The sequence below is a fragment of the Brassica rapa genome, chromosome A02 (assembly GCF_000309985.2).
Source record: "Brassica rapa cultivar Chiifu-401-42 chromosome A02, CAAS_Brap_v3.01, whole genome shotgun sequence".
In the NCBI taxonomy this organism is placed as follows: domain Eukaryota; kingdom Viridiplantae; phylum Streptophyta; class Magnoliopsida; order Brassicales; family Brassicaceae; genus Brassica; species Brassica rapa.
The window spans coordinates 21,794,330-21,866,418 of NC_024796.2; the positions used below are offsets into that span (position 1 = coordinate 21,794,330).

At 31.5% G+C, this 72,089-nt stretch overlaps 4 protein-coding genes across 7 annotated transcripts; 1 reads left to right on the plus strand and 3 right to left on the minus strand.

The window, feature by feature from the left end:
* Positions 1-6,030: 6,030 nt before the first annotated feature.
* On the plus strand, positions 6,031-9,837 carry LOC103853626 (beta-amylase 8). 2 transcript variants are annotated; one of them, XM_033284012.1, is made up of 10 exons: positions 6,031-6,880; positions 7,275-7,499; positions 7,569-7,649; positions 7,733-7,936; positions 8,024-8,218; positions 8,312-8,476; positions 8,556-8,816; positions 8,889-9,101; positions 9,179-9,398; positions 9,484-9,837. In XM_033284012.1, exons 1-10 carry the CDS (start codon positions 6,320-6,322, stop codon positions 9,498-9,500), a joined length of 2,142 nt encoding a protein of 713 aa, XP_033139903.1. In that variant the 5' UTR covers positions 6,031-6,319; the 3' UTR covers positions 9,501-9,837. The 2 variants fall into 2 exon arrangements, with proteins under 2 accessions (XP_033139903.1, XP_009128781.2); XM_009130533.3 differs by having other exon boundaries at positions 6,040-6,880; positions 7,269-7,499.
* A 953-nt stretch (positions 9,838-10,790) lies between these two features.
* LOC103853627 lies at positions 10,791-11,886 on the minus strand. Of its 2 annotated transcripts, none has more exons than XM_033284055.1 (2): positions 11,634-11,886; positions 10,791-11,530 (listed from the first exon to the last, which is right to left on the minus strand). In XM_033284055.1, the coding sequence occupies exons 1-2, from the start codon at positions 11,786-11,788 to the stop codon at positions 11,110-11,112; spliced, it is 576 nt and encodes a 191-aa protein (XP_033139946.1). In that variant the 5' UTR covers positions 11,789-11,886; the 3' UTR covers positions 10,791-11,109. The 2 variants fall into 2 exon arrangements, with proteins under 2 accessions (XP_033139946.1, XP_009128782.1); XM_009130534.3 differs by having other exon boundaries at positions 11,610-11,886.
* Positions 11,887-12,173: 287 nt separating this feature from the next.
* Positions 12,174-14,957, minus strand: LOC103853628 (decapping 5-like protein). Of its 2 annotated transcripts, none has more exons than XM_033284025.1 (7): positions 14,631-14,957; positions 14,354-14,454; positions 14,178-14,249; positions 13,304-14,089; positions 12,906-13,070; positions 12,676-12,798; positions 12,174-12,568 (listed from the first exon to the last, which is right to left on the minus strand). In XM_033284025.1, exons 1-7 carry the CDS (start codon positions 14,809-14,811, stop codon positions 12,401-12,403), a joined length of 1,596 nt encoding a protein of 531 aa, XP_033139916.1. In that variant the 5' UTR covers positions 14,812-14,957; the 3' UTR covers positions 12,174-12,400. The 2 variants fall into 2 exon arrangements, with proteins under 2 accessions (XP_033139916.1, XP_009128784.1); XM_009130536.3 differs by having other exon boundaries at positions 12,174-12,577; positions 14,631-14,948.
* A 13,108-nt stretch (positions 14,958-28,065) lies between these two features.
* On the minus strand, positions 28,066-40,131 carry LOC103853629 (abscisic acid 8'-hydroxylase 3). The gene is made up of 6 exons (XM_033284028.1): positions 30,027-40,131; positions 29,624-29,942; positions 29,139-29,525; positions 28,881-29,046; positions 28,575-28,800; positions 28,066-28,476 (listed from the first exon to the last, which is right to left on the minus strand). The coding sequence occupies exons 1-6, from the start codon at positions 30,233-30,235 to the stop codon at positions 28,371-28,373; spliced, it is 1,413 nt and encodes a 470-aa protein (XP_033139919.1). The 5' UTR covers positions 30,236-40,131; the 3' UTR covers positions 28,066-28,370.
* Between the last annotated feature and the right edge of the window lie 31,958 nt (positions 40,132-72,089).

Consider the following 72,089-nt stretch of genomic DNA (forward strand, 5'->3'; position numbering starts at 1 on the left):
GGCATCTTGTGATCTTGAATTCCAAATAACCTCCTTATGATACTGGAAGCAGAACGGTTTAGTATAAATGTTAAAGTAACATGAGTACACTAAGCTATTGTGGCAAACACAACGAAGAGTTCAGAATTGTCTCAGCAGAAGGAATGTGAAATCAGAAAGTGAAGTAGGATAGTTATCAATAATTCAATAGTTGAAAGTAATGCAACATGATTTTTGAATTTTGAAAGAAAATGACGTGGATTCACACAAGTTGAATCAATTTAAAATGTTAAATTTCCATTATTTTTACTAAATCATTCGAATTCAATTATTGAATAGATTTTAAAAAAAAATAAAAATATATCAAAAAATCATAACTAGAACGCATAATATAAGGACCGATAGTCTTGCATGCAGTGCCAAAAATCAATCGTCTTTTGTCGTTCATATGATAACAGAAAAAATAAAATAAAATCATAACTTTTATAATTTATAATAAAATAGAAACTAGTATCATTTTATTTGGATATTAAAATGTCATTTTAGTTACATTTCTTTTATTAGCTTATAATCAAGTTTTTACTTTTGAAACATAGCTTATAAACAATTTTTTTAGTTTTATAACTGTTTAGTTAATAATATTAATTTTAGTATTATTTTTACAAAATTAGTTAAGAATATAAACACAAAAAGATTTATGGCATTAAACCATTAACCAAGATGTAGTTGAATCAATAATACAACAGTTGAAAGTGATGGAAAGAAATTGTTGAATTTAGAAAAAAAAATGATGTAGATTCACACAAACTGAATCTATTCAACATGTTGAAGAAGAGGATCAACATTGCCATGTTTCAATTTTTAGTGGTTGTCTAGATTCTTATGATTTTATATCTAAATTATTTATATTCAATTATTTTTTTTAGAAAATAAAAATATATCACAATTCATAAATTTATAATCTATAATTAGATACGAGTCTTCTTTTATTTGGATACTTCAAAATATCATTTTTATTAAATTCTAATCAACTTTTTATTGTTTTAAACTGTTTAATTAACAATATTAGTTTAATATTATTTTTAATAAATTAGTTAAGAATATAAAAACCAATATTGATGACATTATACCATGAACAATGGGGTATTCGAATCAAAATTCAATAGTTGAAAGTGATCCAATAATATTATTGAATTTTAAAAAATGATGTGAAGTCACACAAGTTGAATCTATTCAACATGTTGAAAATGGAAATGTATATTGTCGTGTTCAATTCTTATTATTTGTTTGGATTCTTATGATTTTATCTCCACTCATTTATTCAAATTAATTTATTTAATAATAAAAAAAAATTTAAATTTTTTTAAAAAAAAAATGAAATATGAAAATTTAATTTTTTTTTTAATAATTTATAAATAGAGACTAGTCTCGTTCTGTTTTGGTATAAAAACATTATTTTCTTTATGTTTCTTTTGTTTGTTTTAATCAACTATTTTAGTTTTTTTAACTTTTAGTGAATATTATTTTATTTTAATATTATTTTTAAAAAATTAGTTAATAATACAAATACAAAAAAAAAGGTGATGACATTAGGCCATCAACAATGGGATAGATTGATCAATTACTCAAGAGTTGAAAGAAGAAAAATGGAGCCATAATGTCATGTGTTCAATTTTTGTTGGTTGTCTAGATTCTTATGATTGTTTCTCCCCTAAATTATTTAATAGTACAATATTTTTTTAAAAAAATAAAATATATCAAAATTCATAAATTTTTATGATCTATAAAAAGATATTAATCTCGTTTTATTTGACTATAGAAACAACAATTTTTATATATTTTTATTAGCCACTAAGCAACTATTTTAGTGTTTTTAGATTTTTTTAGTTTATAATATTAATTTTAGAATTATTTTATAAACATTAGTTAAGAATATAATGCAATGAGATTTTTTAATTTAGAAAAAATGATATGGATTCATATAAGTTTTGAATCTATTCAACATGTTGAAAGAAGAAAAATGGAGCCACAATGTCATGTGTTCAATTTTTATTGGTTATCTAGCTTTTTATGATTGTTTCTCCCCTAAATTGTTTAATAGAAAATATTTTTTTCAAAATAAAATATATCAAAAATTATTATTTTTATGATCTATAAAAAGATATTAATCTCGTTTTATTTGAATATATAAAAGGCATTTTTATACATTTTTATTGGCCACTAAGCAACTATTTTGGTGTTTTTTATATTTTATTAGTTTATAATATTAATTTTACTATTATTTTCAAAACATTAGTTAAGAATGTAATGCAATGAGATTGTTGAATTTAAAAAAAAAATGATGTGGATTCAAAGAAGTTTTGAATCTATTCAACATGTTGAAAGAACAAAAAATGGAGCCACGTTGTCATGTGTTCAATTTTTACTGGTTGTGTAGATTTTTATGATTGTTTCTCTCGTAAATTATTTAATAATTTTTTAAAAAAATAAAATATATCAAAATTCATAAATGTTTTATGATCTTTAAAATATATTAATCTCGTTTTATTTGAATATAGAAAAAATGTCGTTTTATATATTTGGATTAAGCACTAAGCAACTATTTTGGTGTTTTTAGATGTTTTTTAGTTTATAATGTAAATAAAAAATTGATGTCATTAGACCATTAACAATAGGGTAGTTGAATCAATAATTCATCAATTGAAAGTGATGCAATGAGATTGTTGAATTTAAACAAAATGATGTTGATTCACACTAGTTGAATTTATTCAACATGTTAAAAGGGGACCCACATTGCCATTTGTTCAAATCTTATTCGCTATCTAGATTCTTATGATTTTATCTCCACTTAATCATTCGAATTTATTTATTTATAATATAATGCTGGTTTTTAAAAAATAAAACAGTTATCAAAATTCATAAATTTGTATGATCTAAAAATAGAGACCGGACTCATTTTATTTGGATATAGAAAAATATTTTTTGTATTTCTTTTGTTAGCTTCTAATCAACTATTTTAATAATTATCTGAATCAATTATTTTAGTGATTATCCGAATTAAGTTATTTAATGGTAAAATATTTTTAGAAATAAAACATATATCAAAAATCATAACTCGAACGCGGAATGCAAGGACAGATAAGCTTGCACAGTGAATAAATTTTTTTTTTATCGTTCATATGAACGCGGAGTTGCCAGTTTGATTTGGAGTGTCTTAGAAGTTTGTTTATGTTGATAACAAAAAAAATAAAAAAACCATAACTTTTTATGATTTATAAATAGAAACCAGCTCGTTTTATTTTAACATAGAAAAATGTCATTTTCGTTATATTTCTTTTATTAGCTTATAATAAACTATTTGTGTTTTAAAACTGTTTAGTTATTAACATTAATTTTTGTATTATGTCTACAAAATTAGTTAAGAATATTAATATAAAACAAATTGATGGCATTAAACCATTAACCATGGGGTACTTGAATCAATAATTCAACAGTTGAAAGTGATGTAATGAAATTGTTGAATTTAGAAAAAAATAAAACGATGTGGATTTACACAATACGAATTTATTCAACATGTTGGAAAAGAGGATTTGCGTTGCCATGTTTTGAATTTTTAGTGGTTGTCTCCACTCAACTATTTAAATTCAGTTATTTAATAGTAAAATATATCATAATTCATAGTTTTGATAATTTATAAATAGATACCAATCTCATTTTATCTGGATGCATAAAAGTATTATTTTATTTTATTAGATTCTAAGCAACTATTTTAGTATTGTTACAAAATTGGTTAAGAATACAAATAAAAAATATTGATGACCTTATACCATCAATAATGGGGGTAGTTGAATAAATAACTCAACAGTTGAAAGTAATGTTAGAAGATTGTTAAATTTGAAAAGATGATGCAGATTCACACAAGTTAAATCTATTCAATATGTTGAAAAAGAGGATCCACATTGCCATGTTTTAATTTTTAGTGATTGTCTAGATTCTTATGATTTTTATCTCCGATAAATTATTTAAATTCAATTAATTAATAAAAATATATATTTTTAAATAAAATTATATCACAGGTCATAATTTATATAATCTATAAATAGATACAAGTCTCATTATTTTTATTCGATTTTAATCAACTTTTCTATTGTTTTTAAACTGTTTGGTTAATAATATCAGTTTTAATATTATTTTTAATAAATGAGTTAAGAATATAAAAAAATATTGATGACATTATACCATTAACAATGGGGTAGTTGAATCAAAATTCTATAGTTGAAAGTTATCCAATAAGATTATTGAGTTTCGGAAAAATGACGTGGATTCACACAAATTGAATATATTCAACATGTTGAAAAAGGGAATATACATCATTTTGTCTAAATTCGAATTCATTTATTTTATAATAAAATACAGATTTCTTTAAAAAAATAAAACAATTATCAAAAGTCATAAATTTGTATGATCTAAAAACTTTGTTATCTTTCTTTTATTAGCTTCTAATCAAATATTTTAGTGATTATCCGAATTCAATTATTTAATAGTAAAATATTTTATAAGAAATCAAAAATATATCAAAGATCATTATTCAAACGTAGAATACAAGGACGGATAAGCTTGCACAGTGAATCAATCTTTTTTTGTCGTTTATGTAAACGCGGAGTTGCCAGTTTGATTTGGAATGTCTTAAAAGTTTGTTAATGTTGATGACAAAAAAATATCAAGAACCATAACTATTTATGATCTATAAATAGAAACGATTCTCGTTTTATTTGAATATAGAAAGATGTTATTATCGTTATATTTCTTTTATTAGCTTATAATAAACCTTTTTGGGACATTTATCTTATAATAAACTATTTTATTGTTTTAAAAATGTTTAACTATTAATTTTAATTTTAGTATTATGTTAGTTAACCATTAACCATGGGGTAGTGGAATCAGTAATTTAACAGTTGAAAATAATGTAATGAAATTTTTGAATTCAGAAAGAAAAACGATGTGGATCTACATAGTGTGAATCTATTCAACATGTTGAAAAATGAGATTCACATTGCCATGTTTTCAATTTTTAGTGGTTGTTTAGATTCTTATTATTTTTATATCCACTCAACTATTTAAATTTAATTATTTAATAGTAAAATATTTTTTCAAAATAAAAATATATCACAATTCATAATTATTATAATCTATAAATAGATATCAGTCTCATTTTATTTGGATACATAAAATATCATTTTCTTTTATTAGATTATGAGCAACTATTTAAATATTTTTACAAAATTGGATAAGAATAAAAAAAAATATTGATGACCTTATACCCTCAACAATGAGGTTGTTGAATCAATAATTCAACAGTTGAAAGTGGTGCAATAAGATTGTTTAATTTGAAAAAGATGATGTGAATTCACACAAGTTACATCTATTCAACATATGGAAAAAGAGAATTTACATTGTCGTGTTCAATTCATAATTCTTGTTTAGAATCTTAGTGTTTTATGTCCACTCATTTATTTAATAATAAAATATATTTTTATAAAATTATATCAGAATTCATAATTTTTTATGATTTATAAATAGAGATATCATTCTATTTTGGTATAAAGACGTTATTCTCTTTATATTTCTTTTATGAACTTCTAATCAACTATTTTAGTGTTTTAACTGTTTAGTTAATAATTAGCATTTGGCCAGTACTGGATACGGGGATAATTCTTTAATTTTATTTGAATTCTTTTAATATAATATGTATCAAGTATCAACACTATTTTTGGTTAAATTTTTTACGTAAATGACAAAATGAAAATTAACCAAAAAATAAAAAATTGTGGAAGTATGAAAAGTAGGATAAAAATATTAAATAAAAAAATAAAAAATTTGACAGATAACAAATTAATATAAATATCGTCTAAGAGAATATAAAGATAACGTTTTGTAATTTATTGTTTTCGTATTTTTGTCTCGCTATTCTTAAAATCTGAATTATAGAGGATACATAATATTAATTGGCTATTGCTATTTTTTGATGTTTTATGGGTGGTGATTGTTTATAATCTTTTTAATGCCCATTGAATTGGTTTTAGTCCACAAATACGATAAAATTTAGTTTTAAATCTAAACTTGCTAATTGATTATTATTCTCATTTTATTCAAATTTTACATCTCATAAATAAAATACTATAGTCTCAATATTATTAATTTTATAGAGTATTTACTGTAAATCTTGTGAAAATTTAATTTTTACTGTAATATCATAAACCGGACCACCGAGCCTTGCTGATCAGTCAACCTCGTGAAAGTTTTGTTTATTACTGCTGCTTTAATGTAATTAACCACATTTATGGACGCTCGTTTGTATATTCATAAAGTTCAAAAAATCCTCACATGTGGAAAAACAACAAAGAGAGAGAGAGAGACCCAAAGGAAAAAAAAAACACGACGGCCAAAGAAAATGCACTCGCTAAACACCACCACCACCGGTTCACAAGATCCGATCGACCCAAACCGAAACCCCGACCCGGATCAGTACCCCCACCGAAACCCCAGCCATCCCCAGTCTCGACGCCCCCGCGGGTTCGCGGCAACTGCTGCGGCGGCGTCGATGGGTCAAGCCGACAGCGATGTGAACAACGGAAACATAACCGGAGAGACGAGCAGCGGCGGCGGAGGAGGGAAGGGGAAGAGAGAGAGGGAGAAGGAGAAAGAGAGAACGAAGCTTAGGGAAAGACACAGACGAGCCATCACTAGTAGAATGCTCGCCGGGTTGAGACAGTACGGTAACTTCCCGTTACCGGCGCGTGCGGATATGAACGATGTAATCGCTGCTTTGGCGCGTGAAGCTGGATGGAGCGTTGACGCCGACGGTACTACTTACCGCCAGTCACATCAAACCAACCATGTGGTTCGAACCCTTTCTCTTAAAGTTGGAAACTTTATTAGTTTTAGCTTTACTCTGTTCTGTTCTTGGGGATGCGTCTGAAACCTTCGTGTGAGTTTGTTTCTGAAGCTAAGTTATAAAGTTGGAAACTTTTCAAGTCTCTTCATCTAAAATTCAATACCCATTACGACATTTATGAGAAGGAATTAGACGATAATTGTAGTTTGAACATTTCTCAGTTGTAGCTTACTCTGTTCTTGGTTATACATAAAGGAATGTAGCATAGTTGTTTCCTTTATTAACCTATTATTGGCTGAGTTTGTTTCTGAAGCTAAGTTATAAACCAGTAACAGAGATATATAGTATTATAAACTTGTTTGATGAATCATGGTTGTTTAATACCATTGGATAGGTTCAGTTTCCGGCGAGATCTATTGATAATCCTCTTTCTTCAAGTACTTTGAAGAACTGTGCTAAGGCTGCACTTGAATGTCAGCAGCAGCATCCTTCTCTTAGAATCGACGACAACCTTTCTCCTGTCTCTCTTGATTCCGTTGTTATCGCCGAGAGTGATCATCCCGGGAATGGAAGGTATACAGGTGCTAGCCCTATCCCTTCAGTGGGATGCGTCGATGCCAATCAGGTAACAATAGAATAATGTTAAACTTTGGCTGAACTTGTTTTTAATCTAACAGTTTTGTTGTTATTTCAGCTTATACAAGATGTTCATTCCACAGAGCGCCGTAATGACTACACAGAGAACTTTTATGTCCCAGTGTACGCCATGCTTCCTGTGAGCTTCTAGTTAGAGAACTGTGTGTTTTAAGTGAGTACATAGTTTTCTTGAGTTGAAGTTCTCTATACGTTTCCTTTCAGGTTGGCGTTATAGACAACTTCGGCCAGTTGGTTGATCCTCAAGGTGTAAGGCAAGAACTAAGCTACATGAAGTCATTAAACGTCGATGGAGTTGTAATAGATTGTTGGTGGGGGATAGTTGAAGGCTGGAACCCTCAGAAATATGTGTGGTCTGGCTACAGAGAGCTCTTTAACCTTATCAGAGACTTCAAACTCAAACTACAGGTGTCAATCTCATTCTATAACTATTGCAATAAAGAACCGTCTTCTTTTTGTACCATCTTAGCAATAAGCATATGGTTATATGTGAAGGTGGTGATGGCATTTCATGAATATGGAGGGAATGCATCTGGAAACGTTATGATCTCGTTGCCACAGTGGGTTTTGGAGATTGGGAAAGACAATCCAGACATATTCTTCACTGATCGTGAAGGAAGAAGGAGCTTCGAGTGTTTGAATTGGAGCATTGACAAGGAACGGGTATTGCATGGACGAACTGGTATAGAGGTACTTAAACTAGAACATCCATTTCTTGTAAGCTGCTAAGAACTTAAGTGAACATATCATTTTCTTAGTTTTAAATTTTGATTTTTTTTTCAGGTATATTTTGATTTTATGAGAAGCTTCCGGTCAGAGTTCGATGACCTGTTTGTGGAGGGTCTAATTGCTGGAATAGAGATTGGTCTTGGAGCTTCTGGTGAACTAAAGTATCCATCTTTCCCTGAAAGGATGGGTTGGATCTATCCTGGTATCGGTGAGTTTCAGGTATTTTTCCAGATCTATTAACTCTACTTCCTTCCTTGTGAGTCTAATAAAGTCTGAGCATGGTTGCTTCCTGTTGCAGTGTTATGACAAGTATTCACAAACGAGTCTGCTAAAGGAAGCAAAGTCGAGGGGGTTCGCGTTCTGGGGTAAAGGACCAGAGAATGCTGGTCAATACAATTCACAACCTCATGAAACTGGTTTCTTCCAGGAGAGAGGTGAATATGACAGCTACTACGGTCGCTTCTTCTTGAACTGGTACTCTCAACTACTGATAGGACATGCAGAGAATGTTCTTTCTCTTGCCAATCTCGCCTTTGAGGAGACAAAGATTATTGTCAAGGTATAAATCGTTTAGGCAGTTTTTCTTCAAAACCAATAACAATTAGACTCATACAGCTACAAAATAATGCAGATACCGGCGATTTACTGGTCATACAAGATAGCTAGTCACGCTGCTGAGCTAACTGCAGGATACTATAACCCTTCAAACCGTGACGGGTACTCTCCTGTTTTCGAAACTCTGAAGAAATATTCAGTGACGGTTAAGTTTGTGTGCCCTGGGCCACAAATGTCTTCTAATGAGCATGAAGAAGCTCTAGCTGATCCAGAAGGTTTGAGTTGGCAGGTGATGGCAGTTTTTATTGATGACTTTGCTTTCTTGTTTGTTTTTTTCTTTAAAAAAAGCTTTGTTATATGTGGCAGGTGGTCAATGCAGCTTGGGATAAGGGACTTCTTATTGGGGGAGAGAATGCGATTACTTGTTTTGATAGAGGAGGTTGTATGAGATTAATCGAAATGGCTAAACCAAGAAACCATCCAGATAGCAATCACTTCTCCTTCTTCACTTACCGCCAACCTTCTCCTCTAGTTCAAGGATCCACTTGCTTTGCAGATTTAGACTACTTCATAAAACGCATGCACGGTGAGGTTTATATGCACTTACAATCAATCGCGCATGTCTACATTGCTAACCTTCTGTTCTTACGATTTATTGTATGTTTTTGCAGGTGATTTACAGAGATAAACACTGATTGGAAGTTGGAAATCAGAACCGAGCAATAGAGAGGTTGCATGGTCTTAGGTTTTTTTTTTTTTGAAAGTAAGTTTTTGTTTAACTTTGAAACTTCAAAACCAATTTGGCTCATAAGAGTAACTTCCTCTAAAGCCGGTTTGAACTTAACCTTTGGGAAAGAGTATCCATTACTTTAATGATTGGAACTCTGAGGATGAAACTCTTAGAAATATAAAATCCTCCCTCAGCTATTATGTTTCGTTTCTCAGCTCTTTTGGTATATATATATATTTTTTTTTTTGTTGTTGCAATGATAAACTGCGTAATGGTATCAAGATTTATGTCGAAATCGTTTCTCAAGAAGAAAATGACTACATATTGGATCGAAAATGTAATGCAAAAAAACGTCTACTCCACATACAAAATGTCAATTGTGTTGTCTTGTATTGTGTATTTGTGTACGTTGCACGGAAGCTTCATCGGACTCGGACGTTCGCTTCAGAATCAGAATTTTGTGGAAGCTTACGGAATTTTGCTTCCAAAACGTTTCTATAATATTCTATTTAAAAACACGTTAGAAGCTCATGATTCCGTTTTGGAATCACGATTTCGTTTAAAAAAACAATGTCATATATCAATAAAAATATAATCATAGCTTTTAATAGTAATGAATAGAGAGAATATAAATAAATAAATATTAAAATTAATACTATTAATTATCTTTATGTATTGAGGTTTTTATTAAACATATATCATATATTCAAATATATTGTGTCAATAATTTATGAAGTATTAAAAATAATTAATATAATAATTTCTTTTAAACTTAATTTTTGTGTATTTTCACTGTATTAATATGAAATTATTTCAAAATTATTATAAATGAATAAATACTTTATTTTAAATTTATATCATATTTTTTTAGTTCTAACTTTTTTAAATAAAAAATCTTATATTTTAATATGTATATATATATAAAGACACATATAAATATACGCTTCCAACATGTATCCGCTTCCTAATTTTTAAAAAGTCTCGCGTCTGCGCTTCCATACACTTCCGCTTCCACGTACCCACTTCCGTTTTCATGTACCATAGGTATTTGTGTTGGTGTTGGTCGACAGTACCTCTAGCAAAATTATTGTTAAACTACTGTTTTTTTTTGTAGGAAGATATTGTTTCTTATGTATGTCGTAGAATTTAATAGGGCCGATTTTAAAATTTATGGGAAAACCTTAACAATTATGAAGGGCTAAACAATCTTTTTCTTTTCTTCTTTGTCTTCTTAATTACACACAAAAGTGGTTAATAAGTAAATGATTATGCCTTCCACAGTTACACGCAAAAACAGAAGTTTCGGCAAAAGCAACTTTCTGTTTTAGAATGAAAAATAAACTTTTCGTCATATATATAGAAGAAATTCTAGTCGAATAGAAGAGAAAAACTCTGAATATCTTGATTTTCTTTCATCTTCTCATTTGATAGTATTATGAATAATATATACTAGTTGTTGCAATTATTGTAGAACAATTAAAAATCAACCCCAAAAATAAAAACATATAAAACTAACCAAGTTAAAGAAAGAAAAATCAAATGAGAGACAAGACTACGTACAAGAGCCCTAATGCTTGTGAGCAGAAGTGCAATGAGATTGTGGGATGTAATTATGATCAGAGGGTCTAAACCTAAGCTCACAGCTAAGGTTACATTCGAACTTAACCGATCCTATTGGCCCGACTCGCCATCGAGCCTTTGACCCACCTTTGAGCTCGAAAGTAATCACATCTTGTTTAACCGCATAGTCTGTGGCTTGAATCATGGTTGGAGTCAATGGTATCGGATACGACTGAACCACGTAATGAGAAGACAATGTTTTCTCTTTATCAACTTCAAACTCTCCCTGTCTTAAATACGCGATGGTTCTACCTTCATAGCTTAGCTTGAAATTGGTTTCATCAAACAGGGCATGAGCCTTACCATTATCATTCTCTGCACGTATCACAATCGTTATCTGCGTCTGCATGACTCCAACTATATCATACCTGGTCCATAAAAAAAAAGATTATTAATTCAAAACTGAAGATCAAGAGAAGGGGAAAGGGTCTTGGTGGGAAACCGTACTTCAAGAGGTCGAGGTGAGCATACTCGACGCTAAGGATGGGAACTCTAGGATGAATGACCATGTAACCAGCGAAGATTGCAATGCCACCAATGATCACAGCAACAGAGATGATGGCACAGATGATGGCTAAACACCAGATGAAAGGACTTGTACTATGACGAGAGGAGAACCTGGTCATTATTATGTGGCTCTCGGACTAAGGTTTTGGTTATGGATTGATGAGACAGCATCCGCGCTGGGACACAAGTTCTTGTCTTTTTGGTGGGTGAAGTTTGAGAGAGGGATAATTGAGTTGAAAGGATTAGGTACTTAACCCTCATTGGTGGGGAAAGTCTTGGTATCTTTCTTTCCCTTTGATGTAAAGGCAAAAAATAGGTGTTTCAAGTAACATACATAATTGTATAAAGTTTTATACAGCTTCGTAGATCTTTAAGGAATCTTCTACTTAATATATAAATAGTGTCTAATGTGCTTTTTCGCTATATAGAAGAAATTCTTAACTTGCAAGTGTTAAATAACAAAGCATATAGCTAGTACATATTATATATTTAATGATTTGCAAATACGAAAAGATTCAAATAGTACTTTTTTTTTGGTTCACTACATAGGAGAACCAACAACATTCTCTCCTGAGGCTAAAGCTCATCATGACAGAAAAAAGACAATGAACTTGCAAATATATGCCTACCATTAAAACTGTTTTTTACCCTAAAAGCTGAAATCGAAAACAGAGGTAAGAAAAGTAAGTGCAAACAAAAGCCCTCTCTAAGAAAGACAGAAATTCATCAGTTTAGAAATGTGTGTTTCTGCCTCGTCCCCTCCCACCACCAGAGTAGTAACCATAACCCGAGTTTGAGTAGTCATTGTTGTTGTTATTATATCCGCCATGGTAATTGGTTTGTGCAGCTAGATATGCACCCTGACCCGGTTGTGGTTGAAGTGGTCTTTGAAAATGGTTACCAAATCCCTGAAATAACGACCAAGAGAACAAAAAGGTTTCATAAACTAAACACTATTGCAATTTGCGGAAGAGAAATCTTCAAAACTTTTAAGGATGAAACAAACCTGAGGGTCTTGTCTCATGTGCTCCGGAAACTGGATTTGTTGCTGTTGTTGTCCGCTTCTTGCCGTACGGTCAAGTCGATTGCACGAGATTGTATCGAAAAAGTCATCCTTTTTATAAGCAGGCTGCAACAAGTAAAAGAAAACGTTGACTGCTTCATATTATCTAGATAACGTCAAGACCTTGAGACTCAGATCTCTATTTCACTTAGATAAAGATAGAGAATGAATACCTTTGTTTTCCCTTCTTCGCTTGGCTCAACTGCAGTCTTTTCCGTGTGATTAGTTTGATTGTTTTTTCCGAGAAAGCCCCATAGTTCACTCTTATTGAACTTGTCATTCATTGCCTCAAAATCAAATTCTTCACTGAACTCAGCGCTAGAACTAGGGATCCAAGACTGCAACACATTTAGCACCAGAAAAAGAAAAGAAAAAAAAACTAAATTAGAAACTATAGCATATATTTCACAAAAGACAAAAACAGTCATGGCCCTTGATATATGAGATCATGAATCTAAGAACCAATATGATCACGAAGAAACTTCACCATAACTGTGATAAATCATGCATAGGTGTGATAATTACGAGAGAAAACATCAGAAATATAACTTTAAGAAAAAAAGAGAAAGACCTGATGAGCTGAAACCGGAAGAGGCAGCAAAGGCGCTTGATGTGTGGTAGCAAGACTTCGAGAAGGCACACCCACTGATGCTGTGTTAGATTGCAGTAACTCCATTCCAAAGAATGACTGAGGCGAGCTCGATAAAGGATCAGGAATTACAGGAGCTGAATCAGAAGTCACAGCTGGTAACGTATAAGGTGTAGATCGGTTACGATGGTTTATCTGAGAGTCATAGACACCTTTACCAATAGCCTGGGGTGCAGTAGGGTGAGTGTTCTGAATATACGGAGCAGAAAGTGATGCTTCAGAAAGTGGAGCAAGGTTGGAGGGTGAAGAAGCAAGGCCAGGTGGAGTACGGTGTTGTGCTTGACCAAGGGGAGACGGGTTAGAAGAGTATGATAGATTAGAAGCAACGTCGGGTGTATGAGTAACAACCTTCGTTGTATCATCTACTAATCCCATAATTGGTGAAGCAAACATATCTACAATCTGTGCTTGATCATTATGCTTCGTAGAGGATGATGAAACTGCATGTTGCATCATACCCAGAGGGACTCCAGTAGAAGCTAGTTTGTTTCCTTGCACAAAAGAAGGCATAGGCATAGGCATAGGCATAGACGCTGGGGATTCTTTCAAGCTTCCTCCATCACCTAAAGGAGCCGGTGAATGTAGTGTGGTAGGAGCCGGTTTACTAGTCAAAGCAGGTGAATGGACCCATTGTCCTCCTCTCCCCAAACCATAACCTCTATCATATCCAGTAGGCGGAGAGCTCACAGCTGGCCTAGACTGAGAGGACTGTAAACAAAACAAAACAAAAATATTAACACGCAATCATCTTAACCGACAGTTATCCTTTATCCAAACTTCAGATGAATGTCTTTACCTGATTGATGTCCTTTTCACTTTGAATATCCTTTCTTGATTGTACAGATGGAGAAGGGTTAACTTGCAGATCCTGAAAACACCAAACACGTAAGTATTCATCACAAATCATTCTAACTAACCTTCAAAGTTCTATAGTGATCGTGTCTAAGTAAGTAAGAGAGGATGAACACTAACCTTGATGTCACTTCCCCGGAAAAGAATGTAATCGTAAACAGCATCAGAGGGTGGAACTTGCGGCCCATCTTTCTTCCTCCCCTCTGTTCCACACGATCTTACTGCAACAAACCATTCAAAAAAAAGTAACATAAGAGCATTTATCATTCAACACAAGCTAAGCTTTGTTCAGAGAGCAAAATCACTAATCAAATTCAAAATACACAAGCCTAAACATAGTGTTCTAGTCCGAGGGTAAACATGTAAATCTAAATCAGGTTAATTTTGGAGTCCGTACCGTTCTTCAGACCTAGCGTAGAGTCGTGAACGTTGAGATGGTATAGAATGCCTTCGTAGCGGATCTCGGACTTAGAAACTAGACTGATGAAGCTCCCTACGAACGTATCGCCCGGCGACGGAGAAGGTAAAGATGAAGGAGATGGCGACGGCGACGACGATTGGGAACTCTCACTCGCCATTTTAGAGATTAGCAATGGAATCAGCGCGTGTAATCGATTAGGGCTTTTTGCTCTTTCTCTTCTTTTTTGAAAAGGCTCTCTTCTAGCTTTCTCTCAAAACCGTCATAGCTCGAGTTCGTCTCCGTCGTGGTTTTTAAAGGCGAGGGGGTCATCATCCGTGAGCCGTTGATCCATCATTGAGAATATTTGGGCCTTTTTCTAGGCCCATGTTCTTTAGATTCAAAATATATAGTTTTTGATTCATAATTTAAAGAGAAAAAGACTAAAATAGCACTAAACCAAGTTTTTGTTCCCAAAGTAGCACTCAAGGCTCAAAGTCACAAAAATAGGTTTCATTAAAGAGGTAATGTACACTTATACCCCTAGGGTTAATTAATCCAAACCTTAGGGTTTAGAGTTAAGGGGTGGGGTTTTGGAATTAAGGTTTAAAATTTTATAAATAATAAATAATAAAATAAAAAATAAAAATTTTAAAAACAGTTTCAAAAAGTATTTTTAAATTATAAAAATAAAATCTGAAAAAAAAATAAAAAAAAATTTGAAATTTTTTTTTTAAAAAAAAATTATAAAATTTCGAATCTGAAAACATATAATCTGAAACTATAAAAAAAATTTTATTTTTTTTATTTTTATTTTTTTTTATTTTTTTTATTTTTATTTATTTTAGTTTGTTTATTTAATTTTAAACCAAGGGTATTATAGATATTTTACCCTTTAATGAATGTCATTTTTGTGACTTTCTCCTTCTAGTGCTATTTTTGAGACATAAACTTCAAAAGGTGCTATTATTGACAATTGCCCTAATTTAAAACCTCATGAATATTCTTTATGCAGTAAACTACTTTTTTTTTTTTTGCTAACTTGTAAATATCATAAATGAAAGAAAGATGCTACAAAAGGAGGATCTTAGTTGTGAACCATCTTGGCAAAAAAGAATAAAAACAAGATGGGACAAACACAGCTTAAAAACAAAGGTAAGCTAGATTTTATCTTAACCACATAGCCATAAGGGGCTTGAAAATGCTTCTGTGTCTCCGGGAAGAAATAATGTTACGCACTTCCTTGTCGATTCCCTTGAACACTGTCATCGGCGGCACTAGGTTGCGATTATGAATAAGGTTGTTTCTCTGCTTCCATATGTGGTAAATGACCGCTTGCACAGCCACTTTCCTCAGCAGAGTGACAGCAGAGGATCTTGAGGATCTTATCCATGAAAGGAGCTCCGCCCAGGTTATGAAAGCTGACGACGGGGCTTGGCATCTACGGAACACCTCCCGCCAGATGGTCGCGCTGAAGGCGCAGGTGAACAGCAGGTGGTCTCTCGTTTCTACAGCACCTGAACATAAGGCACAGTCCGGTGCGATCGTCATACCCCAAGCAGCTAGCCTGGACCTCGTGGGCAGTCTGTCGTAGTTCGCGGTCCACATGGTAAATGCGTGCTTCGGTATATGGCCTTTGAACCAGACAACATCAAACCAGTCCTTTTCGTCCTGCCTCGGTCTCATCACCTCCCAAGTAGCAGCCGAGCTGAAAACAGTAAGAGGGGAATTACCAGCTACCCATATATATGAATCATCAATATTATTTGGCAGTGGCAAAGTAATAGTGGTAAGATGAGCATGTAATTCGACTTCCCTTTGTGATCGGGGGTGAGGCAAAGTCCACCCCGTGTTGTGAATTGCGTCCGCTACTTTAGCGTCCTGGTGTAGTCTTAGAGCTCTAGGTCCCGATGGACCGATGAAGTCAATAAGCTGGCCTAGAGGAGTCCATACATCCCACCAGAAGCTAGTGGTTTGGCCATTACCGACTAACGACCTACAGAACTGGGCCGCTAGCGGTCGCAGCTTCAAGAGGCGTTTCCACGCCCAAGAGTCAGCTTGATCAATGGAGAGCGTCCAAAACGAGCTAGTGGAGAGATGGACAGAGCGGTGCCAGTCTGCCCACAATGAAGTAGAGGAGGTCAGTAGGATCCAAATAAACTTGAGGCATTGAACCTTGTTCCAAACCGTTAAGCTTCGGATACCCAGACCCCCTTCCTGTTTAGGAAGACAGATCGTGGTCCAACCAATCTTTGCAATAGCTTTCTTGTCTATGTTACCAGACCAGAGGAATTTTGCACAAAGAGATTCGATTGCTTTAACGCAACCCTTTGGTAGCATGTAAGCCGAAGCCCAGAAGTTGATTGTACCAAAAATGACCGTCCGAAGCAGTTGTAGACGTCCCGCAAACGACAGCAGTTTTACTGCCCAGGCTCTCATGCTCCCCGTAATTTTAGTGATGAGAGGAGCGTATTCATTTATCTTCAGCTTCCTGGCCACTAAGGGGAGGCCCAGGTATCTTACGGGAAGAGTACCAGAAGTGAATCCATAGCAAGAGATGGCTGCGGATTCACATTGGTCCAAGAGATGGCTGCAGTAAACTACTTTTCGTTTACCTCCCCTATATATTAAAAAAAAAGCATTACAACATATTTTTATACCCACATGTCATCATCACAATCATTCTTAGAATTCTTAGAAAAATATGTTGGTTCATATAAATAAATAAGAAGCTTTTTATTAAACTAACCATAAATTAATCATAAATGTTTTTCATTGTTTCATTAAATAAAAATTACGGAATTATCTAATGTGCTAAAGTATATATGAAAATTAATGATTTTGAATAATAAAGATTTGATAAAAATTAGTATATTCTCTATCATTTTTTAAAAACTTTAACTTATTAAAATAAATTAAACAACTACATTAACTATATAATAAAAATTTAGATTTTTTCGTATATGTTATATTTTGAATTTTTAAAAACGAATATTAATGACTAAAGTTATTAAAAATCTCACATAGAAATTTTTGTGATCCATAATTTAAAATTTATGTTATAACAAGATACAAATGATTACGAAATTACATAAGTAGGAAGTCTCATTTAATAAATATTATATATATGTATATTAATAGTTTATAAAAATAAATTATATACCATATAAAATACATAAGTATTTTAATTTCTAATTTGTTTTGAATTTTTTGATAAAAATTTTAAACAATTATTGACAACTTAATATTTAGATTTTAAACTTTGCATTGAATGTTTTTAAAATTATAAATTACTAAAACTAATAAACATCCCACAAATTTTTTACTGTTATCATTGATTTAATTTTTTTTAATAAATAAATATAAATGATCAAAAATAATATGAGTATAATTTTTTTTAACAGATGTCAATATTAAAAAAGTACTATATATCTACGTTAATATCATTTAAACTTAATTTTATGCCATATAAAATAGAAAAAAAAATTTGGCTGGATTAATAAAATCTATTTAAGTATTTGTACCAATTTAATTATATACGTAATAGTTACTAAATTTTTAATTATTCAATATATATTTATTATTTCATAATATATAAAAAATATATAATATTCATTCCGCGCAAGGCGCAGATCTTAACCTAGTATAATCTTAAACTAGCCCTAAATCAAAGTAGTTGGATATATCGTTTCGACTCCTAGTTGTTTAGCTGTGTGTCTGATTGGGGTTTAAGTGGCTAAAAGTGCATATAACATGTAGTTTGTATTAATTAAAAAAATGTCATGCTGAATTACCACGTAATTAGAATGCTAATTTTGCTTACGTGGCAGTTTAAGAATCAATTGAAAATTTTGTTAGTCTAAAATTAAATTGTTAGGAAATGTTATATTATATAATATGTCCATCATAGACCATTCATTTATAAAATTGAAATTATTATATATTCTTTCCTTAAATAAAAATTACGAAATTACCTAATGTGATTAAGATACATAAGGTAATTAATGATTTTAAATAATAAAGGTTTGCTAACAATCTGTATATTTCCTATCATTTTTTTAATTATTTATTATTACAATAAATTACACAATTATATTATCATATAATAAAATTTTGATTTTTTGTATATGTTTTATTTTGAATCTTTCAAAACGAGTATAAATTATTAAAACTGTTAAAAGTCTCACATAAACTTTTGTGATCAAGGTTAAAAAAATTCTATAACAAGATACAATGATTATAAAATCATATGAATAAATAGTTTTATTTTAATAAATTTTTATGTTAATATATATATGCATATATTTCATATCGTTTAAATTAAACTATACATCATATGAAAATACATACTTATATTTTGATATCTGCGTTGAACATATCTTGAAAACTTAATATTTTAATTTTGAAATCTTCATTGTTTTTTTACAATGATTATACATTATTGAAACCACTAAACATTCCACATTAAAAAAAAAACCGTTGGTGTAAAATGTTTTTACACAAATATGCAAATAATTATAAAATCATATGAGTAAAAATTTCATTTAATAAATATCCATATTAAGTATACTATATATCTATGTTAATATCATTTAAATTTAATTATCTATCATATACGATAGATAAGATTGATTATTTTGATTTATTTATCCTAAAATGATTACGAATAAACAAGAGCGGTCATTTGATTTATATGTGCACGCCAATTTATTACATAATAGTAACTGATTTCTTAGTTATATAATATATAATTTTTTTTTTATTATTTCATAATATGCAGAAAAACATAAAATAAGTAATAAATATAAAATATTTATTTTGCACAAGGCGCATATCTTAACCTAAGTATGTAACTCTTTCATAATTTTAAATCTTAAAATTTTCTAAAATCTCAGGCCAAAACAAAATAACAAAATGAAAATAAACTCAAAAATCAATTTTTATATCGAACAATAACCAAAAGGAAAAAAGCAACAAAAAAATGAGAAAAATATTGAAGATAAATAGGATTGGCATGTGAACGTAAACTTCTCATAACCATAATTAACTTTTAAATTTCTAAATCATGATATGAAACCGAGATGACATAGTTTCATTGTAACCAAATAGTAGGCCTGAGATTCTTCGGTCGAAACGTTAGGTTCTTATGCGATAAGTGATTTTTCGACCTAATTTTTTTTTACAAAATGAGATCAGCTCATCAGTAAACAAATTATGTAATTAACAAAAAAGTTTTTTAAAAATTGTTTAAGTACCAAACATATTAATTCGATCAAGAATATAAATTTTATTTTTCCATATGATATTTCTTAAATAATTTTCATATAAATTCACTTTGCGCAAAGCGCATGTATTATCCTAGTTTGTTAGGATTTCCATTTGATAAATCGAGCTGAAATTTGGTTTTTTTTTTTAAGTTTGGAATTTAAATAGTCTTAAGAGTTAGCTTTTATATGGAATGGTTTTTTAAATTGTTTTCCAAATGGCTTAGGAGATGCGTCCATCTAATTAGTGACAACTGGTTTTGTAATCCCAACATATATTTCAACCATAACAAGCAAGCATGAACCGACCCAATCCAACCAAAAAAGGATGGGCGGACCAATATGAGTCATATGACCATAAGGAACACACATACTTATAATCCTAGTAATGAATGGATGTGAAAATTTGCTTAAGGCCCTAAACCAATAGAGAAAATAATAAAATTTGTAGTGTAAAATTTTTAAACACAGCCTATGAGTGTTAAACAGCTGCTTATGTTGCTTACCCCTGCGGGTCAGGCTTGATCATCATAATGAGCACATACCTTCTCATGATGTGATGCGAATGTGGATAGTTTAGTAGAGCTGAAATGGCAATGTTTTTGGTTGGTTTTGATCATTTTCATTATGTTGGCTGATCCTAATGACAGATCCACTTGAAAAGTTTTAGCATCTGGCATAGACGCTACTTTTTGTTTACCACGCCTTCTTTTCTTCTAAGACCCGGGAAGTGTTAATGTGGGTCACTAATATGAACAGGCTACCTAACCGCTGTCGTCTTGCCTCCTGGGGTCTGCAAGTTCAAATGTCATGTTGCATCTGTTCTTTTCATCTGGAAACAAGGGACCACTTGATTCTCTCTTGTCCTTTTGCTGAGGTCCTATGGTCTGAAACTCGTCAAAGATTCATGGACTTCATCCTCCTTGACAGCGACACCAACTAACCTCCGTATGATGGTGGTTCAAGCGCTAGTTATGCTATCTGGCATCAGATTAATAACATGCTTCACAACCAAACTTTGGTTCCCCCTTGGTTGTCTTCAGAGAGATCGACAGTCATATGATTAATTTTATATATGCATTGAGAAAGCGTAAGCAGTACACCTCTCTCATGTTTTATAGCTCATTTGACTCATTTGTGTTCTTTTTTCCTCCTTTGAATGTGTTATTGGCGATGACTAAGGTTCTAAGAGCATCTTTATCGTTCTAAGAAAATGGTTGTTTATGGCCTGGGGCCTCACCAAAAACACAAGCATCGTCGCTTCCGTATGCAAAATAAGCACCGAGCTTTCTTTGTTGCTTGTATTGTTCTCGGGCTCCACCAACACGTGGTAGTCCGTGATTGATGCACTTTTTAATTTTTTTTTTTATTCAAACAAAAAAAAAAGTTTAAGCAACTTTTCATGGTTGCTGGAATAATGATGCTCTAAATTTGATTGATGCTCTGTTTTTACTTTATTTTTGTCAGAGCTTCTCTTGTAAAGGTTTCCTACTTTTGTAGAACAATCTCTTATCATTTATGAAGTAAACATTCTTAGCAAAATTGGGGTAAAAATGTAACAAATCAACAATATTATCAGGTCGGCAAATAGACAACTGCATTGATCTCAAGTTACTTGTTGAATACACCTATTTATGAAATTAAAGCTCACGTCTGTACGTAAAGTCCTATATGACATTCTTTGGTAAGAAGCAAAATAGCCACAATTAAATTGTTGAAATACCTGCTCACTAATTTTCATCCTAACCAAATTAAGAAATATTTAATATTGACCCAAAAAGAGTATAATTAATAAAGGTACATATGTAAAGTCAACTACAAGTATTGAAGAAAATATAATTTTCATAAAGTCAAATACATAGATGTACGTACAGCGAAATCTACTTATTAGTTGAGTCAATAATACAATATTTATTTAATTAATAGTGTAGCATGATATTTCTAAGTTTAAAATTCGATAGTAAAGGTAGAGGTCCTCTACAATATATTTGAACACGAGGATTCGATTTTTGCCACGAGATTAAGGACCTGACTGGTTTAAACGTAGCGGTTGCGGTTGCAGTTGCGGGAGTTTGTGGATGCGGGCGGTTGCGGTTTCTAGCGGTTTTAAGAGATTTGTACGAATGGTACTGCGGTTAAAAATTGGTGCGTTTGCGGATGACTTATGACTGGTTAACTACCAAATACGGTAACAGTCAAATAATAAATTAACAATATTTACATTTAATATAATTATAAAAATATCAAAAATCATAAAATTATAATAAATATAAAATTTCTATTTAAAAAGTATAATTTTAATTTTTGAAAATTTATTGAAATTGTTTTTATTATAAAATTTTATAATATTAATTAAAATATAATAGATATATTTTAATATTTTTATAATTTTAATTTTAAATTTTTTATTAAATATTTTTTACTTTTGTATATATATTGTTTTAGAAAAAAGAAAAAAATTTTACCCTCCCGCAACCGCCCATAACCGCAAACGCTAGCTGGAGCCAGCTTTTGAATTTATGAGATTCAGAGCGGTTTGAAGCGGTTTAGAGCGATTTGAGTGATTGTTGCAAACCGCCGACAACCGCTACCAACCGCAAAAGCTGCGTTTGCGGGTGGTAGCGGGAAAACCAGTCGCCCCCTAAAACTGTAATCCCAGCGCAACAGAAAATAAATTAAAAGACAAAAAGTGGAGCAAAATAAAAGAGGTGGAAATAGAAGATAATAAAAAAAAACAAAGTAAATTATTTCTCTGAGAAATACAAGAATAAATTTTAGAATGTATTTTCACTTTATATACAGTACACAGAGTATCATTGCATGCTGACATTACCTAATTGGTAAATTTATAGGTGAATATGGAATACGATGAATTTTAAAATAAAAAGGTATTTTGGTCAAATAAAAAAAAATATTCTCTAAATATCTTCTCGTCACACTCAAAAAAAACATTGGTGATCCGTTCGTTTATATATGATGTTTTAAACTTTTTTTTTGTATCAAAATACTTGACGTTTCCTGAAAACTATGCATAATATAATGATAAAAGACTTATCTACCCCTTATACATTCCACATATTTTCCGGTCAACAAGTTCAAGTTTCAGTGGAATTAACTCTTACTCTACATATTTTACAAGAAGTTAACATTTTCAGTAAATAGAGTCAACATACAAATTTCGATCCACTATATAATCCATCTGCTATTGGGATCTGAATAATGATAATATTAATGATCCGAAATAAATTAGAAGCACTAAAAAAGTAACGAAAAGGATAAAAGAGGAAAAACAATAGTGCCTTAATTTGTGTAACAAGGCTGTAGCGTCATGTATTTTTTTTTTTTTTGACGTTAAACGGTCATTACATTACTCAAGCTTGAGGTGGACTGGGTAACCAGTCCAGAGTAGAATAACCAATAAAATGTAACTTCCTATGGAAGGATCTAGCAGTCTTAGCTAAAAAATCTGAAAACTGATTGCGCGCTCGTGTAACATGAATGATGTTAAAATCCGGAAAGCAAATCATCAGTGTCTCTATCCTTTCCAATTCCGTCGCAAAGTTAGGCCAGGCATGAGGTTCCTTTATCATTGCTATAAGTTCCTTGCAGTCTGTCCCAAAGCTCTGGCAAGTTGAGTGTTGAAGCATGTTCTCCATTGCCCACCGCAGAGCTTCTACTTCCGAATGCAAAACTGATTCCTGTCGATTGAAATTTCTTATCCCCAGCAATTGAATGTTTCCTCCATTGTTCCACCAGACCCATCCACATCCACTAAACGGAGCCGAGGCTGTCTAAGATCCATCCATCAAGCAAATATTACCCAAGCTTATGACTTGGGGCTCCTCAGAAATGATTTCTTGTACCACAGGTTGTATCACTTCGTTCGCATTAAACCAGGCTTGACATTCACTTTCTGCATATCGAACTAGCTCCAAAGGATCTTTGTCTATCTTCCTGAAAAGTTTGTCATTCCTAGCCTTCCAAATGTACCAAATTATCCAGGGATAAGGATCTATGTCCTGTTTCTGCTCGATAATGTTGTTCTTCCTCCAGAATAGGTAATCCATGTTTGCGTAAACGCTTGGTACTGAAAATAAGCATGGGCTTGATGGAGTTGATGATAATGACCAAACTTGTAGAGCTGGCGGGCACTCGAATATAGCATGAGTTACAGATTCTTCTAGCTCTCCACATCTTGGGCAGTAGTTATCACACCTCATATTACGTCTTGCTAAGTTCCTCGTTACTGCCACATGACCAGTTAACAACTGACATATAAGATGGCATATCTTCGAAGGTGCCTTTAACTTCCAAGCAAAGGCTTGAAGCTTTGTGATACTCGGTTCTAGGACTTCCTTCTCCTCCTCTGTTTTTAACACATTCTGAGCTACCCAATATCCATATTTAACCATGTATTGGCCATTCCTTGTGTAATTCCAACCGAATGTATCTCGACGATGAGCTAAACTTGTGGCCAAGCTCCTTATAAGTGGTATGTCCTCCGGATTGACATAATTCTCCAAAAGTCCAACATCCCACTCTTTCGTTACCGGATTAATGAAGTCACTAACTCTCATATTAGGATGCATTACCGGCGCTATAGGGAGAGCTGGTCTCGCAGGGGTCGTTGGAATCCATGGATCCTCCCACACCTTGACTTCATAGCCTGAATGTATCTTCTGTCTGATTCCCGTTAAAAGCAACTTTCGCGCAGCAGAAATGCTAGACCACACATACGTTGGGCTGTTAGCAAAGTTTACTCTGAGTGGTGAACTCATTCTATAGTATCTTCCCCTTAAAACCCGGGTCACCAAAGAGTTGGGGAATTGAAGTAGTCTCCATAATTGCTTTGTCAATAAAGCCAAATTGAACTCATGGATCATACGAAAACTAATCCTACCCTCTTCCCTTGGTAAACAGACTTTCTCCCATTTCGTCCAGTGTATTCGTCTTTTTGGTGGGTTTGAACTCCACCAGAATTTAGCAATAACACTTGCCAGATTTTCACATATCTCCAAAAGGAGTAGGAAAGTAGACATAACATATGTCGAGAAAGCTAGCAGAATGGATTTAATCAACATTTTATTTTCTCTTTTGAGAGTCATCTACATGTCCATCCATTCACTCTATGCATCAGCTTATCTTTTAGAAACGCAAAAAGTTTGCACTTGGAGCCACTTATATCTTCCGGAATCCCTAGATAAATATCCATTTCCATAAGGTTCCGATTCTGGTTTTGAAATGGGAAGCGCACGTCGAATAAAACTTTCGTGCAACCTAGGTTACAACTTACATAAGTATTGGTCATGATTCTAATAGATGTCATATATATTTTATATTCTTATATGATTTCTTTGTACTGCAAAATGGAAATAGGCATGAGATTTAAAATCAGACAGAAATATTTGAAGCTAACCAAACCAAAATTTAGTTACTTCTTATATATTAAAACAGAAGTCACAACCTTGATTCATGTGTGATTTTTTAAAAAATGGACCTAATGGACCTATTCATAGAAATTCATATTACATTTTAGTTCAGATTAATAATAAATAGAAATTTTAAAATATTTTAATCATAATATCTTTTGATATCTTTTCATTTTAAATATAAATATATTTATTTTTAAATTCTAACAAATCTGTTTAAAAAGATTTTTACAAGATCTTCATTTTTGAAATTATATTTAAATATCTTTGCTAATTTCGAAATTAGTTTAAAATATTATTATACATTAATATATTCAGTTATATAAAATTAAAAATAAAAAATCTGTAATATTTTATTTATTATATAATCATAATCAATCATATTAAAATAAAATTATTATATTAAGCTAAATATAATAAAATTGTATTAAATTTATATAATTATTTATTTTATTTTCGTAATTATAAAATATTTATGTTTAAAAATAAAATTTAATATGTTGGTAAGATGGGTTTACATTATCAAACTATATAATACATGTATAAAAATTAACATGTATTTCTTTAAATTTAATAATATAAAATCTTTGTAACTACTTTAATCATAATATATTTTCATTTTAAATATAAGATATATTTATATATTATATTTTAAAATTTTAATAAATCTGTGTAAAAATATTTAAACAATAACTTAATGTATTTTAAGTTATCGTTTAAAAACGAAAATAAATAAATTATATCCTATTTTATCTACTTTATAGTCATGATCATGTTAAAATATAATTATTATACTAAAATAAATATGATAAAATTATATTCAATTGATCAATTTATAAAATTTATTTTCATAAATATAAATTATTTATTTAAAATATAATATGATGATAGAACATCTTAAAATTAACAAACTATATAATACATGTCTAAAAATTAACATATCTTAGACTTTTATATATACAATAATAAATTATCTAATATTGGTAAAAAGAAATCTAGTTTTGAAAGACGAGTCCAAATTTATAAATTAAATACAAAATAATTTTTAAATATATTTTCTCATTAATATATTAATTTTCTTAATAACTAAATGCAAATACAATAAGATAAATATATAATAAGAAGTGGTAAATACATACGGTTTAAACAATTAATTAATTATAACATGTAAATTATAAAATTATTGTATTTGAAATAGTTATATAAATATTTATGTATATGATTAACATTAAAAATATATACCACTTATGTTATAAAACAATAATTTATGTATAGAAAAGTGAAAACAAACACCCGTGCGGTTGCACGGGTCAAAATCTAGTTGATTATTAAAATTTTATTTGACACAAATAGCCCACATGAAAACTTTAGTTAATTCTTTTGTAAGCGCGATCAAATTTTAATAAAATATTACTGACTACTGCAAATTAGTTACTTCTGTTACTAAAATTTTGTTTGACACAATGTTTGACACAAAATAGCATACATGAAAGTTTTAGTTAATTTTTCTTGTAAGCGTGATAAAAATTTAATAAAATATTACTGACTACTGTAAATTAGTTACTTCGGTTAATAAGATTTGGTTTGACACAAAATAGCGTACATGAAAACTTTAGTTAATTTTTTGTAATCGGTAATAAAATATTACTGACTGCAAATTTTGTTGGAAATATTTTTTTTTAGAATATTTTTTGTCATCTATTAAGTTATATTGATAACGTGAAATTTAACACAAACTAGTGAAGAATATATTCTTTTCCGAGCAATAAAGATTGCAATATTTTCGAAGAAAAACTATTTAATCAAAACAAAATATGATAGAATGCATTAGAATATTAAAATTTAAACTTTATGCTAAGTTTGAAGAACTAAAGTAGGTTCTTTCCTAATGAAGTAGCCAAAGAGAAAAACGATTCGACTGCATGCGGAATTGCGGAAAAAAACAAGTCAGAAATTTTTGTTTGTGGATTTAAAAAACTTCTTACCCAAAGAGAAACATATAATTTTAAGAAAGTTTTAAAGTTCGTTCAGCCTAACACTGTTATTTCTTTAGATTTACCATGACGTAACACAAATAAAACCATTGGATCTTCAGACATATAAAACAACATCTGTCACAAACTTAAAAAGACCCACATTTATCAAGATAAAATCATAGGTTTAGAAATACTTTGAATACATCCATCCACACCATAAAAGACGACCACAACCAGGCTAAGTAAAAGCATGACACAACCTTACTAGTAAGGAGATATAGAGGGAAGAGAGAGTCTAATTCTTTAGAGATATGGAACCTCGATTGACAAGCAACTGAACAGGTTTAAAGATCAAATAACACCATATATGAATCAACTATTACTTCCACGGCGAACCAGATCACTACTCACATCAATCAAACTCAAACGACAATAAACCCCCTACCAAGAGCAAGGATTGCATACTAAAATCACACTTCAAAGGCTATAGAAAGGTTACACTGGAGATCAACACGTCTACAAAGATCACAAAGTCCCAACCAACTAGCGACGAGATCCCAAATCGGCTAAACCTCCGAAACACCACACTTCACATCCATAACAATCCACCTCGTCGGCAGAGAAGGGTTCCTCTTTGGCATCAACAAGGAACAACAACCACTGAAGAAGCCTAGAGAAGTCAAATCTGGAGAAAAGGACTTCTAGAGTTTGACCGTTGTTTTGAGAGAATTTTGGGGTCGGGATGCTGGAATTAGAAAGTGATAACTTCTTACTTGAAAATTCCATAACTTGTATTCATAACATTGATAACATAAGAATATACAACTTGAGAGACATAACAAAAACAAATCTCAAATTTAATTCACTGCAATGACTAAACCTGAACTAGTAGAAATTATAATAAAAAAATAACTAAAATGTATGTACACTTGGGGGGTCCCATTTGGGATTTTTCCTAATTATTCTCTTTCATTTCTACATTCTTGTTTTTTTAGCCCATGAAGTAAATATTCTCTTTAAATTCCTCACTTTCTAGTTTTAGAAAGCTTATGGGTGAACTCTCGTAATTGTTCATACGTCAGCCTCTGGTTTTCGTTCCAAGGCAATAGGCAATCCATTCTGAGGAAGAGCGAACGGTCCATACTGAATTCCATCGCTTGGTCCCACGATTGACCACCTGAAAATTACCAAAACACCATTTATAAGCCAAAATATTTCGAAAAAGTTAATTTTCAAGTCAACGTTAAAAAGACATGATTTTCATAGGTAACCAACCTGTATTTAGTGGTGAGATGATGGATTAGAATGGAGATTTCAAGTTTAGCTAACTCATTGCCCGGACAAGAATGGATCCCACTCCCAAATGGCATGAATGTATTTGGTTTTGGCGCAACTTCGAATCTCGATGGATCAAATTTTCCGGGATCCGAAAAGAAATCAGCATTGTGATGAATGTTTCTGAATAGCGGCAGTACTTTCCATCCCTTTGGTATCAAGTATCCTGTAAAAAAATGATTCAAACTTGAGCATATTTAAAAATAGGTAACATCTTGGTACAAATACGATCTCATATATGTGTACCTTCGTATTCAACATCTTCAACAGCTTCTCTAAATGTGAAAGATAAGATTGTAGCAACTCTCATTGTCTCTTGGACGACTCTAGAAGTTAGTGTCATCTTCTTTGTATCTTCCCAAGTGAGACTCTCTCCTTCTTTCTTCCCTTTCCTTATCGCCATTTGTTCTTCCTGTTTTACCCAATAAAACCCTATTAATTTACCAAACTGCCACTCCTTTTATGAGAGATCTTAACGTGTCCTTTTGAAAAATATGTACTTACCGTGACAGCTTCTAGGACAGTTGGATTATCTGCTAAGTACTTAAGGATCCACGTCATCACACTCGCGGTCGTGTCTCTTGCCGCGAAGATAACTCCGATTATGTTGTCTGCGATTTGCTCGTCGCTTAATCCTTCTTTGTCTTCCATGAATGATCCGAGAAGATCTTTGTGCGTTGATGGGTTCTGTCTTCTCTTGGTTAAGATCTTTGCGAGGATGTGAGCTAGTTCCTTGCGAGCTTTCATGGCTTTGTGGAATAGCGTTCCCGGGAGATTAATCGGCATCGAGTTGTAACCTTTCTCGAGAATGTAGTAGCATCGTTTTAGATCTTCTCTGTAAAAGATTTCGTCTTTACCGAGTATCGAGAGTAACGCCACGTTGAAAGTGTACTGTTGATACAAAAAAAAACAGAGGATGCTCTGTTTTAGAACAAAAACAGGGGATACTCTGTTTTTTAAAGAGTTTGAAAGGTGTGGGGGGAGCTTACTGTTTTCATTTCTTGGTAAGTGTTGAGCTGAGTTCCATCCCAAGCACTGAGTGATTCTTGAGCGATTGATTCAATGTTAGGGACCATGTTTCTGACTGAATCAGGCATGAAAGCTCTTAAAACGAGCTTTCTGAGTTTAGCATGATAGTCTCCTTGGTGGAAGAAGATGGCTTGTTTCCCAAGCATCCTCTCTTTGCTCGCCGGAAAAGTTGGTTTAAACAAATGAGATTTTGTGACCAATACGAATTTCGCTGCCTCAGGGCTTGAGATCATCACACATGGACATCCCAGTACATGAGTCTTGAACACCGATCCGTATCTGTTTTTACCATAAAGATTAATAAAAAGTCAACTTTTTGTTTTTAGACAATAAAACTTGATTGTTTGGGGGTGCAAATTAGACCTTCTCTGTTTTGAAGCGAAGAAGACATTTGGGTCTTGTGAGTAAAGCTGGAATGTTTCGCCGACGTAAGGATAACCCATTGTTCCCGGAGGAAGTGGGAGTTTCGAGGAGGAGCTACGGCGGAATCCGACGGCTGAAACTATAAACCGGAGTACACAAAGAAACAGAGCCGCCGCGAAGAAAGTCAGAAACATGCCGGAGAAATCCATTGTATTTAATTTTAAACAAAACTCAATTCGTGTTTGAACAGTGTATGTGATTCACTCTCTGATCGAGGTTTTCTTGTGTTGTGTTGAGATGGAAGCTCAAGTGGAGGAGATGATTTAGTTTTATAGGCAGTGGAGGAGAGAGAGACATTTGAGGGAGTTTCCTAAAAGGAGCCTTTTTGTTCTTGAGCCAGCTCATTTGAGAGAGTGACGAGAGCACGTGTTCAAGAGCATGCCAAAAAAAGAAGCGTGTGAGACTTTTGACCAAAGATGAGCCATCGCTGTGAGTTGTTTTAAATTGGAATTAAGTCAAGGGAAAGGGGCAATTTTGGCTCTTAAGTAGAGACAAAGGAGGGTCTTTTAATTAATTAAATGTTTGCCATGTTAATTGATAGCCTCCTACTCTAAGTACTAACCTCTTGCGTTTATCTATTTTTAAAATATTTTAAAATAATTGATAAAATATTAAATTTATTGATCATCAGAAAATAAAATTTATGTACATACATTTAAACTCTAGTATAAAGAATGAAATCAATTTTCTAACCATTACTTATACGTGTACCAAACCAAATGTTGAAGAAGTTCTAATAGCTTGCATTTCTCATAGTACCGAATAGACATAAGGCAGTTCTAAGTAAACTGGATTATAATCTCAGATGTTCTTAATGAGGCAAAAAGTATTCTTGCATACTATTACGAATTTTGGCGTACTTTTGTCTATTCTGATACTCTCTAGGAGTGTGGTTAATGTCGAAAGTGCCCCTGACTGATTTAAACTTAAATTAATGAAATAATTAATTAATCGAATTCTTCTTTTCTCTCTCCTCTTTCGAGGCTCCACTGCCCTCGATCCTCTCTCGTCCTCGTCCTCGTCGTGGTGTTCTTCCAAGTTCCTCGCTATCATCGAATTGCTAACTCGGTTTCGTCGCTTGGATGCTGAATCATTGAGCTATTGATTCTGTTTTGCAGGGTATGTCTCAAATCGTTTTAGAATCGTCATCCACCACTCATAAACGATTAACTCAATTCACATGGATTCAGATTTGGATAGAAGATTTCATATTTGTGTATGAACTAGTCGAGGATCAGAAAGTTTGGATGGTCTGTTTATTAGAAAATTCGATAATCAACAACTGTATAATTGCATGCCGGGAATCAAAGCTGATTACAATTTGGAATTGAAGACTCGATTTGTAGTAATGGAAAATTTCTTATTCATTTGTGTATAAGGATCTGAAAGTGTGGATGGTCTGTATATTACTCAATTGGATAATCAAAAACTGTATGATTGAATGTCAGGAATGAAAGGACGATTGAATTAAAGAACGCTGATTACTATTTGGTTTTCAGAGAAACATCTAGAACTCTGAAACTTGGAGAAACTTGGTTAGATTATACGGGCTGATTATTGACAAAACTCTGTAAAATGGTAAAACGAAGTATAAATTTAATGTTATAACTGTATAACCATGTATAATTTTAATGGTTTAATTTTTTTATATTGCAGACAATGTGTCTTTTTTCGACGAACATACACTTTGATTATGATGGACATTATTCGAAAGCTGGAGATGATTATGAATGGATTCCAACTGATGCTCGTTTGTATGCTATATCCTTTGAGCCATCATCATTGGAGGAGATCACTTATTCATTGTTGAAGGAGAGGATATGCAGGAAGATGGGAATCGATCCGTTAACGAAGAAGCTCAATTTGGGTTACATTCCATTGGTAGTGGACCTAAGAGGCAATCATATATTTTGGATGATGAAGATGTGTTTGTTTATCTAACATCAGTGGATAGAGAGCAAAGAAGAAGTATTTTGCATGTGGAAGACATCCAAGAATTGCAAATAGTTTAAATAACCGAGCAACTATCAAGAGTTTGAGAAAGCTTTTGTAGTAGGAATTATAGCGAGCGTGAGAGTGGATATGGAGAAGAAGAGAATGTGGGCACTAGATTGGAACACGATGAACACCCCCAGAAGAAACAGAAGAGGAGTAGGTTGTAACCCTTTTGCTTTCAGTTTTGATGTGAAGTGGATTGTAAGCCTTTCGCTTTCAGTTTTGATGTTTTTATCGTATGGGAACGTTGTGAGGTGAAATTTGTATTTGTGTGTTGTACAACCAAGTGAAACTTTTTCCTTTACTGGTATAACTACGATAGGGAAACTGAGTAATATGATTGTAAATTCTAAGCTTGTTAATAAGTCATGGAAGTAATAAGATGAGATGGTGATTTATTATTCAAATTATGATTTAATCAGAATTATAAAATTTTCATTTCATTGCTTGTTAGCAATCATTTAGGGAATACACTGAGTTCTCATAGCTTTTTCGTTAATACTCATCTCGTTACATTTTAAAATTTGCTACTGGTAGGTAATCAAGTTTATGTGTACATGATCGTATGAGAAATGAACCAAGGAAACATAATATAATTGGTATAACTATAAAATCAGTCATTCAAGTAGAGTATAACTAATATAAATGGAAATAATTAAAAAGAACAACTGTGATGTTTTCTGTAAAACTAAAAACTTGGTGAAACTTCGACCACGAAAATCCTTGGATAAAATTTCTCGCCCAGCTTTTCAAATTTCAAATTTCCCTCTTCCCAATTTGATAAAACCCCAAAATCGTTTAATCAAAGTATTAAAGACCCTTTTTTTTTGTTTTCCCCATTCCCTATCTTCTCCTTTCTCTCTCTTCCCTAATTTATCTCTCTCCCATTCGAACTCCCCCCTACCCCGAGAGAGAATAGTGGAGATGTCCGCTTCATTTTCCACGACCGGTGGTCAGAGACGAGTACGAACTTGGGGAATACCTAGTAAGTGTTGGTGCGGGGTGGGCATCACCGAGCTTATCTCCAAAACCAATCAAAACCCATATCGTCGGTATTATCGGTGTATCTATGCGGCGTCACTAAGGGTACATCCATTTAGCTTTTGTTATTGAAGGCTTACTCGTTCTTCTTTTAATGGTATGTTTAATCCGTTGTAGCTTGAGAACGACAATCACGTCTTCAAATGGGTTGAAGAAGCTTTCACCGATGAGATACAACAGTTGGACAACCAAGTTTGAATGCTAGAAGAAGAAGTTCAATTTCTGAAAGCAACAATAAGGAGTGAAAGTGAACTCAGCGAAGCTCCCAAAATAATGGAGCCCAAAATAAAGATATCAGGAGGTTGTGTTATTCTTGCTGTCGTTTTAATTCTAGGAATTATGATGTATAAGAAGTAATTCCTAAGAGACTTCCAACTACTTTCTGTTTTTTTGTAAGTTTCTCCTAAGTTATGCGAAGTTAGATAACTATGTAGTTTGATCTATCGAAAAAGTTTCTATAATTTTTACGATGTTAAACAATTAAGAAAGTGAAAGTAACACAAAGTCTGACCTATTTATACGAAAACGAATTTCAACTTTGTCTAAGTTTTACAAAGTTGGACAATTGATTATGTGAAAAAAACCCCTTACTAATTTATACGAGCACGAACTTGTAGTTCATCTATTTTTTTCAAAGTTGAAAAATTGAAAAAGGTAAAACCACCATGTTTCACCAACATTTGACATAGTTTCACCAACATTTAAACAAAGTTTCACCAAGTTTAAGACAAGTACGAAGATGGAGAACATTGAGAACAACAAGATTTACAAAAGACCTACAGCCTCATATCGTTGAACATAAGGGTCACTGCGTAGTAGAGACTGCCTGAACTCCTCAACCTCCGGCAAACGCGGATTGAACCTGAAGTCAGATAATCCACCCTCGGTCTCAAGCCATAGATCAGGAAGACAAAAATAACCTGTATAAATGAGTTTAGTAAATGTTTTACTCAACTATCACTTACTCAAAAATTTTGCAGAGATCAGATTCTCATAAACTGCACTTACTCAAAAATTTCCTGACCCTCCACATCTTAAGGACCACAATCACCTGTCCACGACCCTTCATGTTTTCAAGACCATCCCGGAAGGCATAAGCATGAGCGCCAGTTGCCACACATTTTATCTGACTGTCACTATTCAGAATAAAAAAGGTGCGTCAATTACAGTATAAATAAATTTTGCTTTGATCATATGTTACTTTCTACTTACATGTTGTTCCTTATGTAAAACACCATCCTTGGTGCAGGGTCATCGAAATGGGCTTCCGTGTTGAAGACCACTGCCATTGTATCTACTAGATAAGTGTTACGTTTTTCTTAGTTTCATAAATTTAGACAATCTAAATCACTTAGTTTCACTTACTTATACATAGTTATATTTTTAATACATTAAAGTTATACAAAGTTTCGAATCCAAAACATGTGAATATATTTTAATTCTAGTAGCATTCATACCTATGGGATAATTTCGGTCCATGTGGTCCATGTGAGGGATTGCATGGATGTTCTTGAAGTCCATGAAAGCTGATTGTTCAAAGGATCGATGATGTGGACTTGTGTATTGCGCGTAGCAGATAGATTGAACCGATAATTAGTTACCTGGAAACCTGGATAGGAACGGTTAACTTCTACTCGAAAGATTTCCACCCATTTTCCCTCTTGCTTCTCTAGGCCTCGAAACCTATCAGAATTTCCATAAATGGTTATCTCCATCTTGGTTCCCTACATAAATAAAGTACAAGGATCAAGTTTTTATTTTTCACGGTTACATGTTATTAGAAACTCGAGAGATGATGATTTAACACGTACCTCTTCATCTGCTAGGAAATATTTATAGAAAGGTCCACTGCTGGTAACATAGGAATAGAAATGGTAGATCCTGTGTATTTTGACTCTGAAACGCCAAGACGTGATCTTGGCGTTATAAGAAACTTCTGAAAGTTTATTGTGTGTCATCTTGTTTGTTGAGAGAGGAGATGATGAATCCTTTCTTTGCTTTTCTTTTTGGTGAATTTTGCAGAGAAATGTTATATTCGGAATGAAGGAGACGATTTAACTTATTGTGGTGGAGTTTAAATGCAATGGTAATGATGATTGTAGACGGTGTAGTGTTGTGGCATATAAATGCAAGTGTAATTTTTATTATAAGAAACTTTTTCATGCGAGACGAGCAGTTATTTTGCGAAGTCCATCATTATCATTAATTACATGTTTTTTTCTCAAACTAAATACTAACATTTACATTTATTATCTCCTATACTGCTAGTTTCTATCATTAAATATATCCACTAAGTATAATAAGTTTTGGATACTGATCATTTCTATCAAAATATAAAAATATACTATCTAAATTTCGTTAAGTTTTACATAGTTTCAAATATTTATACAATCTATATTGTTACGTTTTTCTTAGTTTCATAAATTTAGACAATCTAAATAACTCAATATCACTTACTTATACATAATTATAAATCTTAATAAATTAAAGTTATACAAACTTCCAAATTCCAGACATGCCACTGTTGCAGTCAGAAGGCGTGTGAGAGAAGTCTTGCTTTCGCGGAGAGTCAATCAAATCACCCTTAAATGGAGATGCCGCTGCTTGAACAATTAATTATAGGTTTTTTCTCAAACTAAATACTAACATTTACATTTATTATCTCATATACTGCTAGTTTCTGTCATTAAATATATCCACTAAGTAGAATAAGTTTTGGATACTGATCATTTCTATCAAAATATAACAAGATACTATCTAAATTTCGTTAAGTTTTACATAGTTTCAAATATTTATACAATCTAAATTGTTACATTTTTCTTAGTTTCACAAATTCAGACAATCTAAATAACTCAGTTTCACTTACTTATACATAGTTATAAATCTTAATAAATTAAAGTTATACAAAGTTCTAGTTCCAATTCCAAGAGATGCGACTGTAGGAGAGAGAAGTCGTGTCTTCTGAACTCGTGTCTCGTCGCGCCGTCTCCCCTTAAATGGAAGAGTTACAACTTGTAGAATAGTTGAGGTAATAAATCGAGAATTAAATAACATGAAATAAAATTACAAAATATTAGCATTTTTATTTATTATTTCAGATGCTATTTCTAGCAAATTATAACAATATAATATCTCATTTTCTTAACGTTTTACATAGTTTCATATATTGAGACAATCTAAATTTTTATAATTGTGCTTAGTTTCATGAATTTAGATAATCTAAATCAGTTACTTTCACTTACTTGTACACAGTTATATATCTTTATTGATTAGAGTTTTTCAAAGTTTCAAATCCAATCCACCATACGCACTGAGAAGTCATGTCTTCTGAACTCGTGTCTTCTCGAGGCGTCTATCAAATCACCCTTAAGTGGGATAATAAATACTCAGTTTATACTTTTCTCTACACGTCCGTTGAACTTCCATACTACTTGTATTTCGGTTAAAGGATCATCCCCATTATAAAAGGGTTTATCACCTTCTCCAAATAAGTAAAACGAAAATCTCTCCATTTACTTGACTCAACAAATATCTCTCCATGTCGAACAGTAACTTGGCTTCTCTTCCTCCTTCAATGCTTCATAAGATTCTCAAAGGTAGCAACAAGCCATCTCTGGGACTTCGGTAGTGCAAGAATTGCTTTCTCCGGGTTCAATCAAATAGGCAGAGAAGAATACTTCTACCGATCTGCAGATCTCTTTAACTTGAATGACTGGATTGATGAGGCTAATGATTTAAGGACATTTAGGCTTAGGTGCTACCAAGCCGGTAATCTAGAGGCCATCTACATCCGAGGTATGTATGAGTTCTTCGTCCTCCATTTACTTGATGAAGGAAGGGAAAAAATCCGTCTTGCTGGTGAGAGAGAATTGTTGTGGGCCAAGTATGTAGATGGAATGCTGAACTTAGCGTTTAGTGTAGATGCTAGAGGATTTGTTCACAACTATCCTAGCTTTAGTCGTGAATTTGTTGATCGGATGGATTACATGATTACGACTTCGGTATCCTCAGACCATTGGGGTTACGAAAAACCTGAGGTGTTTATGTCTCTACTGGAAAGAATAAATCCCAACGTCTCACATGATTGTTGGTGCTCTGCAGTAATATAACCGGTGTTTGTAGTCTCCTTAGATGGATCTAGAACACGGTGGACATGCAATCCTTGTTTCTGGCAATGTGCAGCTTGAGACTTCTGCAATGATATTCACTTGACCGCTGGCCACTGGCCAATTGAAGATTAGTTGTGTGTTTATTAGTTATGGCATGTACTTTTTATCTACTTTTACTAGGTTTATGTAAAATACATTTCATATAATATAATGTCTCTAGTTTTTCTCTGTAAAGTAATCTTTATTTATTTTAACTTCAATAAATATATCATTAACAACACTGTCTCCATAAAAGAACATAAGGCAAATGTAAAAGATACAATAAAAACTAGTTGAAATTTGCAAATCAAAAAGTGCGACTTAGTTCAATTTAGAATAACTTTGTAATTGATACAGTCTATATTAGTCGCAGTCTTATACGCTGTACAGTTACACCAAGATTTACAATTACACCAAGTCGTACAAAGTTTTCGAAAGTTATGAAAAAAGAGATCTGAATTTTATGGATCGGGTCTTGATGGTCCGCGAAATGGTCCTGGTTGAGTTGTAAATACGCAAAATTCTGTTGGTTCCGTGGTCTTTTAATAATTTTTCGGATTTAATTAAAAATTTATCTATTTTCCAATCCGTGCAGCTTCGGGCAGGAATATCTGAGATTTTGTTTTTCTGGACAGGAGTACTCGAGTAATTGATTCAAATAAACTTGTCTATAACTAAACCCGTGCTAGGTAGTGGCTGGATTTTGCAGGTTTGTTGTGCTTTTCTCATTCCTCTCCCTCCAAAAAAATAATAACTTGGAACGGTAGTCACATAAAGACTGAATTTAACTTATCATGTGAATGGTCGAAAAGTTGATCCAATGTGATGTCCAATCTGGATTCAGTTGTATACTTGTATGTTTATCAAGGTTCCAACCACCTCAATTTATAGGGTAAAAGTGTAAGGACAAGCCAAAAGATGGTCTCTTTCTAAATAATCTCTTTCTACATAGTATTACCATCGAAAAAAAGAATAAAAAATAAACATTATTGATGAGAAATGTATTTATTATATTTTTGATTTAATAGTTGACATTTTTGGAGTGTTCACAAAATTGAGAAAATATTTTTTTTATAATTTCACCATTAGTTATTTACCTAACTAGAATTCTAAAATAATAAATAGACTATATAATATTATATAACATAAAAATTAATAAATTTTACACTGAAAATTGTAAATACCATCCAATTTCAAATAATGTTTTTTCTAAACATCGAATATTTAAAACAAATTATCATTTTAGATTATTTTTAAAGTGTGTAGGTATATTTCTATTTACTTTTTTATTTATAGTTAATAAGTTTTGAACGTATACTATCTGCAATAAATTTATTTTTATAAAATGTGAACATATTTGTGGATTAAAATACTAATTCACATAAAAATGTTCAAATGATATTGTTTACAAAATAGAAAAAGTCTAATAAAATATTTATTGATAATATAATTTTTTGAAATAAATTAAAGTTTTGAATATTGATCGTGGCTAAAATAATTTATTTTTGAGTGTAAAACAAAGAAACAAGACCTGCAGAGATAAATTTATAAAGAAAATTCAACAAATATGATATATTTAATAATATTCAAATTCAAAATAAGACCGATACACAATGATATGTTAATTGATATTATTTCCCTACTAAAAAGCCCAAAAAATAAAAGCTGAACTGAAACATAAGAACTTAAGCATTTTGTATAAACAATTATTTTCATCAAAAATATTATAGATGGTATAAATTGTTGCTCAACTTATTCTATTAATAAATTCTATTCTGGTACTAACGGAAGTTTGAATCTGGTAATAAGACGGTAATGGAAAAACCACGTGGTTGTGAAAATAATAGACGCAGAATACAAAGTTTGTAGGATTAATTATTTGTGTGTATTATATGTCACTAATGGTAAGCCCACTAGTTACAAACTTAATTATTCATAGATACTAAATTCTCTCCCATGGTCCGTGTATTACAGCCATATACTATTACTTTATTAATAGCTTATACGAATTAATCAAAACCTACATGGCTGACATAAAAATTATTCAAAATCTACACGGCTGACATAAAAAATTATTCAAAACCTATGTGATTAAAAATCTATTTTAAAATTATTTTGACAATTATCGTTTCGAATGATACAAGTCTAAATTGTGATCAACTTCAGTAAGTATTAGTTTTGAGAAATGTGTTTAATATAAACGGACTTTTGTTTCATACCTTTTCAATATCAGTTGACTTTGTGCTTCTAAAACAAAGACATAACTATTTTCTGGGAGGATCTATAAAGACTTGATTATTTATTTGTCTACTTCCTTATTAATTGTTGAAACCAGAAAAGTCTAACTATCACCAAATATCTTGCAAAATTAATACATATATATTCATAAGTAGTACTATTATTACAACATTTGTAGCAAAAATATTTTAAAACATATATGCCCCACCATTGATCACTTCTATAAAAGCAAATTAAAATAGATGTGAAAGAAGTTTGATATGCATATACTGTGTAAATCTTGAGTTCTATTTTTTTTTTTTTTATAAACTTATAGAAATTATCGTTTTTTAAAATATAAAACAATATGTGACTGTATTTATTATCAGTCCAATAAGTAAACAAAGTTTTTGCACTTAAGAGTAGGGTCCGTTAAATTTGATTTGATTTGTTATTCGTTTCGATTCGATTCAAAAATTATGGATATCCGTAAACTTTCGAAGCAAAGAAATACTAAAATCAATATTTGTTAAAATCGAAGCAAATCACAAATATTAAAATTTTGGGAAGCGGATATCCGATCCGATCCGGTAATATATAAATACATGTATAACTTGATTATATTTAAAGTTTTAAATGTATAAAATTATATAATTTTTATTCTAACATATGATTTGACAAATTATATTTACATTATTACTTATATAAAAATATTACATAAAAGGAAATGAATAAATTTATGACAATTATAATTTTTTTAAAGTTTTGTCTTATTATAATTGTTAACTAAGTTTAAATTTTTTATAAAATATGTAGATTCACTATTTCTTTTAATTTTCATCTTATATATCATGCAAAAATATATTTTACAAAACAAATTTGTATCAAAATTTTAAGATTATTTGCATTAATCAAAACATATGAGATATCGGTAAGTATTCGTAAATATCCGCAAATATCTATTTATTTTCCTGATATCTGTTTTTTCGAATATCTGTATTTTTTCGAAGCAAAACAAATAGAAAAATTAGATATCCGTGACATACGAAGCTAATAACAAATACTTTCAAAAACCCAGATATCCGATTCGTATCCATGCCTACTCAAAAGCAGCACCGAACGAAGACTATACGACTACACACTTTTGACTAATCCCAAATAAAAGTTGAATTTGACAGGGTCAAAATTGGTCAGAGATTGACAAACTTATGATCAACAAATAGCTAAGTGACATTTTTCTTATCAAGGTTGAGGGTGGCATCCGTATAATCCTTTAGAAGATAAGAAGAGGTGACTTCTCGTATCACATCCACATCTCCACATTTCGTTTAATAATTACAAAGCTCATAAATTCTAAAAGTAGAATATGGACTATATAGCTGGGCAAATTAATCATAGAACGAATCCAAATTTATTGTTCTTCAACAAGAAACATAAATACGCGGTCGAATAAATATGATGCATTGTTACGCGGCCGACGATTTCCTCTTTCGCTACTCGTTTGTACGTAGTCGTGGACGACTTCTTCAATTTAGTTTCTAATTTATGATTGATTGATGGAATTCATTTATCAATCATGGCGTGCAATCATGCTGGTGTTATTACATCGTAAAATAGAATATTGAAAGTTTTTCTATACAAAAGAAAGAATGTTCAAAGTGACAATTTAGTTTATATATTTAATTGGAGACCATTTATTACCGTTGCCCACTTATAAGCTTTAAGTAGTAAAAGAACTCAAATATTTACAAAAAAAATAGTTTAAGGTTCGTTTACTTGGACATGGCCACAACCGTTTGGTTTGCAAAATTATTTTTTTGACAAGGGGTTCGTATAAAATTTATTCAATTAACAAAAGATTGCTTTCAACAAAGTGTGTTCTAGGAACAACGTTTTCCCCTCCTTTTTTTTTGTCGACCAACGTTTCCCTCTCCTAGGTTTAGGTAAATAATCAAAATTTAAATATTAGGATTTTAGAAATTTTCCAAATATCGGATGAAGTTTCGTGAATAAATTATTTAGCTGACTCAAGTGTTATAAGTGTGTTTATAATTTTATGACACACATTTGGCATTGCATTCAAGTAATTTAATGTTTGGCAGATGTTTGAGCAAAAACCACGGACAGTGGACATCAAATTTTGATGTCCCGTTACGTTTCAATGTTTTGTTCTAGAAAAATGGGAGAAACTATAAACACATGCACATAGTTTTTGTTAAGGCCAGACAGCTCCTGATTTACAAAAATAAAAAAACTTATAGGCCAGAATAACTATATAAAACTCTATTTTTTTTTTTTTTTTTTTTTTTATAAAACTCTATTTCGAGTTTCCAAAATTATTAAAATATGTTTATGCAAAGTTTAATAATTCTTATATCCGTTAAAAAAATTCTTATATCCGTTTAGTCATCTATCATCAATACTTATGCAGTTACAAAATTTGTTTAGTACTGCTTATACACGAACGAAACATGCACTATAATATTATCAAAATATTCACATCAGGAACGTCACAAGCTAGATGTTTGTTGTACTTTCGAGTTTCGACTGACGATCTTCTTCGTAACATGCAAACACGCCTCTATTTGCGTGCATGACAGAACCTTATACCTTTACTTAGACTTAGACTATCTACAATGGTTACTCATTTACAACACCCACTTTTTTTCTTTTAACACTCCACCTCATCCTTTCTCTCTTCCACATCATTATTCAACATCTACATAACTTTTACTCTCTACAATAGTTTTGTTTAATAAAATAACAACACCTTAGTCCACCATTTTTTGTTTAAAGACGGATTTTTTTTTCTGTGTCCAAATCAAATGAAAGTGGTCTCTATTTATAGAGAATGAAAAAATATAAATTTTGATATAAATTTTGATATATTTATTTGTAAATATTATGAAATAATTGAAGTTATATAATTGAGATGAAAAAAAAAACATGAAAATCAAAGCAACCAATCATAATGCAACACTTGTCACATTTATCCTCTTCTTTCTACTTTCACGGGTGTTGAAAGGTTTCAACACTAAATTTGCCACCTCACGCCACATCACTTTCTTTTTTATTACAACAAACTATTAGAGTAAGAATAATTTTTTCAACTGTTGTAAAATAGTTTACAATGAACCATTGTAAGTAGTCTTACGTGGACTACTTCCCAATGAGAAAATCTCAATTATCCTTTCTTCTTTCTAAGAAGTTCCTCGCAAATATAATATAACTTTATACACTTATTTCTGTTAATTTATTTTAAAACTAGATATGAGCCCGTGCGTTGCAACGGATTTTGTTTGATGTTTTAATTTAATAAAGAAAATAAAAGTTCAGTTTAAAAAAAAGTAATAAATCATTTTATTATACTTTTAAGTTTGTTTTTGATATTTTGTGTGAGACTTATTTTATAACTAAGAACTTGTTTTTATACATAAATTCCAGTTAATATTTGTATTGTATAATCATAGTGCATAGGTGAATTTTTATCAATTTTCTACTTAGTGCTAGAGAAAACACTCATACCTATAAATTTAAACCCAACCCAACCCGAATTAAGAAAAAGAAAAAAAAATTAAAGTTAAATAAAGCCAATCGAGTCAATGACAGCATCATACACTTTCTTATGTAATAGTTTAATATTTTATTAAACTTATCTAATGCTTAATAATTTTATTAATTCATTATTTCTTAAAGATATATTTCCATGATAACATTTTAATTAAACATGAAGTTGAAAAATATTACGTAATAAAAAAATGTAATAAGATGACGATAAAACTTGATTTTTTATATATATATTAGAATCCTAAATTTCACATTGCAAAAACCCTACCCCACCCCCTCAACTCTAAACCCTAAGTCTACATTAGTTAACCCTAAGGATATAATTGTCTTTTACTCTTCATTAAAAGTGAGGGTAAAAGTGGTTAGTGTAAACATGAAAAGTGGTACTATGAATGTATTATTTGTGGCAATTTTCCTATATATATATATATATTTTTTAAATACTCTTTTACATTTTTGGTTTAGGATTTTAGAAAAAAAAATTACTATCATATAACCTTATACAATTTTCTTCTGTTTAAAATTTTAGAAAAGTTTAATTTTTTAGAAAAAAATTGTTTCTCGTTGCTATTAAATAATTTTTAAATAATAAAACTTTTACAATTCGTATCAATACCAATTTTAAACAGAGGGAGTAATTTTTAGTATCATGTTCATCATCAAATTTTCTGTTAAAAACATTACCAAATAAAGTTTTACAATGTAATTTTGGTTAGGACTTAAAAATATGATACAAATCTCTTTTATTTATGATTTTTTTTTAAATATCAAATATTCTCTGATAGGTTTTAGGGTTTTAGAAAAGAAAATTAATTTAACATAATATTTTAAATTTTTATTTTGTTTAGAATTTAGAAAAATAAAATTATTATTAAATAATTATTTCCAGTTAATATTAATTATTTTTAAAATTTTCTATTTTCAAAGTTCGTTTTTTCTCAATATCAGTAATATTTTAACAATTTTTCTTTGTTAATTAAATAGTTTTTAGTATCATGTTTATCATTAAATTTTAAATTAGAAAATTACTATTAAATAGACCTTTACAATTATCTTTTGTCGGGATTTTTTTTCAAAAAGAAAAAAATATTTGGTCAAGATTAAAAAAGGAATAAGTATTTTATAAATCTCTTTTATTTAGAATTTTAGGGAAAAAAAGTTATTTTCACATAATGGCAGGTTTTTATTGACACATTAATAATCTAATTTTTTTATTGGCATATGAAAAAGTTATTTTGGTTTATAATTTTTTTAACACAAAATTACCTATGAAAAAGGAAAGCTAGTTATTTATAAGAAAATTAATTTACAGCTTTAGTTTTGTTTTAGATTTAAAAAAAGGAAACTTACTTATTTAATAATTATTTGTTCTTTGATATTTTTCATTAAAAAATTTCTTGTTATTTATAATTAAATAATAGGAACATTTTTACAATTTTCTTCTGTTTAGTATTTTTAAAAAGAAACATTACTTATTTTATAGTTTGTTTTACTTTATGATTTTTATTAAATAATTTCTTGTACTTGTAGGATTTTATAATTCGTTTTTATTTTATATATTTTTAAAAGTTAATATTTTATTTTATAATTTTCTTTGTTTAGTATATTTAAGATCAGAAATTATATTTTTTTTAACAAAAGAAAAGAAAAAGTACTTTCAAATAACTTTTTACAATTATTTTTTTTTTAGGATTTCTAAAAAATGAAATAGTATCCAATAATTTTAACAATATCTAATTGTAAAAAACTATGTTATAGTAATTTTCTTTTTCTTAAATCTTATAAAGAATCTTGAAATAATATTTTTTGACACATATCACAATCTTAAAAAATTTATTGACACATGTCACGATCATGTTAATTAGCAACTTTGAAGAACCAAGCTTTATATAATAATTTTTTTAGGATTTCTAAAAAATGAAATAGTATCCAATAATTTTAACAATATCTAATTGTAAAAAACTATGTTATAGTAATTTTCTTTTTCTTAAATCTTATAAAGAATCTTGAAATAATATTTTTTGACACATATCACAATCTTAAAAAATTTATTGACACATGTCACGATCATGTTAATTAGCAACTTTGAAAAACCAAGCTTTATATAATAAGATATGTATGCCAAAATTTGTCAGTTTATTTGTTTGTTTCTGCTGTGGAAATCTTCTCTTGCCTTCCCGAATCTAGCCCCGAATCTAGCAAAAGTTAATTATTTGGTATATATACTGAGTTTATGATTATTTAAAAATATATGATGATTTTTTTTTTTTTAAAAGTTTATGATGTAATATAACTAAAACTCTTCTAACAAATAGCATGACATAATTAAACAAAATTAGTATTAGATATAATGTATAACCAAAGTTCAAAAAAAAAAAAATATATATATATATATAACCACATTGCTATATCAGTTCGAAAAAACCCACATTGCTATAAATACAGCACTAGACTATAGCTTCTTTCAAAGTATGATCGTATAATATTCAAATGACATACATGTATACCCGTAAGAACATCGGGTCTTGTAACAAGTATTTGTGCCTGCTTACGTACAACATACATGATGTATTGTACTTTTATAAACTTTAAAACAATTTCCTTTTTTTTTTGATAATCTTGGTGTGATTTCAAAAGCTTTATAGGTCCAAAAACTAATCACAAGAGGTTCATAAAAATTTGGATTTTCTTGCCACTTAAAACTTTTATAGGTGGTCAAAAGGAATCAAACCTAAGACGGAAGCTCCTGCTGGAACTCCTTAATCACTAGGCCAAAGACCACTTGGTTTAACCAACTCTGTAACGCCCCTCATGCATATATATATATGTGAATAACTGAAGAAAAATGTGAAATAAATTATAAGATTAGAAGCTAACGCCTAAGCAGTGACGGATCTAGAATATTTTTATAGTGGAGGAAAAATGATTTAAAATGTAATTTTCATTAAAACTATTTAAAACAAAAAACTATTTATATCAAATATTGTTTAAAAACACATAGATATTAACATATATGATTTCTCCACTATAACAGATGGGTTTACTCTTTCAATATCTTTAAAAGTAAATATAGTTCTTAGAATTAGTTACTCGACACATAACTAAAATAAGACTGATTAAATAATAAAAACTAGATCAACCGCACGGATGTTTATTTTCCTACGCAGTTTTCGGCTCTTCGTTGGTATGCTTTGATGGAGTTAACCGAATTGCAGAAATTGGAACCTCCGTAGATAAAGTTGTTTCGTTGTTTGCCCTTGTCGTTTGTCGGGAAATTCCATCTTTTGGTGAATGTTGGCTGGTATTGTCTCTGTCCCCTAGACAGGTTGCGATTAAAGGTTCGTCTGCTGTCTTTCTTCTGAGTTCACGAGGCAATCGGTCTTTCTAGCAGGTCGCGGATTCTGGCCATCTTCGGCTCTCGTTTGAGGTTGGGGTTTTTCCTAAAGGGAGACCCTCCATTCGGGTTGTGTCAAGTAATGCTGGGAAGGGGAGTGGCTTCGCTGAGCTTCTCTAATGTTCGGACTGCTATTGTAATGTCGATGCATACTTTCCCTTCGGTTTGTTTCTCGATTCCGTCAGGTGTATGGTTTTTTGACCCCCACGAGATCATGTCGACTCTTTTCTTAGGCTCTGGGGGTGGAGAGCTAGGCGACTCTGGCTCGGTTTCCTTACTTCTTTTATTCGAAGGGCCTTTAGTTTTTCGATTAGACTTTGGGTTCACTTGCTCTTCCTCCTCTTCTTTGGAGTCCCCGCTGGTCTTTTTATTTTCGCTTTTGACTGCGAAGTGCCGCCCGGCATTCTTCGGTTGAATGGCCTTTCCGGTTGTGGAAGGCACAGTGTTTGATGGGGTCGTATGTTGACGATTTGTTTTGCGGCGAGTTATTTATAGCATAGGAGTGCTGCCCTTTAGTTGCTGGTTCTTTAGGGGCAATGTTCTTTTTGGCAACATTATTTTTGTTCGCGCTGTCCTGCTCCATCAAGGCTGCAACCTCCTCTTTGTGGGTAGCAAAATATGAAGCTCGGTGCAGGGCATCATCCAACGAGATTGGTGTCCATACTGCCATCTCTTCCCTGAACTTGGATGAGAACCAGACGCCGTGTTTTAACGCCGCCAGGGCCACGACTTCGTTCGGGTGCGAGATCTTGGCTTTTATTTCCCCGAATTTGTTTATGTACGCTCTCAATGGCTCGAAAGGTGCTTGCTTGAGATTCCAGAGGTCTGCCTCCTTTGTTTCTATGAAAACCGAGTATTGTTTGAGGAACATAGATACTAACTGGGTGAAGTTGTCGATTGAGTTTTCCTCGAGGCTTGACCATTCAAGGGCGGCCCCGGTGAGATTTTCGGCGAAGAAGCGGCAGCAGCCGGCCTCTTTTGTCGTTAAGGTGAGCTCTTGATATCGCTAGTTGAAAAGCTCGTACGTGGGCTTTCGGATCTGTGCTCCCAGCGTACTCGGGAAATTTGAGTTTTCCGACATGGTGTAGCCTTACGCTGGCGATTCGGTTCGTGAATTGGGTTCTTCTTGTTTCCTCAATGACCATATCTATGTCTGGAGCGGAGCTCGTCGCCATATGCATGATGGTGTGTATTCTTTTGAGCTCAGCGTTGTTTCATTCGATATAATTTTGGAATGTTTCGGTTTCGCCTGGGGTTTCCAAGTCTTCTCTTTGAGGATCAACGTCGATAGTCTTTGGGGGTCGTAACCGCGGGCTTGCTGGGTGGTTCTCGGAGCTGATGGAGTTTGATTCTCGGAGGTTAGGTTTCCCAGCGGCAACATTCGGTTTCTATGCTCCGCGGTTCTTTCCATATATCTGTTTTGTGATTGGATCGGGGTACTTCTTTGGGCTTGTAGTCCGGTGTCTATCTCGTCCAACCCGCTGTAACTCAGACTTCTCTGCGGCATGCTCTGCTGGGGAGGTCATTGTGAGTTCTCTCCCGTGTAGCATCCGGATCGGGCGCTCGGGATTTCTGGAGTACCGAAGGCTCCGACGTTTTGAGGATTTAGCGTTTCTCTTAATGGATCGGGAGGCGACTGGTGTCTCTCTCGGGCGTTAGCTCGGTGCTCCGCGAGTTCCCGTTCAGCTTGGTCCAGCCGGTTGGCAATGGCGCGATAGGCGGCTTTTTGGTTGCGAGCTTCGTCGATTAACGACTAGACCATTCCCCGAAGCTCGGTCACTTCTTTTTGAGTATGTGCTAGTGGGGTCGAATTAGGTCGGTCTAGACGATTGAGGTCGGATTAGGTCGTCATCGGCCTGTCTTTCTCCGAGGCGATTCAAGACTCGAGCTCCGGTTCGGTCTGGTGGCGAGGATCGATCGTGGACTGATGATCGCTCTTGGTTCGAGGTTCCGATTGGAGGGATTTGTTGCGTATGGGTCGTTCCAGTCGTCCCGTCGGTGCCTGTTGGTCCTACGGGTAAGGCTTTGGTTCTCGAGTTGGATCCGGCAGGATCGACGTTATCGATTCTTGATGGCGTGGTTCCGATAGTTTGATTGGGATCCATAGTCGCGCTTAGGAAACTTAGATCGGTTTTTTTACCAAAGATTTTTTTCGTTTATCTTCCCCACAGTCGGCGCCAAAATGTAGATTTTAAAATCTACACTAAGAATTTGATAGTGACCGGGAGTTTAATCAGGAGAAGATAAATGTTGTAGGCATTGATATCTTTAGAACACAACGATATAATCAGTTTCCGGTAGGCAAAAATGGACTTCTATTGATGAATAAGATCGAATAGAATGAGTAAAACAAGATCGAACGTTACAATGAAATCCCTAAGAGAAAAGATCTAAAGATCGATGAAAACAAGGTCCAAGTGTGGGTGTAGCTCTCTCTAGGGTTTTCAACGTGTCTTCCTTAATGTCCGTTCCTCTTTCTTTATAGTGGGTCGACACCGTGATCTTCGTAACCGCTCCGCGATCTCCGTCTCTTGTTCCGCGATCTCTGGGACCTTGGAGTCTCCGTCTCGAGCTCGTATGCTAGCTATGGGCTCGAGTTCTTTGCGGCCCACATCTATGACTGTGGCCCATTAATGTATTGACCGAAATTGGGTCCAACAAATATTACTGACAATAAACCATTATTTTAAAAATCTCAAAAAAAAAAAATTGAGTTAATCTTAAGATCAAAATATTTCTTTTGACTTAAGCTTAATATCAGTTTTTTTTTGTTAATCATGTTAGATTCATACCATTTTTAAGAGTTTACATGTTGCTTACGAACTTATTTAGCGAATACAAACGGTGAACCTATGTTGCATGGAAACTCGGTTGAAGGTACGTTTCACGTTTTGGAAACGTTTCGGAATCGGAATCTCTCGGAAACTCGCGGAAACGCATTGGAAACTCGTTTCTTAAAAAACTCAATTTGGAAACTTAGCGGAAAATTGCGTTTCTATTTTGGAAACTCGCATTTCTGTTCTGGAAACGCTAGAACTTTCCAATTGGTTATGATTTGCTGTTATAATTTTTATTTTAGTTAAACTATTTAATATTTAAGTACTGATTTTTGTTATTTTGAATTTTTTATATGATTTTGATGTTTAATGATAACTTTTTCGTATGATTAAATAGAATGGCTATCTGTTTATTTATATTATAAGATAAAAATGAATGAAAATATTAATCAGTTACATACATATATATATATATATGTAGATATATATTTATAGACGTTTCTAAAACGTTTCCAAAGCAAAAAAAAATCAAAAATCACGTTTTCACGTTTCAAAACGTTTCGTTTCCGCGTATCCGTTTCCGTTTCCATGCAACCTAGCGGAGAACAAATCATTACAAAAATAATAAGAGAGGCTTACAAAAACGTTCAGAAGCTTACATCAAAATAGAAAATCATCAAGGTGGCCTTGTACATGAGAGGAAGAACTGGAGAAGAGATGGTTGGAGCCGAGGTTCTGGTGGAGTGGAGAGCATGCACTCCCTGATTTGAATATCCATAGTAGCTAGAATGGTTTAAGAAGGAGATCACTTTGCGGTGAAGATTCTAGTGTTCCTTTTTCCTTCCATGTGAAGTAGATGGTGGATTGGAACATTGGCTTTATAATACATCTTGCTTGAGAAAAAAATGAGCTCTAGGTAACATTATCCAAGCTGCCACATAATTGATATCCTGAGGCGGGACCGCCATATCTTACTTTCTACGAAGGTCCAAATTCATGTTGAGTATTCACATTCAAAGAAGAGACTTTTCCTGGGCATTTGGGTATTCGATAGGTACTAATGGATAACATAAGTACCTATCGGATAAATCATTCTCATATCCAATAGATAATTATGAGATTTTGATTCGGTTTCAGTTTGGTTTTGAGTCGATTCTGGGTACCCGTTTAATACGTGAATCAATATATACATACACATATATATATATATATATATATATATATATATATATATATATCTATATATATATATATATTGGTTAACATGTTAATCTAAATGGTCTAGTGGTTACACACTTACATATTCATCAATCCAACCAAAGGTCAAGTTACTAAGGTGTTAATTTTATAAGTATTTACTGTATTTTAATATAGAAAGACCATATATATTTATAATTTAAAAGAGTACATAAAAGATAATGTGGTATGGTGGTAACAATGTTCTCATTCTTCTTGTCCAACTCGAGTTCGAGTGGGATTGATGAAAATTTACCTTATATCAGAAAGGTGAAACTTGGTTTTTAGGAAATTGGGTATCGTTTGGTTCTCGGTTCAGTTTCGGTTATTTTGGATAATATAAATATAGAAACCATTCCGGTATTTGAGGTTTCGGGTATTTCAGTTTCGTTCTGGTTCAGTTTTTTGGTTCTAGTTTTGTTTTGCCAGGGCGAGAAAAGACGATGGTGTGTTTCTATATCATAGTTAGAGAGAACACATTGTTCTGGAACGTTCATTCCCCAACGTTGAAGCATGTATCACATAGGTAATCTACGCAGGAGCGCAAGCCAAGAGATAAATAAGTTACGAGAATGTGCTATTTAAACCATATGGTCTTCGACAAAGGTTGCATCGGGTTATGGTCCTTCATACGCTCCCAAGTAACCTTAGACGAAAAAGAAGGTCCAAAAGTACTATTTGATTGAATCCACATGAACTTGTCATTACCCAAAGAATTATCATGAGGAGATATAGCTGTCATTGCAATCTGCAGGATTTCAATCTGAGGGAGTTTTGCTAAGGATAAGTTCCATGCTCCATTTCTAGTAGCATTTACTACCGTAGCAAATATCCTTACACGGAGTAGCCTAGGTCCATAGTCACCAACAAACGTCAATAGGGGACCTAGGTCAGATAACATGTCGAACCAAAACAGCGCGTTCTGACCATTACAGACTTCATATCTCAATAAGTTTACTAGCAAATCCTTCACAAGAACAAGACTCCCTACTGATTTAGACATCCTTGGTGAATCTTCCATGAACCAGAACAGCTTCCTATGAAAGAGATTAAACTTCAACCAGGAAACCCACAAAGAATCAGCATTAGAAACAGGTTCCAAGCATGCTTCTAACGAAATACAAACTCAAAGTCTTGTAAGATTTTAATACCCAGACTGTAACACCACCAATCCGGTTAACTCAAAGTTGACTTGATCAGTCGTGCAACAATCAAACACGAACATATACGACCAACCACTTAACTCAAACCAAATCAAAATGCCAGAGACGTACCTAACTGCGGTTTCCAAAACAAATCCAGACACCCCAGTTCCACGTCTAAGCACACATCTTCTAGTGAACATATCTCAAGGATTTTTAACTCGAGATACATTTAATAGTTAGTTTGTCCCGGACCAAGACCAAGTATCATACGAAACCCAATAATTTATTAAACTCAATTTATTCATATAATATTAAGTTTCATATGTAATCGAAAGATACATATAGGTCCAGCTGAGAGCTCAGTGCTCAAAATATTTACATACATACTAAACTTCTACTTGCATTTGCAAAAATGCACAACTCTACATCAGCTTAGCCTAACCTCCTACAATTTGAGTGTACACCTAATGTTTACCTGCAAAACAAGCAGTCCTGAGCAACTAATTTGCGGAGTGAGTTGGGTTCCCAATACCCGCATAACCAATTCCCTGAAAACCAAAAATAACAATCAACACACAATACATAAAGAACAATCATGATACTAATACATAATCATGTATACTCTATGAATATACTATACTTTCATCACTTCCACCACTTTCATCTCGAGGCCTTTTCTTTCATTTGACATTTCCTATCTTATTTCACCCAATACACCCAAACAGATCATAACCAGAAAATCTAAATGACTGATGGTCTATACATATCCGACTGCCTCTAATTACCATAACAACACTTTCATGCACTACACGGTTCTAGGCTGCAATCCCGTCCTTTCGTGCTTCCATACCGATGGGTTGTTAATTACCATAACAACACTTTCCACACATTCAAATCCATAATGTATAGTAATAGTATTACATATTATCAAATGATAATACTCATGCATATCATACATTCAACATTTATCAACCTCGACCAAATGGTCACAAGCAATCATGCATATCAATCACAACAATCAATATCATTCACGATCATTAGTATAAATTAAGACCACCATTATCACTTATAACCATCACGACCACATCTAATTATGGTAGTATTCTCTAGCTTCACATAACGATACCATGTTCGTTCAGTTAAATAACCACTTAGTCATGCTAACATCACTATAATGTTATATCATATCATACCAAGAAATACCAATAAATGAACCACAACCATGACCATAAATAAACATCACAACATATCATGCTTTATTTGCAGTAAAACAACAAGCATAACCACAACTAACCTTAGATTTTTGGAACGAGATAAAGACACTTTGTGGGTCAAATCGGGTTTTTGAGTCTAAAACATGGGTTATATGATGATCCGACCAGTATTATGAAAAAAAAACTTCAGGTTTACATTCAGGACATAAAAGTAAGTCGGAAACGAAATCTAACCTTCAAAGAACTTACCAAAACGTTCCGAACTAAGCTGCTCATGAATTCTTCATTGAGGCCTTCTTTATCAAGCTAAACATCTAACTATTTTTTTTATTGGTATTGTGGTTTCTATGATGAATCCTAATGAAAAATGGTTTCACTATATATAGGAAAGGAAGGCTGGAAATGAGTAAGAAGGAAGCCACCAATATTTCCTCAAAAATGACAAATGTCGGCGCTTAACGAGTCATCGGAAGTAGCTGAAGCAGGAAGCTTACGAAGCAAGTGAATCAGGACACGAGCTGAAAGCAGGTGCAGGAAGGAAGGTGAAGTATGAGAAGCCTCTGAAGCAGGAGAAGCAGGACAACCACCAACCATATCAACTTTGTTCAACTAACCGATAAACTAAAACGCCCAACTGAAAGTTACGATCCACCCAATCAGAATTCTGACATCCAGTTCTTAAATTCCCCATCTAATTGGATCCCATAAGTCTAATTATGATGCTCACATTCATCTTGAACCAAGTCGAACTGTCTTTACTTAAACTGTTCCCAACATAGGCCCCAAACGGCTTGTTTGGGATTATGCACAAACCAGATCTGTTTCTTTTGCTCCAAAGCCAAATCTCATGGTTGCTTAATATTTTATTCCCGTTCTTCTTGAAATGTATCGAACATACTGATAGATTACTTGAATGGGCAACGACTTTGTGGCATAATTTGCTTTGACACATCTTTCATTCCTTGCCATCATGGCTTAAGCTTAGGTTTACCTAAGGGAAAGGGCGCAGCTCCGACTTTTCTCTTAAGTTGGAATCCCATAGATGAATAAAGTCATCTCAAACCGGCATATATTTGGATGCACTCTTGCAATTCTTGGGTGCCTGGTCGATTTAATGGACAAATCAAGTAACTAGCGTCTGCCGCATATGATTTATGTTAACTATACCATCATGCTTAGTCCATATAATTTTTCTTTAACAAACTTCTAGCCTTTTCTTACTCATTAAACGCTTGCGATTTCTTCCTCAATGTATTGGCTATTACCGGTCAAACCGGTCTTCTCTTGGCCACGTGCCAGTTCTTCATACGAGTCATTAGACAAACCCCCTTCCTCCTTCGGCTTACATACATCCTTCCAAGCTACTCTTGCTCCTCTTACATAAGAAGATTTGTTTCTCCAGATAGAACACACAAAGAGAGTCAATCTCGGCATGAAATCTTTCGGTAATACAAATATCGAACTCCAAAAGTTAACTTTTCCATACCTTACACGCAATGAAAGATATTTCATATCCAAGCATGCAAAGTCCCAGTTATTTTTTTTTCTATATACGGTTGCAAATTTGTAAGAAAGAGATGCCTCCTGGTTTCAGAAGCATACCCAAATACCTTGTTGGAAGGAGACAAGCTTTATTCCAAATAAATCACTGAACATAATTTTCTCAATATCCAAGTACCCACCAAAGAACAGTTCTGACTTATTTGAATTCATATCCAAACCACTGAAATTCTTGAACTCCTTGATAGCCAACATTATACCCGAGAGGGATGCCTTGAGCCATCACAGAATACAAGGAGGTCATGGAGATATTGATACAGAAATAAGAAGATCTGAACATTTCAGATGCAGCCTGATTTTATCTTCTCCCAATGCTTTTTCAAGAAATCTAGACAAAGTTTTCATCACCATATGGAGATATTGAGTCGCCCTGCCTTAACCTTTTTTCCTTTGGAAGAAACTCGCTAGTTCAACATTGACAGAAATGGAGAAACTATGTGAAGTGATACACTCTTGGATCCAAGTTCTGAGGAGAGGCAGGAATCCCTGAGCCTCCAAAACACAGTGTCGAAGGCTTTCCGTATGTCAACCTTCAATATCAAACTTTTAGGACAAGAGGCCGTTGCATAGTCCATGATTAAATTAGATGCTAGGAGAACATTTTTTCCAAGATGCCATCCCTTTAGAAAAGCTCGTTAATTCCGGCTTATACAGATCTTTAAGATAAACTTATCTCGATTGGCAATTATCTTGGAAATAGTTTTATAAACAATGCTGCATCAGCTAATGGGGCGATATTCTGCCTCAAGGGTTTTAGGAATCGAAAATAGTATCTTGTTATTTAGCTCCTTATCATTGTAGAAAAATTCTTTGACTGCAGCAACTACATTACCTCCCACAATATCGCAGGAATCACAAATGAAATCAACTTTATACCAATCAGGCTCTACACTCTTATCAAAATATTTACGAATGATATTGATCAGATCACACTTCTGCGCTACATAATTTATTTATTTGAATTATTAACCAGTCATAGCAATACAAATATGTAATATATTTATTCGAAAAGTGTCTAGTTTATTATCCAATACAAGTTTAAATACAACAATTGTTTTAACATTTTTTGCCTGAACATCTCTTTGGAGTTGGAGACATTTTTTTTGTTTAAAATAAAGCTGTTCTGGGTAAATTTTTATAGTGAATAAACCCCACCGCAAACGGTGCTCCAAATCCAGGAAAATCCATTAGGTTTTTTTTTGGAAAGTCATAATACCACGCACCAACAGAGAATCGAATCTACGACTTTTGGCAGTCGTCTAAGAAAAAGGAGACACTAGGATACAAACCCTTCTCTCTTTTTTTTGTCATCAAGTGAGACCATTTATCAGAAAGGAAAAACACATCTCTTTGTACCGAGATCAAAACATGTTTTTGACAGTTTAAAAAAATCATTGTCATATTGAGTTTATTTCCATTATTTAACCCAACCGTGTTGGATTCGTTTCTCTCGAATAAATTTAAATTAACACCTCATACATATAGTTCTCTATCCCCTATATATTAATTGAGAAGCATTTGAAAAGATGTAACCTCAATTTTGTATTAATTATAAAAGACTCCTTGCTTATGTAGCACATCTAAATGCCTTCTAAATATTTTTTCTAAGAATTCTAGAGCACCTAATATAAATTATAGTTTAATTTAACGTTGTTCCGTTTTTCCATAATTATATAACACTAGAGAACATTATATTAACCTAAAATATAAGAAGTGTGTATTCTTTCCTTAAATAAAAGCTACGGAATTACCTAATATAATTTACATATATATGGCAATTAATGATTATGAATAATAAGTATTTGATAAAAAAATTTGCATCCTTCTTCATTTTTGTTTAATTTTATATTATTAAAAAAAATTAAACAATCACATTAACAATATAATAAAAAAAATTAGATTTTTTATATATGTTATATTTTGAATTTTTTAAAATGACTTTAAATTATAAAAATGAGGAAACCTTATATGTTATTTTTTTTAAACGACTTTAAACACACAAAAATGAGGACATCTTATATGTTATATTTTTCTTATATGTTAGATTTTTTTTTATATGTTATATTTTGAATTTTTTAAAATGACTTTAAATTACAAAAATGTAAGTTTTCTTTAAGTATATGACTAAAAATATTAAAATGACATGTATCAATTCGATGGTTGATTTGAAAGCTTTCAACACCATATGGAAGATAAAAGTCATAATAATTCAACTGTTGAAACAATACTATTCATTTTTTTCAAGAATGTGTTCGATGGAAAAATAAAGTTTTTATGTCATAATTTGTTTAATGTCCACTAGAGAACATTATATTAACTTAAAATATACGAAATTACCCAATATGATTTACATATATATGGCAATTAATGATTATGAATAATAAAGATTTGATAACAATTTTTGCATCATTCTTCATTTTTTTTAAATTTTATATTATTAAAAAAATAAACAATCACATTAACCATATAATAAAAAAATTAGATTTTTTCTTATATGTTATATTTTGAATTTTTTTAAATGACTTTAAATTACAAAAATGAGAAAACCTTATATGTTATATTTTGTTTTTAAAACGACTTTAAAATACAAAAATGAGGACACCTTATAGGTTATATTTTTCTTATATGTTAGATTTTTTCTTATATGTTATATTTTGAATTTTTTAAAACGATTTTAATTACAAAAATGTAAGTTTTCATTAAGTATACGATTAAAAACATTAAAATGACATGTATCAATTCGATGGTTGATTTGAGAGCTTTCAAAACCATATGGAAGATAAAAGTTCAACTGTGGAAATAATACTGTTCACCTTTTTCAAGAATGTGTTCGATGGAAAAAATAAAGTTCTTATGTCATAATTTGTTTAATGTCCAATCCGATCAACCCATGATATATTAATTATAATTTTGTTCCATAATTTTTAATAAAAATTGATCCGATCTATCGGAAAAAAATTATATAATAACAACAAAATATATTGTATATGTATAAATAAAATGATAAAATATATAAAAAAAATTATCGATAATATATACAAATAAATTCTTGCGCAGGTCTTATCCTAGTTACACTATAAAATATCAAAATTTACTATTCTGACACAAAATGTCACATATACATTGAGTCAAAATATTCTTATTGAGCTCAAAATTTGAGAATAGTTACTTACATTTTTACCCTAAAATGTTACTTGGTTTTTAGTATCCAAATATGACCACACAACTACTGTTTTCAGTTAAATACACGACAAAAGGCCAGTATCCACGTCATCATCAATGGAGATTTTCCCATGCTACCATTATTTGGAATTGGACATTTTTCCAACAAATATCCTAACAATTAATTATATATATATATATATAATCGGCTGGCTAGAACTGGGTCGACCCAATGCGTCGTATACATATGGAATATACATAAACATATATTCAATTACATCCCCAAATTAAATTATAGTAAAATTTTCATGTAAAGTAAATTTAGTCATACTATTCCAATGAAAATAAACTGTTACAAGTAGTATATGTTTTTATTTTATGATTTTAGTCAATTTGAAAGCTAACTCATAACATTAACCATATATAAATAGATACAGATATGTATGTAATATTTATGTATGTTGTTAGTCTAATTACTTAAATTCAGTCAGTTAAAAAAAATATATGATTGATGAAAAAGAGAAAATAATTGAATTTTCTCTTTTACGGGTGAGGCTAGGCATGTGCATAAAAACCGAAAACCAAACCGGAATCTAACCGAAAAATAGAACCCGAAACCGAACCAATGTTCAAAAATAACCAAACAGTTCCGATATTTCTATAACCGAAAAACCGAGAACCGAATGAATACCCCTATATCCAAAATACAATTTATATACCTAGAAATATCAATTATATAGTATTAAATTAAAAATATTCTAAAAATATTACTTATGAACCGAATTACCCAAATATTTTTTATCCAAAGTATTTAAAATTTTCCAAATTACCCTAAAGAACCGAATTACCTGAATACTTTTATCCAAAATATTAAAATTTATCTGAATTACCCGATTTTAATCTAAAAACCTAAAAACTTAGTTTTTGTACTCCTGAATATCTAAAACTAACCGAAAAACCGGAACCGAACCGGAAGCAAATTGGAACCGAAAGTTTATTGAAGATTAGCAGGTTCATATAATTGTTATTCGGATATCTGTAGAACCGAAAAGTCCAAAAAAAAAAAAACTGAACTGGAATCTAACCGAAAACCGAACGTCCATGCCTAGGTGAGGCGGACCTATTTGATGCCAAGGTGGGTCAGATTTCAAATAACAAACCATAAATTTTGAATCAGTTCATGTTCGTGTTTTACACCTATTTTTATGTTTCACACAGGTAAAAGATTTGCTTGGGTCCGCCACTGCGGGTAGCATAGCTACTTTGCTTAAGAAGATCATTTACAAAGTATGAGAAGTGGCTTATACGGAAACGTTATTTCTATCTTTTTTTTTAACATTATTTCTCTATTTTCTTGACTATTATTTTAGTTGTCTTGTTTTCTCCATAACATAAGATTTTAGTAGGTTGTTAAATTTTTTGTTCAAAGCTAATATGTATTAACATTAAAACTAAAAAGCCATTAGTGCATAAATATTACTATGATTATGAGTGTGATATCGTATTGAAGATGACGTATTAAGATTTTATGAAGAAGTAGATTAGGTTGTCAAAAAAAAAAGTAGATTAGGTGGTGCGATGGTATTACTTTTAAAATCTATTTATATATCTATTTCTGATAAGAATAACTTTTAAAAATCAGCGGGTTGGCCAAATTTGCAATCGTGGCCGTGGTTTTCCGTCCAGTCAACATCACTCTCTTCGAATTCTTTATAAAAGTTTTCATTCATTTCACTGAAAGAAGGTTTTACTAAAGAAAAATATCAAGTTAATATTATTAAAAATGTTACGAGAACAAGTTGACAGGGAATTAGTTACAAATTAGTTTCCTTTAATAAAGACGTTAAAAAGCTTTGTCTTGCTTGTTTTCTGTATCTGCCCCCACACGGTACCAAGTTACAGTTATTCAAAGTGGAAAATAATATATGATGTGACAATGATGAGTTAGATTGTATGAACCCAACGTTCAACTTGTAACTGTAATAATTTGTTAGTATTCTTCTTTTGTTCAACAAACATTGTTTATACATTTCCAAATGAATAGTAAAATACATATTATAACTTTTTGTCAAAGTTTTTTTGTTTTACTTTTAAACTTGGCACTTTTACTCTTTAAAAGGAAGATTAATATTTTAGTTTACAATATATAAATATATATACAACTAGATTAAAGAAACAAGACAACTAGATTAAAAAAAATTGTGTTAAAAAAAAGGATTAAATAAAATTTATTTATATACTTATTCAACTAATCTTTCGATTTTAACAAACCGTTCAAAGAAAAAAAAATGTTTTCTCAGTTTTTCCTATATTTTATTTTGTGAAATAAGAGAGATATTGTGGTATCATCTAAAAAATCTAATTGTTATTTTTTTTTAAAAACTTTTGCTTTACCATAAAAATATCTAAAATTATGATTTTTTCATGGATGTATTTAGAGCTGAAAGTTTTATCCGCTAAATTTGATTTGATTTGTTATTTGTTTCAACTAGATCCCAAAAATATGGATATCCGTACATTGGAACAAAGCAAATATTAAAAACTAATATCCGTTAAAAACGAAGCAAATCACAAATAATAAAAAATTTAGAGGCAAATATTTTCTCTGTTCTGAAAATAGATGTATATATGTATATCTGCAATTAAATTAAGAATTATATATATAATTTTATATAAGTATTATCTTAGTATATAGTTTTATTTATGAAATTACTTATAAAACTATTCAATTAAGAAAGGAATATAAAATATTTCTAAGAGCTACAATTTCAAAAACAAAACTGTTTTATAAAAAAAGTTAATTAATTTTAAAAATTTATGAAACACATAGCTTCACTAATTTTTACTTCTTATTTTATATTATGTAAAATATATTTTTGAAAAAACACTTGTATAGTTTTTTCTAAATTTACTTGTATTGAACAAAATGAATGAAATATCAATAAATATCTGAAAATATCCATAATTTTCTAGTTATCAAAAAAACCGAATATCTTTATCTTTCTTAAATAAAACAAATTAGATATCCATAAGATACAAAGTAAATCACAAATATTAAAAATTATGGTGCTATTAACTCCATTCAAGGGGCGAATGTATGTAGAAGGTTATGGTGGCAAGTGCACCCACTCTTTTTTTTTTTTTAATATGTTTTATAAAGAAACTTGTTTAAATTTTTCCATAATTTTGACCAAAGCCCAGCTGTACACTCATTAGAAAATTGGTTATGTCCCCTTAATTCTATACGTTCGTGATGTTATCCTTCTTATTTTTTTATATATATTAAAATGTGCACCCACTAATAATATGTGCTGGATTCGCCCCTGCTCCATTCCCACTCCTATAGCTCCAAAATCTGAATATCATGCAGTGAGCGAGGATTGAGAAATTAAAGTAATACAACCGTTTAAATAAAATTTAGTTCAGATGGGTAGTGCATGAAGACGTACGGACGTGGTGCGTAATTGAAATCGAATATATTGCTTCAAAAGGAAAACATAGATAATATCCCAATCATATCTACTTCCCTGTACATGCATTTTCTCATCGCTTAAAGAGTTACACCCTTGCATTTTTTTGTTAATGATATTTTTTTGATAAACACAACCCACGTAGTTTCTTTTTTTTTTCTTTGGTCTAAAACCCACGTAGTTTCTCTATGTATACTATATGATTACAGAAAATTAGTGAAGGCATATATATAATTAATAAACTTTCTGTATACCAATTCGGTCAACTATTATTTTGAACCCCCAACCCACATTCTTGGGCTTGCTAAAAAGTCAACTCTTGGATTGTTTTATTAAACGCTATTATCAAACATTAAATGTTTTACAGAAGTCTTGTAGTATTATTTTAGGTTAAGATAACGATTAATGTATTTTCGGAATTTTATGCATGAAATGTTTATTACCAAGATTTTAACGAATGATAATGAATAAAAAAGTACCGTTTGCTTGAGTCATTCGAATATGGGCAAAGTGCTAACAAATTGCTACTTTGCCAGTAAACAAGCCAACTAACTAGATAACTAGTCCATTTTCTCGAATTTTTTCTTCTTTAATTTTAACTTCAAAATTAATTTTATTTATAAAAAATACAGATGAGTAAATAAACTAAAGCTATAGTTTTATAAAAAAATCGATCAAAATTAACATAATTAATTTAAAAATTGAGTAAATTTTGTAACTTAAAAAATACTGAAGCTTATAATTACAAAACCTAAAATTTTAATGGACAATTTTCAATAATAGCACCTTTTGAAGTTTATGTCTCAAAAATGGCACTAGAAGGAGAAAGTCACAAAATTGACATTCATTAAAGAGTAAAATATTCCTAATACCATTGGTTTAAAATTAAATTAACAAACAAAAATAAATTAAAAAAATAAAAAAAAATAAAAAAATAAAAAAAAGAATTTTTTTTATAGTTTCAGATTATACGTTTTCAGATTCAAAATTTTTATAATCTTTTTTTTTGAAATTTTTTTTTTTGAAATTTGTTTTTTATTTTTCTTTTCAAATTTTCTTTTTATAATTTAAAAATACTTTTTGAAACTGTTTTAAGAATTTTTATTTTTTATTTTGCTATTTATTTTTTATAAAATTTTAAACCCTAATTCCAAAACTCCACCCCTTAACTCTAAACCCTAAGGTTTGGATTAATTAACCCAAGGGGTATAAGTATATATTTACCTCTTTAATAAAACCTATTTTTGTGACTTTGAGCCTTGAGTTTTACTTTGGGAACAAAAACTTGGTTTGATGTTATCCTAGTCTTTTTCTCAATTTTAATTAAAATGTGTATAAAAATGATGCAATAATATGCAATGTTGTCCCTGATCTAAAGCTGGGAAAGTTTGTGTTTTATTTGTTAAGTTATTTTAAAATTTAACATAACAATGGTAAAAGTGGTGTATAATTCAGTGGTTGCGGCCATGAAAAATATTTTGTAAAAGTAAAAATAATAAAAAAAATTCTTTCAATTAGGAAAACTATAAATATTTCAAAAAAGACATGTAATGTGTGTTAGTAAATATTTTAAAACTAAATTATGTTGTAATAAAGAAAAATCATGATAAATAGTTTGTCATATGAGGACCAGTAAATGATTTGAAAAAAAAAATACAAATTAAAGAAAAATTATGACAGTAAATAAGCAAAAATGTCAAATAAGCGGATACATTAAGTTTCAAATATTAATTGTTATATTTTTATAAAAATTATATTATAGTAAAATATGAATCATAATATATATAAATTACACAAAAATAAATATATTAAGTTTTGAAACTACTTAGAAATTTTTCTTATATAAATTATTTTAATTTTTAAAACTTGAAAAGCAATAGTTATTCTTATATAAATATTATAAATTATACAAAAATATAAATACATAGAATTTTCAAACTAATTATAAAATTTATTATATAAATTATTTATATTTTCTTAAATTTGAATGACAATTTTATATTTCAGGATTATACAATATATTTTTAATAAAACATATTATGTTTTTATAATTTTCTTTATTTTAATGTGACTAATAATTATTAAAATAATTCAATTTTTTTATTTATAGAAACTAATAAATAAGTTTTAAATTAAATAATATTATTTATAAAATATATAAATGTATTTACAGATATGAAACACAAATTAAAATATTTCATATTATTTTTAAATGATATCTAATGTACAAAATATTTTATGATAATTTTATTTTTATGAAAATATTAATATTAATGAATTAAAATGTAGTAGTTTCTATATAAAAATCAAAATTCGTTTTTCTTCATAAAAGCTCACAAAAATTATTTTTTTGGTTTTTCTTCATAAATTGGATAAACTTTTCAAAAACTAGTATTCCTAAATTTTAGGGAATCTATTTATTGAAAATCTTGATTGGCAACTCAAATAGTTCTTACAAAAACAAAAACTAAAACCAAAAACTTGATTGGATGAAAAATGATTTCTACAAAAACAAAAGCAAAAACTACAAACAATCAGCCTCACAATGATATTATACCTAACTAATAAACAAAAACCTCGACGAGTAATTTTAATACACAATAATAAAAAAAATTGTTAATTAAGAGAGATAACCAAGTCGACAAAAGAAACAAACATAAATAAACCAGATCAAAATTTATTTTTTTATTCTGTAAGAAAATTGATTTTATATTTTAATCAGTCATTAAATTGAAGTAACGTAAAAGATTATTATTTTTGGAATCAGACGTAAAGGATGATCTCTTACACTATATTATATGTGAAGTTAATTTTTCGCATTCGAGCTATTATGTTAAAAATTAGATCGGATAAAGTATGTAATACTCTTAATAAATTTGTATACATAATTTAATATGTAATTAAAAAAAGAATTTCTATTATTAATAATAAATTTATATATTATATTTTATGATTGATAATGTATTAGTATATTAAAATTATCAAAAAGCATATATAAAAAGATAATTCTTATATATTGTGTTATTATCTAGAATTAATATTTTATATTATAAATTTAAAAATTAAGATATAAATTTCTTATAATTAAATATTAATCAAATACAAATATTTTAGAATGATATTTTTTAAAATTTCTAATTGTGAGTGTTTTTTAAATTTCAACACAATAGTAAATATATATTTTGATAAAAAACTTTGTCACATATAAATAATTTGAAAATTTTTAACACTAAGAAAATTAAATAATTTTAAGTTTGATCTAAAATTTTGACAATATTCTAATTAATAAGACATAACTGTTAATTATTCATAAGAAGGCAAAAAGCATAGTGTTGCACAAAAAAAAAGAATTTGTACTTTTTACACATCAAATATCTTCTATTTGCACTCCATATCTTATATTCCTCTAATTTTATTCTTCCCATCATTACCATTTTTTCCTCATTCTATGGTATTCCACTTTTTTTTAGTATATTGAGCTAATTTGCTAAAAAAAGAAAAGCATAGTTGGAAAATATAATATAATGAATAAAGAAAACAGAACAGTGGGCTTGTAAAAGCGGTTTTGATCGAAACCAGGGAATTCCTCAGCAATCGTGGCTCGTAAGATGCCAGTTGTCACACCAAATTATATATTTCAGGAAAGCAGTATATTATTTAAATATATCGCGTAATAATATTCATATGCTCATATGCTATTTTTAGCCAATGTCTGGTAGTTGTCGAGTTTTTATTTAACAAATTGCATCGGGATGCATACTTAAGATAAGATAAAGAATCAAAATGTAAATAGCCTATTACGTTTTTGCTATTTAAGAGCACTATTTCTATTTATTTTTTTGTCGTCATGCATTCTATTTCTGTTCACGCATAAGTTAATATTTCCTCAAAACAACTTACAAAATAATACACTCATGAGAACGGATTATAATTCAGTGGTTTTCAACTTGTAGACTTGTAGTAGAATATGAATAATTTTATTTAAAGACATAAGATGAATAATACTTGAATTAATATAAATGGCGTTATTCTTATACTTCTATTTGTATAAATAATAAATCCGACTCCGATTTTTAAACCCTACTTGGGATTAGCCTTAATACTTCGATATACAAATGGTTTAGTAGAACTTAAACTTAGGTTGCATGGAGACTTGATGAAGGTCTATTTCTTGTTTCTGAGACGTTTTAAAATTTTAATATCTTAGAACGCATGGAAACATGTTTTTTTTTCAATCTCATTTTAGAAACGTGATAGAAACTTGTGTTTTCACTGTAGAAAATTATGTTTCCGTTTTAGAAATTTTCTATGCTCATTTGGAAATGTGAAGAAATGACTACTTGTTGACTTTTTAATATTATAATATTTTCATATTTGTTGTAAATTTCGTAAAAATGATACGACATAGAATAAAATTGGCTGCATTGTTTTATCAAAGAATAACATAATGTGTTTTCTTAACTTTGATTAAAAAATGTATAGAATCCACAAAGATAAAAGAAATTCGTATTACTCGGTTTCTCTCTTAGATAAACTAAACAAAATAGAACAATTGAATTTTCGTATATGTATGTATATCTATATAGATTTATAGATGTTTCTAAAACGTATCATTTTCTAAATTATTTTTAAAATTACATTTTCGTTTTACGTAATTTTTTTATTAGCCTAGGCTTAAACTAGTGATTAATTTTTGTATGGATCTTTTTTTTTTCTTTTTTTGAAAAAATGGCTTATATGGATCTTTCATCTACTTAAATCACGGTATGGTTGAAATCCTTTTCGTGTGTGTGAAGTCCATGTTTTAGATACATGAAAGGATTGAAAAAGTAAGAAAATATGAAGTTCATGTTAAAAATTAAGATTTCAAGATATTATTTAGTTTCCATTATTTAGAAGATAATGAGCTTTAACAGAAAATAAATCTGAAGTGCATGTTTAAACTAATTAAGATTTGAAAATGTCATATAAAATGATTTTCATCAGTCATCACTATCTAACTAGTTATTTCTTTATAGTCGATACATTTGTCTTAATTTAATCGATGTTACTTCAATTTTGATATTATTCCTCTGTAGACAATTTATGAATGGTAAGTGCTGACGCGGCTAATCGTGTTATAAGTAGATATCCAGCTTAGCCAAAGCATGTGATTGGCTGACTCATACTAAACCTATTTTTATTATCGACTGATTAATAGTTTAAACTATTTTAGATTGAATGAATTTCCACCTATTTTATCTTCTTAAATAAATGGTATTTTCCGCCACCGCTTATATTTTTGTTTGTACAATCCAATTGGATTCTATTGGATATACTTATTTATCTGCGAGACATAAAATGGTAAATAACATCTCTAAAACGTAAAATTAAAGCTTTTTTATAGCCGTTCAATGTTTAAACTTCATTTTTTTTTATCATTGTATACTTAAAATCCTAATAAGTTGGAAAATTCTAAACAAAAATCGAACATATATAGAAATATGAGTATATTACCATACGTCAGTTACAAAAAAAAAAATAAACCATGCGTACAATTGAAAAGATAAAGATTACTTATTCTTTTGTCAACGGATTAGTTTATTTAGAACGCCACATTTTGATATTTTTGTGATGTGATTCATGTTTTGACTTTAATTAGAACGAAAAATAGAATTAAATGCAAAACAACAATGGAAGACATCTGGTTTATAGGTTTAAGAATATGATAATGCAAAAGTACGTCATACGTACAACGAAAGGACGAATCAAAATAACAAAGCCAACTCATTTGACGAAGGCAGATACATTGATCATATTTGTAATCAATAATTAAACAAGCACTCCAAGTCCAAAGATTGTAAACACCAAACAAAAGTAGGTACACGTCAATATTCGTGCTATACCGCTTAGCTTTCCCGAAAGCCATTTTTTTTAGAGAAAATTAGCTTAATATACTAATAAAGATGGGATACCATAGAATGAGAGGAAAATGATAATGATGGGGGACAAAATTGGAGGGATATAGAGTATGGAGTGCAAATAGGGGAAAATTGGTGTGTAGGGAGTACAACCGATTGGGACCCGAACCCGAAAGTATATTGGATTGTACCGGTTCCTTGAAGATTTACTAACCCCGATCCGAATCCGATAGAACCCGAACCGGTCTCGAACCAAACTTTCATATAATCCGAATGGAGCTGATTTTGATAAACCCGAAAAACCGAAACCCGATTGGATAAAACCGAAACCCGTTTGGGACCCCGAATGCCCAGGCCTAATCGTATCCATTTCTATGCTTCTTCCTTATAACAAAAGTAGGGTTAATGACCAACTTTGCTAATCCAACCGTTTTAAAGCTAAGTTACAAAAAACCGTTTTAAACTTATCCTTATATAGAACATAAAGTCCCTCGACATATATCCCTTAAGGATGCATTCAACCAAATATGTAAAATAATTCCTGCTAAAATGACAAATCCTATGTCACTATGTTAACCATTAATTTAAAACTTTTTCTTAAAAGGTGGTGTTGCAAACCTGGTAATAGCATTTTTAGGAAGTAACTTCAAATATATTACTGAAAAATAAATAGGTATTATTTTTATTTTTATCATTTCAGTTCAAGGTGTCTTAAGAAGATTTTCCTAGTGATAAATTTTAACAGTTTTCCCTGGCTGGTGTCTATCTTAGATTAGGATTCAGCTTCTTCAGTATAAAGGTCTAATCACTTTAATTATCTCAGTATGAAGCTATTAGGCTTCTAGTCTTCATGCATACGCGTTCGTTTAATTAGTCTTTCAAATTTATGAGATCAATTGATGTGTTGGTATTTTTATCTGATGAGTTAGGGTTACTCCTCAGAATGATAGTAAATGGATTTACAAAACCCAATCTTAGATATTTAATACCAGATTCTTTTTTTTGGCAGTAGACGTTCTTGCAACTCAACACCTCTTTGTTGCTGAAGATTTCCTCACACTTCCCACACCCACCAAAATGTGTCGCCACCTTTGTAGCCAAGTTTCTTGTTGTTTCTTAACACTACTTGCTGCAGAAAGTTTGAGTGTAGATCTTTGAATGTATTATCTGATTCCCAAGACTTTATCTCACTGCTCAGGAGTTTCTTCGCAGAGTTGAGATTCTCAACCAAATAGAGAAGGAAATACAACGTATCAAAAACCCAAGGCCTTACCTCTCTGGAAGATATCCGACTTTGTAAAGGGAAGTGAGACACATTCAAGCCTTTCTTCAGCTCTAAACAGACATGGCATCTTACTCACTCCTTGCATCCGCAGGTGAATTGCCATAAGGTGATATGGTTCTCAAACTTGACACCAAAATTCTCTACTCTTACATGGTTAGCAATTCACAAGTGGTTGCCAACGGGAGACAGGATCATAAAATGGAACCCAGCGGCTGTTGTCACCTGCAGTCTCTGTAACCATCGGTAGAAACCAGAACCATCTTTCAGTACACATTTTTAAAGGAAGTCTGGAGGGGTTTAACGCAAAAACTACGTGGGATCAGCTACTGACTCTCTTGGTGCATCCTAAGTGGGATAAGATGATCTTTCAGTACACATTTTTAAAGGAAGTCTGGAGGGGTTTTTTCTGTGTTATGTTTTCCAAGCTTCAGTTTATTCAAAGAAACAAAAAGAATCTTGGGGAACAGCTCCGAACGCAGGCAGCCTCATCAGTCACATTGATAAGCTCGTAAGAACAATAATTGCATCAACAAAAGGAACATGTGGAGGAGTGTGCTCTCCAAGTATGGTTTACATCAACATGAAGAACTCAAATTCTCCTTACCTATCTTTCTTCTCATAGTTTACAAAAATTCATAAACTCAACACTATTGTAGCATTCATTGTACAAAGGGTTTTCTTTATTTGAATAAATTTAAATTTCTTTCAAAAACGAATTTTGTTTGTTTGTTGAACAATTTAAGCTTTTCCTTCCAAATTTGTTTGACCAAATATTTTTGTTTGTTTCCTAAAATCCACCACAACCATCTTATTGTAAAAATTTAAATCATTTAAATGATTGATTTAACATACACCTAAATGATTGATGAGGCTCAAACTAAAGTAGTATATGATGTTTTGAAAACATATGATAAAGTATCTTCAGAAAATCGGCTATAACTTTTGGAAAAAGGTGGCAGAGTCAAAGAAAGTAAAGATTAAGGAGACTACATGTATCATTGATATGATGAAGGTGGGACTGGAAAGTATCTTGGACTTCTGGAATGGTTTAGTGGCTTGAAGGTTGAGATGCTGAATTACTTAAAAAGAAAAGATAACAAATCGGTTTCAGGGTTGGTATGGTCGGTTTCTCTCTATGGAAGGGAAGAAGATTTTGCTTAAATCAGTAGCTTTGGCAATGCCGGTTTTTGCGATGCATGTTTTAAGTTGCCAAAGATGAATTGTTAAAACCGCACCAGTGCAATGACCAATTTTTGGTGGAATGCTCATGAAGGAAAAAATAAGATTAAATGGGTTTATATATGAGAGAGAATGTGTATGGAAAAATAAAATGGAGGCGTTGGGTTTAAGGACCTAGAAAAACAGGGATGGAGGTTAATAATGGAACCAGAATCTCTCTGTGCGAGGGTTCTTCGGAGTCAGTATTATCCCAATGATTTTTTCCTGTCTGCAACTCTAGGATCTAGGCCCTCATATGCTTGGAGAAACATCCTGTTTGGTCGAGAGCTTCTCTGTAGGGGCTGCGAAGAACAGTATGATCGGATGAGAGAATTAATGTTTGGTTGGAGAAATGGATTTTTGATACAGAGCCAAAAGCGCCAATGAGGAAACCGATTTTGTTCAATGTGGATTTGAGGGTCTGTGATCTTATTAACCCTCAAACAAGAACCTGGGATAGAGGGACACTAGAAGAGAATTTTCCCCCAATATAGCTCATTTTGAAGCTGAAACTGGCTACATATGATGTGGATTCCTATGAATGGGTTTTATAATAAGTGGGGAGCGTATACTGTTAGGTTATGCTATTGATTTGCGTGTAATTTAGACCACTCGGAGGCTCGGAGAGAAGCTTTGGCTCGACCGACAGTGAATGATTTGAAAAGGTTGGTGTGGAAGGTGAACACTGCTCCAAAGATAAAGATTTTGTAACAACCCGACCGCCCATAGTTGATGGGCCACACACGTCTGCTCTCTCGGTCCGTGGACTCCATCCCATCCGATGGACGGTGCTTTATTTTTTTTCGAAGGCTTGAAAGTCTTGTTTATTGACCTTGCAATCACCATATGACCTTTTCCCGTGCTTTGGCCTCACTCGCACGATATCGAGAATCACTTTTCGGTAGGTCACCCATCCTTTTACTTCTCCAGCTCAAGCACGCTTAACCATGGAGTTCTAAATGAATGTGTGACCGAAAGGTAAGTGCACTTTGGTGATATATGTAGCCAAATCAATTCTCTTAAACCTTTCTCATATACCACAAATCGGGATGTGACAGATTTTTCTTTGGAAATACTTATCGAATGCTCTTAGTGTGGATGGGGAACTAAGGATGCGAGAGAAAGTTGTTAGTAAGTGTCAGAGCTGCTGAAGGGAAGGTGAATCCATCAATCATGTGATGTTTGCTTGCCTAGTTGCTTGTTTGGTTTGAGCATAGTCGGGTTTTCCTTTTCCTCTGAATGGGTTCGAGAATAGGAATCTCTTGGAAAATTTTGATTATTTGTTGAGGTTGACCAAGAATACCAATATGCCAGAGAATATTACTCTTCTTTTCCCATGGATCTTTTGGATTATCTGGGAAAATAGGAACACTTTCTGTTTCAAAGGAAGGGAGTTTATAGCAGATGAAACTATTGCAAAAATTGTTGATGATGCTCGGCAGTGATTTGAAGCTCATCTAGCTGCTAATGAAGAGTTAGTCATGACCAGGAGGCGGAGTGATTTTTGTGCGACGTGGAGAGTACCGGTTGCAGGTTCTGTAAAATGAAATATTGGAGTTTCTTGGTCGACAAAGAATCAAATGGCCCGAACGGCATGGGTTGTACGAAACTACAAAGGTGAGGTTTTATGTATAGTAGACAAGCCGTTAGTGGTATTACTTCCTTTGTCGAGGCAAAAATTATTGGCTTAGTGTGGGCAGTGGAGAGTATAGGGTCACATCACTTGAACAATGTTATTTTCGAAACTGAAGCGAAGGAACTGGTTGGAGCAGTGGAAGATCAAATGCCTGGCCATCTTTTCGTGTTTATGGGACTGAGATTCGTTGAGCTTTAGATGGATGTGATGAGTGAGAGCTGGAGTTTATTCCTAGAAATGATTCCTAGAAATGCCAATAAATGTGCTTCTCTGATTGCTAAAAGATTAACAAAAGAACATAGATTTCAGTCTTATGTTGCATCCAGTGCGTCTTTCTGGTTGACGAATCTGTTTGAAGAAGAGAGGAGTGGAGTCGGGGAAGGGTAGTTGTGGTGTCCGATTTTGGTATTATGTTTATGGGATATCGTAAGGCTCAAGTCGGCTTGGTGTCTATTTTGAGATTGCAGTTGTGTTTTTTTTTTTGCTTTTTATTATTTGGTGCTAGAGGCCTTGTGTTTTTTGTTTTCTTTTTAATAATATTACATTATTCACTGAAAAAACATACATCTAATGTTGGTTTAGATTAGTATTATTTGTTTACGGACTTTTAGTGATACAAAGTGTTCGCAGTTAGATAAATAAAAATATAAAAAATTGGTTAAAAAATAAAGGATATTAATATTAAATTTAAATTTAAAATTTAGATATTGTAAATTGAATTATATAAATATATTTTTGATTTGTTAAAAAAAATATATTTTTTTTTGATTTATATTCACTAACCAATATCATAATTTCTGTTAAAAGAACTTTTAACTAATTAATACATTCTCAATAAGTTTTAACCATTAATATATATATATATATATCAATTAATTTTTTTTTTTAAATTATTAATTTTCCTAAAAAGAAAAAAATATTTTATAAAATTATATCTTTCATCTAAGAACGTAATATTACTATTAGTTATATTAAATTAATACATTTTATTTTTATAATAATAAGAATATATTTTTGATAATTTTATAGTTAAATAAT

Coding starts and splice junctions, on each gene's coding strand:
- LOC103853627 (XM_009130534.3), bottom strand. CDS start 11,788: ATGACCAGGTTCTCCTCTCGTCATAGTACAAGTCCTTTCATCTGGTGT. Junction 11,531..11,609: donor GCTCACCTCGACCTCTTGAA/GTACGGTTTCCC, acceptor TTTATGGACCAG/GTATGATATAGTTGGAGTCA.
- LOC103853629 (XM_033284028.1), bottom strand. CDS start 30,235: ATGGATTTCTCCGGCATGTTTCTGACTTTCTTCGCGGCGGCTCTGTTT. Junction 29,943..30,026: donor TTCGCTTCAAAACAGAGAAG/GTCTAATTTGCA, acceptor TGGTAAAAACAG/ATACGGATCGGTGTTCAAGA. Junction 29,047..29,138: donor CTGTCCTAGAAGCTGTCACG/GTAAGTACATAT, acceptor TGGGTAAAACAG/GAAGAACAAATGGCGATAAG.
- LOC103853628 (XM_009130536.3), bottom strand. CDS start 14,811: ATGGCGAGTGAGAGTTCCCAATCGTCGTCGCCGTCGCCATCTCCTTCA. Junction 14,090..14,177: donor GTGAAAAGGACATCAATCAG/GTAAAGACATTC, acceptor TTTTGTTTACAG/TCCTCTCAGTCTAGGCCAGC. Junction 12,578..12,675: donor ACATGAGACAAGACCCTCAG/GTTTGTTTCATC, acceptor TCGTTATTTCAG/GGATTTGGTAACCATTTTCA.
- LOC103853626 (XM_009130533.3), top strand. CDS start 6,320: ATGGACGCTCGTTTGTATATTCATAAAGTTCAAAAAATCCTCACATGT. Junction 7,650..7,732: donor CAGTGTACGCCATGCTTCCT/GTGAGCTTCTAG, acceptor GTTTCCTTTCAG/GTTGGCGTTATAGACAACTT. Junction 8,219..8,311: donor ATGGACGAACTGGTATAGAG/GTACTTAAACTA, acceptor TTTTTTTTTCAG/GTATATTTTGATTTTATGAG.